At 34.2% G+C, this 71360-nt stretch overlaps 7 protein-coding genes across 11 annotated transcripts; 6 read left to right on the top strand and 1 right to left on the bottom strand.

Moving 5' to 3' along the window:
* The first annotated feature begins 322 nt into the window (after positions 1–322).
* HMG1 (hydroxy methylglutaryl CoA reductase 1) lies at positions 323–4081 on the top strand. The gene is made up of 4 exons (XM_078307438.1): positions 323–1426; positions 1810–1991; positions 2780–3126; positions 3608–4081. The coding sequence occupies exons 1-4, from the start codon at positions 525–527 to the stop codon at positions 3848–3850; spliced, it is 1674 nt and encodes a 557-aa protein (XP_078163564.1). The 5' UTR covers positions 323–524; the 3' UTR covers positions 3851–4081.
* Positions 4082–10431: 6350 nt separating this feature from the next.
* Positions 10432–14106, top strand: LOC144558624 (subtilisin-like protease). Its single transcript, XM_078307473.1, has 3 exons — positions 10432–10708; positions 12310–12384; positions 13670–14106. The coding sequence occupies exons 1-3, from the start codon at positions 10541–10543 to the stop codon at positions 13724–13726; spliced, it is 300 nt and encodes a 99-aa protein (XP_078163599.1). The 5' UTR covers positions 10432–10540; the 3' UTR covers positions 13727–14106.
* Positions 14107–23737: 9631 nt separating this feature from the next.
* On the top strand, positions 23738–24136 carry LOC144558539 (uncharacterized). Its single transcript, XM_078307381.1, has one exon. It carries the CDS (start codon positions 23738–23740, stop codon positions 24134–24136), a length of 399 nt encoding a protein of 132 aa, XP_078163507.1.
* A 1619-nt stretch (positions 24137–25755) lies between these two features.
* LOC144558821 (uncharacterized) lies at positions 25756–29483 on the bottom strand. Of its 2 annotated transcripts, none has more exons than XM_078307701.1 (5): positions 28323–29172; positions 28137–28239; positions 27278–27351; positions 26341–26985; positions 25756–26193 (listed from the first exon to the last, which is right to left on the bottom strand). In XM_078307701.1, the coding sequence occupies exons 2-5, from the start codon at positions 28237–28239 to the stop codon at positions 26029–26031; spliced, it is 987 nt and encodes a 328-aa protein (XP_078163827.1). In that variant the 5' UTR covers positions 28323–29172; the 3' UTR covers positions 25756–26028. The 2 variants fall into 2 exon arrangements, with proteins under 2 accessions (XP_078163827.1, XP_078163826.1); XM_078307700.1 differs by lacking the exon at positions 28323–29172 and adding an exon at positions 29195–29483 and having other exon boundaries at positions 25757–26193.
* Positions 29484–31269: 1786 nt separating this feature from the next.
* Positions 31270–35664, top strand: PP7 (serine/threonine phosphatase 7). 2 transcript variants are annotated; one of them, XR_013512966.1, is made up of 5 exons: positions 31270–31834; positions 32578–33072; positions 34335–34470; positions 35078–35185; positions 35273–35664. XR_013512966.1 is itself a non-coding variant. In XM_078307522.1 (5 exons), exons 1-5 carry the CDS (start codon positions 31358–31360, stop codon positions 35381–35383), a joined length of 1338 nt encoding a protein of 445 aa, XP_078163648.1. In that variant the 5' UTR covers positions 31270–31357; the 3' UTR covers positions 35384–35664. The 2 variants fall into 2 exon arrangements, 1 of the variants encoding a protein (XP_078163648.1); XM_078307522.1 differs by having other exon boundaries at positions 34324–34470.
* Positions 35665–36146: 482 nt separating this feature from the next.
* On the top strand, positions 36147–38683 carry CP12-3 (CP12 domain-containing protein 3). Of its 3 annotated transcripts, none has more exons than XM_078307621.1 (2): positions 36147–36709; positions 38511–38683. In XM_078307621.1, exon 1 carries the CDS (start codon positions 36234–36236, stop codon positions 36660–36662), a length of 429 nt encoding a protein of 142 aa, XP_078163747.1. In that variant the 5' UTR covers positions 36147–36233; the 3' UTR covers positions 36663–36709; positions 38511–38683. The 3 variants fall into 3 exon arrangements, with proteins under 3 accessions (XP_078163747.1, XP_078163745.1, XP_078163746.1); XM_078307619.1 differs by having other exon boundaries at positions 38434–38683; XM_078307620.1 differs by lacking the exon at positions 38511–38683 and adding an exon at positions 37968–38418.
* An 11509-nt stretch (positions 38684–50192) lies between these two features.
* LOC144558677 (calponin-like domain protein) lies at positions 50193–56929 on the top strand. Its single transcript, XM_078307521.1, has 8 exons — positions 50193–50524; positions 50640–53199; positions 53337–53495; positions 53614–53793; positions 54199–54393; positions 54478–54582; positions 55328–55963; positions 56254–56929. The coding sequence occupies exons 2-8, from the start codon at positions 50656–50658 to the stop codon at positions 56599–56601; spliced, it is 4167 nt and encodes a 1388-aa protein (XP_078163647.1). The 5' UTR covers positions 50193–50524; positions 50640–50655; the 3' UTR covers positions 56602–56929.
* The last annotated feature ends 14431 nt before the right edge of the window (positions 56930–71360 follow it).

The following is a 71360-nucleotide window of genomic DNA, read 5'->3' as shown; positions in this document are numbered from 1 at the left end:
GTATGCAATATCGAACTGATTCTTTCCTGAACGAACATAGCAAACCGCATCAACCTCGATCAGGTTTTTGGGCCGACCCAAATCAAAGCGGCTCATGTAGACCGTGCCTAGGCAACAAATCTCTTCCTCTATACACGGAAAGCTCCAGAGTACAGACAGGATCCGCTCAGCAGCCAACAAATCCTGTCCAGTCATGCGCAGCGCGTACACTAACGCCGACCCCGCGCCCTCGGATCGGAATCACAGATCTTGACCGTCCATCCCATCAGAGAAATATAGAGAAGACGGAACTTTAAGTCAAAAATCATTCTGAGTTCTGACAGAGTGTGCTGACCCACCAAGACGGTAACCTTACCCGGTTTCTCCTTTCAAAGAGAAGCGGGTTATAAAAGCCCTCCAATGCCTCTCCACCATTGCCAACGCGCTTCGGAGAGCAGCGAGTGTTTGCCATTGTCAGATTACTTCCCTGCTTATACTCTATTACTTCTCTATCTTTCCGCTCTCTTGCTCTAAACCCAAGCCCCATGGAGGTTCGCCGGAGACACGCTCAAACTCCGGTGAACACGGCCGGTAAGGGTAATGGAGGTGGTCTTTCCAAGGTGCAGGCATCTGATGCGCTCCCATTGCCTATTCGCCACACCAACCTCCTCTTCTCAGCTATTTTTATGGCTTCACTCGTTTATTTAATGAGACGGTGGCGAGAGAAGATCCGCTCTTCTACTCCACTCCACGTGGTAGGTCTCGCGGAGATATTCGCCATCTTCGGTCTGATCGCGTCGCTTATTTATCTCCTCAGTTTCTTTGGCATCGCGTTTGTTCAATCTGTGGTATCATCCAGCGACGAGGAAGAAGATTTCCTCTCTCATGCCAAAACCTCTGCTTGCTCTGCTCCTTCTCCCTGCACCCTTCTAGGCCCCAGTGAAGTGTCATCGGAGAAATTGCCGGAGGAGGATGAGAAGATTGTGTCCATGGTGGTGGACGGTAAAATGCCGTCTTATCTTCTTGAATCTAAATTGGGAGATTGTAGGAGAGCAGCTGGAATTAGACGGGAGGTATTGAGACAAATCACCGGTAAAAATCTGGATGGGCTGCCGCTTGATGGGTTCAACTATGATTCAATCCTAGGGCAGTGTTGCGAATTGCCAGTTGGATACGTGCAACTACCCGTTGGGATTGCCGGCCCGCTGGTGCTTGATGGGAGGCTGTATTATGTGCCAATGGCTACCACAGAAGGGTGTTTGGTTGCTAGTACCAATAGGGGTTGCAAGGCCATTGCTGAGTCTGGAGGGGCTACTAGTGTGGTTCTGAAAGATGGAATGACACGGTCACCGGCTGTCAGGTTTCCGTCTGCCAGACAGGCTGCCGAGCTCAAGGCTTTTGTGGAGGCACCTGAGAACTTTGAGACCCTGTCCATGGTTTTCAACAGGTTTGTGTTAGTCCCCTTTTTTTGTTTCAATAATTTATTCAATTTAATTTATTTACAGGTGGATTGTTTAAATAAAGATCTTGGGTTGCATGTTTTGTGTTTAATAGTTGGCATCTAGCTTTACGAATGGAATTGGTCGAGTCATTTATGGTCATGCGTTTTGTGCTGTCCACCTTTTTGTCAGCTTGAATAAGTAATTAAACAAAACAATTCACTACTTTTTTTATACCACTGGTAGTATAATACTAATGACTGAATATGCTCAAGATTTACAGTAGCTATTTTTTTTTTTTTTTTTGGAAAAAGGGCTGTGAAGTCCGTTTCATTTTACTGAAACAAAAGTCAAGATATTTACCGTAGCTATTTGAATATTTATTTTGTAGGTCAAGTCGATTTGCAAGGTTGCAACGGGTGCATTGTGCCATGGCTGGAAGGAACTTGTACATGAGATTCAGCTGCAGTACAGGGGATGCAATGGGGATGAATATGGTTTCCAAGGGAGTGCAGAATGTGCTTGATTTCCTGCAAGATGATTTCCCTGACATGGATGTCATCACCATCTCTGGTTAGTATATTAGTTTGTTGAATTTGCTTCTCTCAGTTAGTTTTCTATTATATTCCTTATAGAATCTATCTGGCTTCTATTGTGAACTGCTGAAGTAGTAAAATAAATTGTACCTATTTTTGGCTTCAGATGCATAACTCTTGGGATTGTGATATTGTATTGATTAGAATTAGACAAACTACCAACTGAATATAGAAAAATTACAAAAGAGTGCAAACTTGCTTTGGAGTGTCACCTTTTGTTTTGAATTAGCCAGCCAATAAAAATGGTGCCCAAGGGCAGCCTTTCTCTATGTGCCGTACAAGTAATACAAAAGGATATAGCAGAACATGTAATTATGGTGTACATATTTCGCATCTTTACCTGATAACCCACCCTCATGTACAGATAAATACTAAGGACTGCAATGAAATTGTTGATGTAATGGTCCAATCCAAGTCGTATGAACATAATTATTAGTTTCATGATGACATACTAATGGACTACAATGAAATTGTTGAGGTAATGGTCCAATCCAAGTTAGGTGTTATGATTCAGGGCCGTCTATTTTGCATACACATCCACAATAACCAAAAGTATTCACAACAAATTTCTTACAGAGAGCACATGTCAAATCAAATTCTACATCCATTTTGGGAAAAAAAACATTTAAATAATAAATTTGCCAAAAATGATAGAAGTAGAGATAAAATTTAACTTGGTGATGTTTCCATTAGTTGTGGACATTCTAGGACATAAAAAGAAATTCAACAATAACGAATCTAATTATTTTTTGTTCATTTAACCAGGTAATTTCTGTTCTGATAAGAAACCTGCAGCGGTGAACTGGATAGAAGGGAGAGGAAAATCAGTGGTTTGTGAGGCAGTGATTAAAGAGGAAGTGGTAAAAAGGGTACTGAAAACAAATGTACAATCACTAGTTGAGCTTAACGTAATCAAGAATCTGGCGGGATCTGCTGTGGCTGGCTCTCTTGGTGGCTTTAATGCTCATGCCAGCAATATTGTGTCTGCCATATTCATTGCCACAGGTCAGGACCCTGCTCAGAATGTGGAGAGCTCTCACTGTATAACTATGTTGGAAGCTATCAATGATGGCAGGGACCTTCATGTTTCTGTTACCATGCCTTCCATTGAGGTAAATATTCTTTAATCTTTTCATTTTTTACTGCTTGATGCTTCTCAACATTGCTATAAAGTTATTTATTTGGTTGAATCCCATGGTTCCTACAAATCTCAACTCTGTTTCTAGTTCAAAATTACTTAGAGCCTCTTAATATTTTGGTTTAGAAATTCATTAAAATTATACCTTATTTAATTACAAATGGTGCTTTGGGTATGTGACTTCAAATGCATTGTTGCCAACTCAAGGTTTGTTTTATCCCTTAGTCCAGCTGACCTACCCTCTAATTAATTCCGAGATTCTCTTTTTAATCTCCACAAATCTCCCTCCTAAACAGCTTATTCAGCAATAAAATAATTCCTCCACCTGTCACCACTCACCACCACTAACATTCCACCTTGTTCCACCATGTATTAGAATAATTTATTTGGACATATCCAGAAAATGTCATCATGCAAACATGTCCTTGATAATTCATCCCTGTATAATATTACAGGTGGGAACAGTTGGAGGTGGGACCCAGCTGGCCTCACAAGCAGCCTGCCTGAACCTACTAGGCATCAAGGGCTCCAATGTTGACACCCCTGGTGCCAATGCACGTCTCCTCGCCACTGTAGTGGCTGGTGGTGTACTTGCCGGAGAATTGTCTCTACTGTCAGCGCAGGCCGCAGGCCATCTAGTGAGGAGCCATATGAAATATAACCGCTCCTCCAAAGACATCACCAAGTCGGTAGCTTGATCAACCAAAGTTTGTCATATAAATATGTATTGGTCAATAAAGCTAGGGGTTTTTTTTTCTTTTTATTGGGGGGTAGTAACGTAATATTTGTACGTTCCTTTCTAGCCGACACTTGGCCATTCCTGTCACTTTCTTCATCCGTGCTTGCCGTGCTGACCTCCTTTGTTTTCTTCTATAATCTCTGAAATCTTGTGAAATATCCTTGACCTCGGAACTGTATTAACTAAGGGAGCTCTGTTTGTGTATTTTTGTTTTACTTCTCTTTGGTTCTATCGTTGTGTAGTGAATTAATTATTATGGAGACATTGGGATCAGGGCAAAATAGGGCCTATGTGCAATGGGAAGCGTATTCTTCAGGCTTTGGAGTTTGAAGTTTGGATTACTACCGTTTAAATTGTTTAAGAGGAAACAAAAAATGGGGCAACTCCGTGGCTAGCAGGTGATGTGATACCTCTCCATTAAAATAAAAAATTTATGCTGGCGTGTCGTCTGCACTAAGTACAATTAATTTTTACTTCAAAAATTATGTTTACCTGCTTGCTGATGTGGCATTGCTTGTGAACTGACTGAAGTCACTAAACCGTAAACGGGTTATGAAATACTCTCTTCTTCTTCTTCTTCATTTTACTTCTTGACAACCCAACCTTCTATTTTGCAAGTGTGCATTAATATATGCACGCTAAATCGACCAGATTCTGTATCTCCTCGACGCATTTGAAAGCATCTCAAATTTCGCTGTCCATTGATCTGTCGTAGTAATTAAGTGAACATATTTTTTAGCAGCAGTAGGCCGATAGGAATTAATGTTAATTTAAAGAACATGTCCCCTTCAATTATACTAAAATTTTCTAAATATGAAAACTTTCCGTGTCAAAAATTGTATCATAATCTTAATTAAAACTTCCCCGCCATCTTTGCTCTCCTATTTTATCTTGTATTTTGTAATAACTATTATATTTAAGAATAATTATTTCTGTACTCGCGCTACAGTAACTCTATTTAGAGAAATAATGTATTATGGTCCCCACTAATTATATTGTGTCCACTAATTATTATTATAAAAAGATATTATATAGTCTCAACTAATTATTATTCTAAAATCCCAGCAGCACCCTTTCAAAGCCTCGGCACTAATTTCGCGTCAACATTTCTCTAACAAAAATAGTTGACCTCGTAAAAATAAATACTTGAGTGCATAGATATAAATACTTTCAATATTTAGATATTAATATTTTCAGTGTCATATGTAAAAAGAGGAGGGATTCAATTACAACATTATGGCAGTTTAGGTCCCCACAAGCAGTTATATAAAAATTACAACACTATTTACTATATAGATATAAATACTTGTGTTCTTTGAACTATATACTTCAAGATTTGACTATTAATATTAAAAAAAAAGTTATAGATATGGAACGGTTGCGATCCCCACAAACAATTACGGCAGTTTAGGTGCGGGTACCATGCCTAAGGGCAGTTTAGTACCTGTCATACCCGTACCCGTACCCGCCCGACCATTAATACACTAGGTCCACACAACGAGGTTATGACAGTTTAGATGCGAGTACTGTAGCGCGGGTACTCATATCAGCTTCCTATATTTAATTGACAAAAAGAGGAGTAATAAATGAACGTCTCATCCGCATCCCTTGCCCCCACCTGCACTCAAAATATTTATATATTTTTCCCAAAAATATTTATACTTGACAATAAAGTGCTTATATCTGACGTTACTATAATTAAAAATTTATGATCATTCCCAAAAGAAAACTTAAGAAATATTTTATATATTCTAGTATTTTTTTTTGAAGAAAAGCCCTTAGGCATTCTATATATTCTAGTAGAACATGAGGTGCAAGGATAGTTCTTCTAACACAATGTTTGGTTGGAGAGCAGAGAAAGGAAGGGGAGGTGAATAATAGAAGGGAATAGAATGGAATAGAACGAAGATTAATGTATTTAATCTTTTCGTGTTTGGATGATTAATGAGGAAAAATAAATTAATATTTTATTTCCATCTTATTTCTTGTTTAGTTGATTAAAATTTAGAAGGTTATGAGAAATTCGGTGACTATTGTAAGATTGTGACCAAAAACTTGTATGAAAATTACATAGGTAAGATATATAATTGGACATTTGTGCTATTTTTTCTAAAAATATTTGCAACAAAATTTCTTTTCATCCGTTACACTTCAATTTGAAAGAAAAACCGATTCTATTGATTACAATTATACAAGATTAAACTTTTCACCTCTTGTACCCTTCACCTCCAACATAATTTTGTCAACAAAACATGATTCAATGAAAAATTATATTTTCTTTCCATTCCCTCCCTTCCTCTACTCTCCATCCAAACAAGGTGTAAGGAAACTTAATAACTGACGGAATAGCCACTCGAAAAAGATGAGGGATCCAATTACACCATTTTATGGTGACACATCTTAACACCATATTTTTATAAATCATTTTTGTGATTTTAAAATCCAAACAGATGATTTGAACCGTTCAACATGATCTCCATATTAAAATGTGCTTGGAGACCAAATTTTACATTTTTTTTAAATTTTTTTAGTATTTACTAAGATGTGTACTAAATTGTTATTTTTAGGCAATTTTGGACCATTGAAAAGCATAAATTTAAAAAAATTATAAATAAATAGTAATAAATTTCCAAAAAAATGTAAAATTTGGTCTCCAAGCACATTTTAATATGAACATCACATTGAACGGTTCGGATCGACTATTTGAATTTTAAAATCGCAAAAATGACTTATAAAATTATGATGTCAAGATGTGTCATTTTATAATTGAATCCTTCCTCCTCAAAAAATTAGTTATACAGAAACGCAACACCAAAGCATAACAATGATAACTATATCCATTCCATCAAAATTTTATGGTCTAGATCTTATTCGGATCGAAAATGATCACTTAAAAAAGTTAAAAAGGTCAATATTCCAACAATCTTAGTTAGCCAGTTGTCTTATTCGGATCGAAAATGATCACTTAAAAAAGTTAAAAGGTCAATATTCCAACAATCTTAGGAGCTGTTGGAATTGCAATCCTGTCAAGGGATATATAGCCGTAGCAGACGTTATGGACTCTTCCCTAGAGATTTTCAGTACAGACCTGATCCATTAATATGGATTAAAATTCGTACTGGCACGTATCTCAGAAACTACCTTCAAATCTACGACCTGAAAAATTCTCCGGACCCATATAGAAAGAGTCAGAGAGAGGAGGACATAGAAGTGGGTCAGGAGGAAGTGTGCCACCCATGACCATGTGATTAAAGCATAAAACAACCACCTACTCTGCTACTCTGCTGGTTGATTCACTCACATGGCTGGATCCAATCTGATGGACCACAACCCACAAGTTACCTACACTGGTTTGGTGCTTGCTCTCCAATTTCATTTACCATTTTACCTTTTTTTTTTTTTGTAATGTACTTCCAATTTAATTCTCTCTGTTTCTTCCCCCAACAGGACATGTGATGTGAACTCGTGTCTTTGTGTGTGTGCGCGCGCGCGCGCGTGTATATCCAGAGCTGCTGAAAGAATTAACATCCCAAAACAAAACCATCTCATAATTCCTTTAATACAACATATAACATGGACCATGGGTAGTGTTAGCTTAACAATGACCCAGTTCGACAACACACAAATCCATTTTTATATCCCTTCATCATGGCAAACCCCTCAATTACTGTAGATTTCAGATTTTAGAAGACATAATTATTAATTTGTGGATGAGGTAAATCTCTACAGTCCCCACCATCCATCTGCGGAGTAGACTTTTTATAATGTCTTAGTCACTTGGCCCAAATAAAGCGATGCTTTTGTTAGACAAACAAAGGATTTCGAAAACTCTTGGTCGTTTCAACGCCACGGTACGAGTATTAAGTGCCCCCTCACTGACCATGCAAAAATTGCCAAGTGTAACGTTGTTGGAGCATAATGTATTACCTGTAATATATAAGTAACATGCTATTTACTAGCAATCCAGTTGGCTTGCTTGGTTTATTAAATTTTTAATTGTCAAAAGCAACACATAAATAGAAAACCCAACTGCCACAATTATTTAACTATATTAAATTTATTCGGACGGAACTACATTCACCGAATGGATCAATTAACCTCATTTATTTTCAAAATCTATAAACTTAAACACAAAAGTTTGCTATATATTTTTAAATAAAATATTATTAATACTGTAAAATTGATTCTCATAATTTTTTTTAAAAATTTTATACGATTGATTATATTCAAAGAAAAAATTGACTATTGTACAGTACATATAACTTGAGAAACTTGTAGTGTTTTATATATTCTTTTTAGGGTAAGGCTGCGGTGCTATGGGTTGCATAGAGGGCTACGGTGCTACGACTCAATATTCAAGTTTTTAAAATCCTAACGGTCGATCCGAACCGTTTATCTTGTTCTCCATATTAATATGTGTTTGGAGACCAAATTTTACATTTTTTGAAAAAATTTTACTATTTTTTTTAGATAGGTAGAAAATCAAATATCTGAATGGTGCACAATTTTATAGATCAGCTGATTTTCTACCTATCTAAAAAAATAGTAAAAAATTTCCAAAAAATGTAAAATTTGGTCTCCAAACACATATTAATATGGAGAACAAGATGAATGGTTCGGATCGACCGTTAGGATTTAAAAAACTCGAATATTGAGCCGTAGCACCGTAGCCCTCTATGCAACCCATAGCACCGCAGCCTTACCCAAAAGAAGGGTAAGACTGCAGTGCTATGAGTTGCATAGAGGGCTACGGTGCTACGGCTCAATATTTGAGTTTTTAAAATTCTAATGGTCGATCCGAACCGTTCATCTTGTTCTCCATATTAATATGTGTTTGGAGACCAAATTTTACTATTTTTTTAGATATGTAGAAAATTAAATATCTGAATGGTGCAGAATTTTATAGATCAACTGACCTCTCTTCAACTTCTTAAGTTGTGACTAGTGAGTGTGACTCTGCCTCTCTCCCATCGAGAATTGTCTCAAATATCGCAACTTTTAATTTCAATTTCTAAATGTCACAACTTCTAATTTGGTTTGTTTGTGGCGGAAATCAATTTCAAAACCGCTATTGCTCTCTTCATTTCATTAAAAGAAGCCAATCCATTATCCATGAACCCTTCCTGTCGGGTGAGTTGATCTCTCTGTTAGAAAAAAAGTCTCTTTTCCAAGTCGTTTCTAGGATTTTCTCTTTTGTTACAATTCACTCAAATACATTTGATAATCTAATAGATTAGTGTCTGAAATTGTAAGAGAGTGTAAGAGTGATTGTTATTAATTTAACTATCATTTTGTATTGTAAGACTCCTTGAGATAGTGTTTTGTATCGTGCTCCCATAGTTTCCTTCTAAATGAGTTTTTACGTAAAATTTTGTTTCTTTTTTAATTATGTGTGTTTGATTGCTTGTTGTTATGGTTTTTTATTTTCTTTCAAAAAAATTCACTTAAAATCTTGTTGCTCTTGTGGTTTTTTATTTTCCCTCAAATAGAGAAATACTATTGAAACTTTTCTACTTCAAATATATAAATGTTAAAATTATTAATATTACTTTATTTTAAAATTTATGTTATTGAATTTTTTTTCTTTGTATGTGTTTGAATTTTTATAACTTGAAAGTAAGTATCACCTCTGACTTATTTGTGTTTCTCTCTTGAGTTGTAGGATATTAACTTTTATCTTTTTCATCTACATAGGTATAGTTAAGAAGAAATTAAAAATAGTTATTAAATACTAAATAAAAATTAAGTTAATTTTTTCTTTTAAATCTATACATTCGTGTAATTAATCTTTAATTATTTTTAATGGTCACATTAGCAATTATTATTAGATTAAAAATTACAAAAGGCGCCAATAGGAACAGTTAAAAATTGATTTCATTAGAATAATTTTTTCTAAATTTAAAATTATGCTACGTTTCAAGAAAGTAAAATAGAAAATACCATTTTTTTAAGAAATAAAAAAATCTATTACACATGCTCTTAATTCTTTTCTTTTTCTTTCTTCCGTTTTTCCTAACTTCCTAGCTTCACAGTTGGAGTAGAGAAATTCTTCCAATGAATATCATTTTCACCTCTTATAATCTTCACTAAAAAAATAAAATTAATATTCTTCTTTCTTTCTTATTATCGATCCTCTTCTTCATTTATCTTCTCTATCACAATTCGGAAGAACATTTTGAAAAATATAAAAATAAAATTAGAAAGATAAAAAAATACAATATGACTAAAAAATAAAAATAAAAATATTATTCGCAGTTATAAAATATAGTATCCTACGTTTTTCGCATTTCATTTTTTCATAGTTGATCCCAAAAGTTTACATGTTAGGTCGGACTTGAGAGTAGTCCGACGCCCGTCGGACCTAATTTTGGTTCGACGGATTCATTTACCGTCCGATATATTTCAAGATTCGCACGATCCGCTTTAAAATTCGTGTGTTTCTGTTTTCATTTTCGTGTCCGCAGGTTTTAAGATAAATCTTAAGACAGATCGGACGGTTTAAAAGATTCGTGCGCGCAGATGGGCATCGGACCTACTCCGTTAGGTCGCTTATGCAAAAATCCGACCGCCGATCAAAGAGCCATAAACCCGCGAAAGGGGTAAATACTAAAGACTAAAGAGCAAGGAGAGGCGATTCTCGCAGAGAGAGATGGGGAGGAGGGCATGGCAAAGCACTTTTGGGAACGTGAGATCCTTTGTGGGGAATGCCTTGGGAGGGATGCGCGGGTGGAACAACGTCGCCTCTTGGGCCGTCGCTGGTACCCTCGCCTACTTCCTATGGGTCAAGCCCGCTCAGCAGCTCCGAAAGGAAGAAGAGGTACTCTCTTTGCTCGGTCGATTCAATTATCTGAGATTGTTGATTAGACATGTCCCTTTAAATCTTTTGGACTTACATCATACTGATTATGCGTGTTTGTGCAGTCACCGCCTGACATACTAAGTAATTGTTGTTTATTGAAGAGGGAGCATACAAAGTATCATTATGTAATACATGTATCCCTTTTCTTTTGGAAGTAAATGGATAGTTCGGATACTGTTTAACTGTTTCAATTCCGTTGAAATTGAATATGGAGTCCACAAATCATGATAGCATTTTTTGCAGTGGCAGTGGGGATGTGGGGAGGGGAGCGGATTAAGGGACGACAACTAAACCCTGCCTTTGTTACTCCTTTATTAGTTCTCCATCCTCTAATCTTCTCTTACATAATTCAGTTGGGGGTCATACCATACCTGCATCAAGCGATCCCGTGTTGGATGAATTAGCAGTCCTTCGTGCCCAATTAATTCTCTTCCTCGTTTACGATCAGAGGTTCCTGAGTTGGTGTCAAGCATTTAAGCATTTCCTTTCTTGGAATGCATAAACTCAAACCTGTCTATCGTAGAAATATTGTTTTTAGATATGGTTTTTCTTGAATGCCCCACTGCCCCACCCTAAATACTCAACACCCCCTCACTTGCACCATAGATGGTTCCATTGATGAATATAGTGTAGATTCCTTAGGCATTAACTGTGATAGGATGATGTTATACCTGCTAGAAGGACTTCTTATCAAGTGTTGTCTGGACTCAGGATATGGGAGTAGGGAGTCTCTTGTTCTATAATTTTGGGAATTAGATATCAGCCATTTGGAACTTCAGGGGTTTTCATCAGCACCGAAAAAATTTCTGCCTCTCTGTTCTGATACCAAGACTATCTATACATTTGAAATAACACTTGATCACATCTGCTAGCAACTCCCAACATTTCTCATAGTAAGGCCTGAAAAGTGACATTTATGGGGATATTTGCAACTATAACTGAACCTTTTGAACATGTTTGTACATGTATATTCTGTGAGATTGTGAATCTTTGTTTCCTATGCAGGCGATTATCTATAAACCCAAATTGAACAGAAATTAAGAAAAATGGTTTAGATTTTCAGTTTCAAGTTTGTATGTAGTACTTAAAGAGATTTAAGAAAATACTGTTGCAGTTGTGTCTTCCTTGTTGAGTTGTACTTGTTTATCTTAACAGCTGGGCGCTGGCTATATCTTGTTTACTATTTCAATTTTGTGTGGGAGCAATTACATGCCTGATCATTGCAATTTTAATGTTTCTTTGTATATAAATATGAAATCTTGCTTATTACCTACTTGTTTGGAAACATTGCCCCTTTGTCTGTCCCTGCTCTTGGAACCTTGAATGAAGATAAAGTATGCAAACGTTCTTATTATTTTTTCTTTCTTTTGAAATAGTGGTACCCAGTACGACTGGTTTCATTAATTGAACCAATTTCTCTCACACCTCAATTTTATTCCTCAATTTACTGTCCCTTCTGGTTGTCATTTCTTGTTCCAGATTAAAATAACCCTGATTTTATTTTAACTATTTTTGTATTCTTTTAATTCGAGACTGATCAATTTGGTCTTGCATTGCAGGAGAGAGCAGCTTTGGCAGCAGCCTCTGACAAGTACCGCTATATTGAAAAGAGAAAGCCAATTCCTGATCCTCAGGTATTCATGTTTGTCCCTTTACCCCTTATCTCAAGGGTTTCTCAAACCTGCTGTTAATAATTCCCAACATATGTCCATTTGCGTCTTATTAAGTACTTTTTATGGGTGTTATATCTAAATAACTCCAAGTGCTAAAGCTAAGGTTATCTCAATCAAAGCGGCTAAATTGCTTAATTACGTTGGTATCAAATGGCCTAATTTAGTTCAGTTTGCACACAGGAAAAAAGTAGGCTCTTAAATTTACTGTTTAAATTATCACAGTGAAAGTATGTGCATTCTCTGTCACACAACACCAAGTTGGGTATGTTGCAATATCTCAGAAAAGGTTGAATTTTGGTTGTGGATTTGTTGTTTGCAAATAACAGTGAAGTGTTAAAAGCAAGGTAAGGTTAAGCAAAATGGCTTAATTTGTATTTTTTCAGATTAAATCTAACATAATTATTTTGACACTTATTTACTTGGAACTTAAAAAGTTAAGACCTTATATTTAATCCAAATACCTAGATTTTAAGGTTCAGTTCAGTAAACACCAAACTGGCAATCTTCATATATCTTTCTGATGGCTGTTTTCTTTCTATTATATTTTAGTAATCTTTTGATACAAGTGACAGTTGCCCCGTTTCTTTTGATTAATATGCATGCATCGGTCTTCTCCTTCCAGACACTTCTAGGGCTACCCCTTCTATAAACAAGGGTTCTGATAGCTAGTCATTTGATTTAAATGGTCTTCCTGAGCTTTCAGGACTTTGCATCAATTATTCAACAAAAAACTATCATTTTCCCTACATTATGGGAACATTAGTAATATCTGTAGGTTATCTCTAAAGAAGAAAAAAAGAATGGAACTCATAGGGTGTGTTACTATTTTTTTGTTTTTAAAAAACAGAATAGTGCTTTCTGATTTTTTTTTTCTTTCTGTTTTTGAAAATTTCATTTCTGATTCCAAAATAAAAACAGGACACCTTTTTTTTTATATCAAATGAATCAAACTGTTTTAAATACTTCAATTCAAATTGAATCCTAGTCTAATGATTTCATTTCAATTGTCTGGGGGGGTAAAATTGATAACAGTTAAAGTGACATTGCCATTATTAACATGATTTTTCTTTTCTGTGCTAACTTAATTTCCTGGTGTTTCTGTATGCAAAATATCTTGCTTGTTTGCAAATATGATACCTGTTGGTGTTATTTGCAAAGGATATCATTATTTTATATTAGACAAAAGTTATACTTGCCTTGGTAAACTTTTGAACTAATAAGTGAAATATGGTGGTAAATTTCTCAGGATACTGGGCTGATATATGGAAAGAAAAAGAAGGGTTTGGAGGATTCTAATAGCTAGTCATTGAAGAAATGTTAGAAGTAGAGAAGCAAACTGGTGCAGTGCTGAATCTATTCTTCTCCTTCAAATCAACCAAGTAAAAAGTCTCGATTGGTTAAAAGGTTGCACGATGGCTGTCAAAAAGAATCACCTGCCTCTAGCTCACAAGTGATTTTGGACATTAAGCTTTTTTTTTTTTTTTTTTTTTTTAATTTCCTTGTATCTGATATTTGAGTTGCTGGTAACTCCTGTACAGAGGTATATCAATAAGTTGAATTATTAGCAAAATTTGTTAGCCCAACCCAAACCTGATTTATGCAAAGTTCAATGGGCAAGAAGAGCCTAGTGCCATGATTATTTATATAAGATATTGGTTTGTGAATGATGCTTTTACTTTGATACCTTCGGGCTTTAGTCCATCGGGCGCTGTAAAGTGTCGAGTGTGGCTCTCTTTTTCAAAAAGAGAGAATTCGAGATGATGCAAGACTAATTAAGTCCGATCATGGGAGCATAGCAATGTATGATGTAGCGAGTCACATGACAAAATTGTTGGATAGAACCAATTTTTTTATCATATATCGGCTTAATTTTTATTTTGCACATCTGGCCGAATGCTGTAAACTTTTTTATGGTGTGGTGTCTATGCCGCGTTGAGCGTTCTCAAACCATACATATCAATCAACTTACGTAGTTACATGATCGAATATTTTTTACATGTAATGAGGTCAAGCTGATGAACAATGTCAAAATTGAAACATGACACCAAATTCTCATTTCTGTTTTGGAACAATAAAGTCATTTGAAGAAGATAGTAGAGTTGCTTGTATTACAACGAAAATAATTCGTACAGATTATGTCACTCCCCGTGCTTTATCCCAATTTGTTTTTTTTGTTTTTTTTAATCATCTTTGCAACTGAGTCAGTGAAATAGAATCTCGCCAATCTGCATTGTGTTATTCATTTGAAACATTAGATTTATATTGTGATTTTATAAATTTTACATAGTATGTCTTCTATTTTAATTTAGAGCAGATAATAGATCCAAGACTTTTAGAAATATTTTGATTCACATACATTGTTTACTACCTACTAATCGTTAAAGTTTTACAGGGAGGAGCTTCTTTTCAGGATAACCGGAACCAACAACAAAATTCACGGACGGTTTTCACACACACACACACACACAAAACCAACGTGGTTGCGTAAACCTGCAACTTTTGCTAAGTAATATTATAATATTTATTCAACTTTTACCCAAAAAAATTAACATTTACTCTTACATCGATCATAATCTAATTCAATTTGTTAAAAAAAAATGTATAGTTATTCAATTGATATTAGTGAAATTTTACTATAAAGGACACTTTAAAATCTGCATATATGTATGACCGGATGTCACTATGAGTTTCATAAGAATAAATAAGTAACTATAATATGATGATTCGGTACACGCGAGTAAATAAAATAAAATAAAACGATCAGAGCTTTAGTTGATATAAATTGTGAAGATTATATCAATGTATATTATTTATAGTATAAACACGTACAATGCATGACGTAAGGAATGTAATAGTAACAATATATACAAATTATATATATTTTTTTCAATTATATAGGAAAATGCAGGAAAAGAGCTTGTCTCCAGTACTGCAGTACATACATCGGTTCTAAGTGTTTAGTAGCAGTGGATAAAGATATTCTACTTGAACACTGAATAAAGAAAATTCATGAAAAAATACATTATTTCATATGGAGCAAAAAAAATCATACACCAAGGTGTCGGGTCCGAAAGATCAGAATGAATGAGTTACAAATAATTGAACTATTCGTTGCTCATGGCTGCTGTTTGAAAGAACAATCAGTAAAAATCAAGGTTTTAAATAGCGTTTATTGCATCATAGTGGGAAGCCTAAAAAAAATAATTATAGCGAATAGCGTCGCTATAGCGAAAACTATGCTACATAGCGTTTTCTTATTTTTATAAAAATTATATCATATATTTGTACTAAATATCAATATTATATAAGTCTCATAGAACAATAAATAATATCAAATTGATTAAAAAATTATAATATTCATATTGAACCAATACAAAGTCCAAATTGCGACTCAAAATATCCATAGTAATTCTAATATCATAAACTATCAATCTTTTTATATTCAAAATATATTCAACATCATGACATAATCTATTTTTTTCTATTTAAATTTCAAAATAATCTAGACATCATGGCATAATTAACTATCTTAATATATTCAAAATATTCAAACTACTGTATAGTAAGTATCATTTTGTTACTTCAAGAAATATCTTAATATATTCAATCTAAGCCTTTATTTAAAACTCATATAAATTGAAAAGAAAAAAAAAAGCTCATGTTGCATAGCGCCTTGTAGCTTCCTTATTTTGATTTCGTTTGATGGATCTCTCATTAAATATTTAATAGTTTAATATAAAGCTTAGTACGTCAATTGCAAAAAAAAAATTACGGTTAAAATCCAATCTGAGCCTTTATTTAAAGCTCATAGAAATTGAAAAAAAAAAACAAAAAACAGCAAATGTTGCATAGCGGGCACTATTTGCGCTACACGCTATGCACCATAGCAGATCGCTATTACCGCTATAGCGTCCGTAGCTTAAATAGCGCGTTATTATGCCATAGCTTAGCGTTTGGGGTCCAAAAACGCTATAGCGCACTATTTAGAACACTGGTAAAAACCAAGAGATTTTCTCATATATTTTTTGTGTTTGTAAAATTTTGCTAATTTATGTTCATAAATTCAAGAGATTTTGTCATATACACATAACACATAGTATGCTTATTTTCAATTGAAAGAATAGGGTTCAATTTAAAAGTTTCTCTCTCTTGTCAGATTCTCTTTTCAAACAAAAAATATACAAAAACACTACTTAATAGTTTAAATATTTTGATAAAATCTATGAACATGTTTTGTTGTAAGTTTTGATCGCAATTTCATGCTTCTAAATATATGTGAAACAATAAAAAAAAAAACACGAAGTAATTCAAGTAAATCTCGTTTTGATTAGTTGGATCGAAATAAGATATTAAACCGAATCAAAGTAATTCAAAATTCATTCAGTCGGAACTATTTGAACCATTTAATTCAAAATTTAATGATTTAGTTGAAATTCAAATAAACCGGATCAAATAAACACCCCTAGTTCTGTCTTATTAATTTCTCATGGGCTAGCTAGGCCTGTTAAGTTGAACAATCTTGAAAGCTCAACTGAAAGCCTGGGAAGAAGACCTTTATCGGCCCATAAGTTAGACCTATTGATTTCCCATAAGTTAGCTAGGCCTGTTAAGTTGAAATCTGATTATAGGCACAACATATCCCCAAGTTGGTACTACGAACAAAACCTATGTGCATCAAATTTGTTATTTTGAGGACTTCTTTGAAAATGGATTTTATTACATCACTTGGTGCAGCTAGTGGTTTGCTATACCCGAAACGGGTTAAACCCGTTTTACCCGGCCCGTACCAGTTGCCCGGGTCAAACGGGTAGACGGGTACGGGTAATATACGGGCCGGACAAGGCATTTGAAAAAAAAACCCGTTGTACCCGTACCCGTTTACCCGCCTACCCGTACCCGCCTACCCGTACCCGTCTACCCGTCTACCCGTACCCGTACCCGACCCATTACAAAATTTGAATTTCAAATATTTTTTGGCGGCCTCTTTTAAAATTCAGATCCAGTGCAATTCCTCACTGAGTGCTACAATTCTAAGGGATTGTAGGTCCCTCCAATTCCAAATCCAACATTTTATTTAAATCTGCTACAATCCTAAGTAAATCTGGGCCGTTCGTTTCTATTAAACAGAAAAAAAAAAAAAAAAAATCCGCCCGGACCGGACCCGTACCCGTCAACCCGCAACGGGTACGGGTAATAAACGGACCGGATAGAGATTTTGGGAAAATTACCCGTCTACCCGTCACGGGTTTTACCCGTACCCGGCCTACCCGTTACCCCTAACGGGTTACCCGGAACGGGTCACGGGTAACCCGTTAGCAAACCACTAGGTGCAGCCCAATATATATACATAGGGGTAATTTGGTCCGTAGGTTAAAGTCCGGTACCAATTGCTACCGAGGTGAAATTACACAAAAAAACCCCACGATTTATTAAAACCAATAGATAATTGCCATAAACCCAATAAAAATAATAAATTTATGTACGCATGTTTAAAGTTTAAACTTTAAATGCAAGCAGTGAATCTGAGCAAACCTGAGGTTTAAAAAAAAAATGAATCTGAGCAAACCTGAAACAAAAAAGATTACCGAGGCGAAGTTGTATGCTTTTGAGAAGTCATTGATTCCAAATTTCAAGAAAAGAACACAAATGCTTGAAAAATGAGATGGCCAGGACAGCTATATTGCTTTCTCTTTAATGTGATGACAAATGTACAATCTCATCTATGGCAATTAAACATGCATCTTGACAATTAATGACATTAATGTTTGTTTTACTGTCAATCATGTAGAAATAATAGAACTTACTAAAAAGATTGCAAGAATTAAAAACTATTAACACAGTTCATTTGAAACAATCAGATATAGTTCAACTGCAATTTAGCTATGTAATTACACTAAGTAATATTCTCTTTAAACATGATTAAAAGGCAAGTCATATGAGGCCATGAGGGCAAAAGAATGAATTCCTGAATTTGAAGCATTTTATCATGCACTTTCATGCCTCAGGAGCTCCAGTATAAGCATTAGCAATATCGGCATCTGCTGATGTGGAGGTTTTCTTTATAAACTCCAAGCAATCTTCAATTAATTGTTCATGGAAAGAATTTGATAGCTTGCATGACAGTATCGCTGCTCTTTTTGAAACTCGACTTGATGTCTTTGTAATTATCGTACTTCCTCTCTGGTTTTGAGCGCTTGAATTCAGCAATCTTCTCCAATGCAACTCTCTCCTTAAATGCTGTAAACACTGCTTCAGAGTTTTAAACAAACTTACATACCTTAGTTTGAACCTTGTAGCATCCCAAAAGGGGCTGTTCTCCTGCTGAAATCTCTGATGCTGGTACAATAGGCACCGGGAGCAATGCTTTCGGCAACTGCGCAGCCTCCAGGTTACCATTTTGAGGTGGGGATGAGTCTCTGTGTGTGCGCGTGTTAAAAACAACAGAAAGATTTATTGGTGCCCCTATAGAGCAAGACTTTAATTAAGGTAGTTTGAAAATGATCTCTTGCTAATTTCTTTCTATTACTTGGTCATTGATATTGGCTTGTACTGGAAATAAATGAATTGAGAATAAAATGTGGATGTGACATACTAATATGAGGACAAAATTTTCTCATTTCCTTGTTGAACAACACCAGAAGAGTTGTACAGAGGCTGTACGGACATCGTTTTAGGAAAAGTCTGCAAGCAAAGTATATAAATTGACAATCGATTAACCAGAGAATATGCAAGGAAGGTCGTTTAGACGCTTACTTCAATTATAAATGCATCCGAAATTTTTATTAATAGAAAAATAAATAAATAAATAAATATCGACAATGGAGAAGGAAATGACGTAAATTTGACATTCAGATGACATTATAAACAATCACGGCTTGCTTAGCGAAATTCAATTACTCTCTAACTAAATTGCAAAAAGAAAAAAATTTCTAGACTTCATAGTCCATTATGGCCAGAGAACATCTGGACTTCACAGTCCATCACGGCCAGAGAATATCTGGACTTCATAGTCCATCACCATCACGGTCAGAGAAAATATTATCTGGCCGTGATGGATTCTGAAGTTCAGAAAAAAAAATTCCGCAATTTAATTAGAGAGTAATTAGATTTCGCTAAGCTGGCTGTGATTGTTTATAACGTCCTCTAAACGTTATAAACTATCACGTTTTTTTTTCTAAATGTCAAATTTGCGTCATTTCCTTCTTCATTGTCGATATTTATTTATTTATTTTCCTGTTAATAAAAATTTCGGTGATCCTGCTGGCGGCAATCCTGTGCTTCAGCAAGATTTTGAAAATTTTACTATCTTTATTTTATTTTTTTAAACCGTAGGTGGACATTATTCATTATTTTAAAGGATTAATTTAGTACAATTGGCCAATTTTTCCCTAGTCTTCCAACTACTTTCTACCATGAGATTAAATAAAAATTTCGCTCACCAACTTAATGCTTTGTAAAATGATGAGAAAACAACAGCAAAATATATTTACTTGTTTATCTTATCTGTATGATATTTCATAAAGTAGGTATGAGTAAGAAGTTTCTTGTTAGTTTAATAGATAAGGGTACATGTAAGAAAAAAAATTCTTTGGCTTATTAAGTAAGAGAACAAATGAGAGCTATTCCCTACCGTTATACTATAGAATAGTGAAAAAATATAAAATTATATATGATAATATGTTATTTGTACGTATAATTATATATAATTTTTATTGAGCTTTGCAAAGTGCATATTAATCCGTACTACTATGAATCTATATCTTTGTTTTCAAAATTCAAACAGTTGATCTGATTCGTTTAATATGATCTTCATAGAAAATGTACTTGATGATCAAATTTTACATTTTTCTAGAATTTTTTATACTATTTTTAAAATAAATAGAAAATCACTTGATTTAAAATTTTTGAACCATCCAAAAATAGTGATTTTCAACCTATCTAAAAAAATAGTAAACAAATTCTAAAATTAGCAAAATCTGATCTCTAACTACATTTTCATATAAATATCATGTTGATCAGTTCAGATCGACTATTTGAACTTAAAAAATATAGATATGAATCCATAGTATGTGCCAATTCGCACTTTGCAAAGTACCATTGTCTCGCTCAGGAGCGGAGCCAGACTTTCAAAGTATGGGGGCCAAAGGTGACTGGGAGACAATTAAAAAATATTTCAAAGTATGGAAATCTATCAATCAATAAAAAAATTATATTGTGAATGGGGTCAGTTTTACCGTATCCATAACATTTTACTCTAAATTATATAGAAAATTGTATAAAAATACAAAAAAAAAATTTAAAAATTAATGGGGTCAATTGACCCTATTCCTCTCAAGTAACTCCGCCTCTGATCTCGCTCATTTCATCCATAATATTTTGTATTGGATTTCATCTATTTACAATGAATTTTGTCTTTCATTCTTTTCTAGATCTTATTCATTTTTATTGTGTTCTGGATATTATTCATTTTGAATAGTTCTAACGATAATTCACTTTGACATTACTAAGTTCGGTCTTCTAATTTTGCTAATACTTTATTATTATTATTTTGAAAAAGAAAAAAACCTAAGCCCGTTTCATTGATTGAAACTGTTAACTACATTAGAGCTAAACTACTTAACCTAACCCTTTATCCTAAACAGTTCTTGGAAATGCAATCTGAGCGCCAGTCACATCCTACTTCATTAATTTAAATATTTTTTATATATATACACTGTACCAGTAACCAGTAACCAGTACAAATTAAGGAGTAACTTGTTGAATACTTAACCTCACCTACACATTTGCCTACAACCAGGGGTGGAGGGATTAAGAGGAAATAGAGGTTAATTGACTTCTATTTTTTTTTTAAATTGCATTTAAGTATGATTTTCTATATAATTTAGAGTGAAATGGTATGATATTGTAAAATTGATTATCTTCATTCTCTATAGAAAAATTTTATACGATTGACTCTCATATATTTTTTACCTCCATAATTCGAAAATCTGACTCCGCCCCTACATACAACTGTATAAATGTACCTGAAGTTTAGTTGATAGCATATATATATTATTAAATATGGTGATATATTATCAAACAGCAGTAGTTTCAACCATGAGTTTTCAGATATGAAATACTACATTACTTATTTTCGTGATGTATCCAAATATATACTTCATCCTCATATAGTCCCACAGGCCACAGGTATTTTAGATCATTGAGTTTTCACAAATAAAACTGGAGGAATCCATGTCTATGAAATCATATCCCTACCTATCATTGGCAAAATATATTAAAATTTGACCGTGTACTAATAGTGTTAGCGGACACAAAGTGTAAATTATATATGTGTTCAAGTTAAACTTTTTTCGACAGCAATATTAGACCAAGAATCTTACAGTGCACTAATATGGGGGAGTAAAGCAATAGACATCTTTACAGATGGAGAGAAAATGATTCTTTGCAAGAAGTCACATCGTCTTCAAAAAAAAAAAAAAAAAAAAAAATCAGAAAAAGCACAAGAAATTTTGTTGTAAGCTACTAGGCTAAATTTCAAAGAAGCTGCAATTTTGTTTTCACAAAACTAATCTTACTTTCCTTCTGCACTGATTGCCATTTACTTCTACCTTATTAAATCTGCAAATATATTATAAAAAAAATCCTTCATTCCTTGAAAGTACATCTTAATTAATTGTTTTTATACATCATTATATGTATTGAGGGCATTTTGGTCTTCCACCAATTACCTGTATATTATCCATTCTTCTTTCACTCTGTTGAAGTGATTTACTGAATATATATAGAGATTAAACTTTTTCCCCTTGCGATCTTAAAAAAATTTGAGTTTGGACAGAATATTTTGACAGTTCCTTTTCCCCAAAATTTGGTTCACATTTTAGTCATTATATCTCCTTTCTATGTCCATCTTGCTTTATTCATGAACCTAAGTATATATCTGCTTCATATTTTTTTTCTTCAATTAATACAGGTATTTATTCAAGAAGGGGCTTTTCCACCTCAATGTCTCCTTCTTCAAGTATGTACCCCCGACCTGACTGGGATCCGTATCCTCCCCGGTACCTGACTCAACACAATTGAAACGGATGGCTCAGATTTATTCTCAGCCGGTCGGGATTCAGAATGACAGAGGGGGCAGGATTATTTGTGCTTTGAGATGCGTGCCAATCCATTTTTGGACCGTCCGATTCAATTCTACTCAGTCAGGTAACCTGAGGGGATACGAATTCGACCTGACCGTATACCTGCTCTCCTTTTAGCATGCATAGGACTGATAATTTTATTAGATAATGTATGCACTAATTAAGGAGCCTTTCTTCGATGTTACACAACCTTGATAAAACAAAAACAAAAAAAGGGAAGCAAAACCCTATTTGCTATTATTTATGCTTTTTTTTCTGCAAACTGGTTTCATCTTGTACCATCTGCATTTCTTTGAAACTCTGATTTCATCTTGTACTCGTATCAAATAGGTGGTGCTATTTACAAGTTCAAAATAGTAACGTCTCCATACATCTCAAGTTAAAGCAATAGAATGCAATATTAATAACAAAAAAATAAATAAATAACAGTCTACTAAGTATAACACCATCAATTATTTTATATATTGAAGATGTCGGCCATGAATCCTCTAATAAATAAAATACAGTTTATAATTAATATAAAAATATTATTGCGTAGTGAAGTTTTGAGTGTTTAAAAATAATTCTGACCCAACCACTCCAAATCTTTTCTATATATATATATATTTTAAAAGACAATAAAAGCCCATTTCATTAAGCTGAAATTTGGAGTCTTACAACCAACATAAAAACATCTAGAGTAAACAAGAAAAAAGCAAACAAGGGAGATATCACAGTCATGCAAACAACAAGCCTAATCCAACAAGATAAAGGCAGCAAAAGTAACTAATACTAGCTAAGCCACATCAGGGCTGGGATAGAACAAAACAAAGTAAAGATTGGTGTTTTTGGGTGAAGACCCTGAGCCACAAGCTGGAAAGGGGAGTACTCTCCAATCAGCCCAGTCACAATATTCTCTTCATCAGGTGCACCCACCTGCAAAGGGACTTCATCAAGATTAGAAGGCAGCTACTCATTCGCCTCCTTTTTTATTTCTTCTGATAGTTTCCCTGTTCAATATACTACCAATGAAATAATAGTTAGTATAACTTGCCTACCAGAGTGTGTAATAGAGTCATTAAAGCACAAATCATTTTGATGTCTCCAAATACACCAAATAGTAGCACTACAAATATTTTCTATATACATATATACCCCTCTCTCTCTCTCACACACACATATCCTCTCATACCATGGCGTACAATGATAGAAGGCACCAATCCTCCATCTTAGACTCCTTCACACTCTCTCCTCTCCCTTATCCTGTCATACTAATTCTAGGAATGGTACTTTTCTTCCTTGCCATCTCTTGCTTTTTTACTTTCGGAGATTTCATAGAAGCAGCCGAAGAGAAAATTAGTTTGGCTCTTCTGGCAGTGCCGTTGGTACTCATCCTGTTGATCCGATGGTTATCTTCGATTGAGAGTTTTCAGGGACTTATTGGGTTCTATTGCAACAACCGCCACCATTTGATGAACAATGATCAATTAAACGAAGGAGGCTCGTCTCCATGGGGCGTGGCGGCTTTGGTGGTTTTGATTTTGATCATGGCATTCTTCCACTCTACTTTCCGAGATATGTGGAGCCTCTGATCTCTTTTATAATTAAGATCGTATTTCTTCTCCGACTTATATGTAATATATGTTATTGTTACTTCTTTTTTTAAATGTACGTAGGCATAACTATATGTTATTGTTATATTTATTTACTCTAAATTAAGAATATGTTAGTATAGAATTGTTTTCTGTATTTTTTTTTTCTGACGCGGAACTTCTTCTGTTAATTAATTTATGTGGAATGCTTTATTTGTACATATAATTCAAATAACATAAATGAAATAGATAGGGTAGATAAAAAATAGTTTAATTAATCCGATGGAAATATGCAGGTATAAAAATTCCAATATTTTCTGAATGAACTGTGTATTTCTCTGATTATACATTAACCTTAGTTGACTGCTGCTGCGTACACATATATACTGCACTACTAAAACTTTATTCATTGCTGTAGTAATAGCGCACCACCTAATTTTATAGTACATTTATTTGGTACATCTGATATACTGTTCAAACTATCAAAATCATGATAATAGATGTATTTCTTGTTATTCAAATATGGAGTCTATCAAATTTGGCCTAATTTGCAAAGTCGTTTAGGCTTGTATCAAACAATTTAAAATACCAAATTAGTGATAGAATTATAACAACTTTGTAATGAATATTATCAATCAAATTTTAAATTAACTGGTCAAATCTTGATATATGTATTAACAATTCCTTTTGTACTGGGATATACATTTGTTTTCTATAACTTCTTTATTTCATTTTTACAGATGATGTATTCATCACAACGCAAGAAATCGCTATAAAAAATAAAAAATAAAAAAAAAGGGGGCAACACAAGTGTTGGCATGAAATTTCTACTATTTTTATTTTTATTTATTGCTTATGTAGATGAAGAAGAAGAAGAGTGGCATGCATATAAATTTCCGAACTCTGTTGTAATTTCTTAAGACGCTACTATACAAAAGCAAAAGATTGTTCATCAGCTTTAATTAGGATTTCCATCTAGTTCCTATTAAAGCGATGTTTGCAGCAAATTGGACTTGAACACCATTCTCTCTTTACACTATCGCAGGAATGGCCACACCACATGTTGCACAAAGAAGCAAGCCATCCTTTTCACACTGCAGGTGCGCCTCTGTAGGCGGATCCAAAGTAGGATAAAGATAAAAGTGAAAAGAGAGTTTGTTAAAGCATCATTGCAACAAGAAGAAAGGAACCTTCGGCATAGAAATTTCATTTCAAGTTTCCATTTCTATACAGACAGATTAGGAATTAATGCTGGCACTCAACTCAACCCTCCAAAATTGCAAAACCCATACTTAGTTTCAAAAAGAATTAAACAAGAGTGAAATCGTTCTCGGACAAGAACACTGAATACAGTAAATTAAGAAATTTACAACAGTGTTTGTTTGTGTAGCCTTAATTTCTTTTTTATTAAACAATGTTGTGAAAAATGCATTCGATTACAAGTAGCTTATTGTTAGATGCAATGTTAACCTTTTTTTAGTGGGTATATTTTTTGCTGATTAGTCTAAAAGGTGCAATAAACTGAAACGTGAAAGCAACACTTTGTTTAGACTTTAGAAAAGGACCATGGAATATATAAAACAAAATAAAGCACAAAAGAGCAGTGTTCTACTGAGGTTAAAGACCCTAAATGAATTTTTGCAAAGCGACACATAAATAGAAGCAACTAGCAATTTACCTTTAGCTACTAGCAAGGCTGTGGACACAAAAAGCATAAAAAATTACAATAGTATTCAAAGGATCCATTTTACAAATAGATTTAGTACCATTAGGAAATCACATAACAAACATATAACATTAAAAACATTCTAAGTTACTAACCAGTGCCTTCTAGCCAAAGAGATACATGGCATAGTGTCAGTGTTATCAACGGAATAATACATCATCACTAATTATTTAGGATGAGAATTTTTACTTCCAGAGGTGATTGTCATATTCTTCAATTTCGGGACCTTGAAATTTGCTGAAAATAACCTTGGAGTTTCTGCAGTTGAAGCAGAAGCACTTCCCTGTGACCTATATGAATGCTGTGACCTATTTGATAGTTGGTGCTGCCCCTGAAGAAAATAAAAATAAATAATGTATTTTATGAATCTCATATACAAAAGTTAGGATAAAAATGTTCAGCCAGTGTGAACTTCTAAATCATTAATGTCAGCATGTTTCATAAAAATCTTCCTTACTTTAAAAGAACTACCACTTACACTGACACTCTGGCTTGCTGATGGCTTGGCCCACGATACTGTTTCACGTGCTCTTTTCTTACCACTCCTTAGAATCCTACTTGTTCCACTATCCACTGGCTTACATAGTGGGGGGCCCACACGAACAGAAAACTTTGCCACATTAGCATGTAGCCCAGATATCATCTGATCCTTCTCCTTCAACATGTTCTTCAAATTCTCAACTTCCCCATTCAATCGTGAGATCATGTTATCCTTCATGGAAATAGAGGCCTGAAATTTTTTATTCAACTGAGAGATTGTGCTGTCCTTCTCAGAAATGGAGGCTGACATTTCTTCTTTCATCTTAGAGATTGTGCTATCCATTTCTTCTAGATTCTTTTTAAGCATCGTGATTGCCTCATTGGACTTATCCAGTTCACTTTTTTTTGATTTAATGCTAGCAACATACTCAGATTCCATAACTTTCAATTGATTCCAGACAAAATCTTTTTCACAAACAAGGGAATCAATTTGGCTTTGCTTTTCTGAGAGTTGGGCTTCTTTCTCTGATTTTAGAGTTTTGTACCCATGCTTCAGTTTTCTAATCTCTAATTTTAGGTCTTTGAGTTCAGTGCTGTCACATGCACCAATCGATCGTAAGGTCTCTCCATTGCTCAGTTTGCTCTGTATTTTATGTTGAACAAATAAATAATACTTAGCATAAGGGACAATGACATCTAAAGAGTATAATATCTTGAGAAAAATGGTTTAATTCATAAGTATGTACTTAATCCATACATTGTATACTTGTACCGTACAAGCACTAACTAATATTTCCTTTGGTTATTATTTACTATATTTTCCACCCACTAGTGTCTCTCAATCATATCTGGATTATGGTTCTTGTCAACTTATTTTTTCAGGTTAGTATGAATAAATTTTCCATTTAACTTAACACAAAATTCAAAGGAATTACCTTCAGATTCTTGATCTCAGCATGAAGGGCTGCTATGCAAGTATGAGCATCTTCCAAATCAGTTTCTGCCAATTCTGCACCATACAAATAAAATGTAAATACTAGCAAATCTTTATCATAACACTTGCAAAAATCTGATTCAACCCAAGGGCCACTCCCCGACACAAGTTACACTGATCTGACAAGATCCCAACCAGAACCCAATCAAACTGCATTACAAGCTGAAGGAAATGTATCAGGACTTACCACCCCGAGCTAGAACCTGATTGACACAAACCTGAGCAAGCTGAAACCCAACTGATCCACCTAACTAAACCCAAGCAGCACAACTTACAAACTGAGCCAATGCTAGAAAATTGCCTGTCTAAACCAATTTTGTAGAATATCATCCCAGAATGACCTTACTTACTGATCTAATTGACGAAACATGCACACAACCCAACCAAAACATAAAGACCTGACACAAAATGTTTGAACGTGAAGCTAGACAAACTGGAGAATGATTTAGCAAAACATGAAATGATCTCAACTAAAAAATGGACACAACCTAAATGAACCAACAAATAAACTTCATCAAAACCTGGAATTTCACCAAAGCTAATTTGACCTGATATGACAACAAGTTTCCACAACCACTGTTAGCCCAAAAAACATCATTAATTTCCAAATACGTATGCACGTAGTAAATGCTACCAACATTAGCAAGTCAAAAAGGGATATTTTCAGTATCAAACTCAATGGCCACCAGCTAAACTTCAATTTGTCATTGTAATAGATGTTAGAAGAAATTTGAGAAACTATAGCCCACTAAAAGAAAATAACCAATGAGCTAAAATCGAAAAAACAGGGTAATACATACCAGCATACTCCTTGTAAGATATAGCTTTCCTTTCTTTGGCATCTACCAAAAAATCCACCTTTGCAGCATTGTAGTTCTGCACTTTCACCTCCTGAGCTTTCATCTGTTACATCAACAAGAAAAGCAAGCATATTTAAACCAGCCCAAACCTTAAATATGACCTGATTTTTTTGTCAATGACCCAACTTGAATTTAGATATATAATTGAAAGTAAGGTACACCATAATCCAAATCTAATCTCCCCTAAAACTTTGAAGTGTTCGAACCCTGAAAAGCATTCATGAATTGATGACAACCCACAATAGACCAGATAACCCAAACAATTGTGCATCAAATGACCAAAATTTCAATGAGCCAAGTCAGCCAACCCAAGCGGCTTGAGATCCAATCTCAATCCCAGAATGTGTGTATTTGATTAAATGAAATCAACCTGCCCATTTGCCAAAAACCACTAAACCAGTAGTTTTGATTCTGTCTACATTTTCCCTTTTTCAAGGTATAAATATAAATTAGAGAGTTCATAAAAGTTATTTAAGAAGCAATATTGTATATACCATTGCACAGTACCATTCCTACAATATTAAAAAGGTGATCTACTTTAAGATACCTAATGCCAAGGGTAATATCACAAGTCCTAAACTATTAATTTTAACAAGTATGATTCCTTTAAAAGGTTTAAGGAAGAAATTTCGTAAAATACAAGGATAAGTGAATGCAGATGAATGAACTATTAATCAGAATTGGGAGGGAACAAAACTTTCAAATTTATAATCACAAGATTCTTCAAAATACTGAAATTTTTACTCACTGCTGAGGATAATGAGGATTATTAAATTGGCAAAGGCTAAGTTCCAAAAAATCTACCAAGACAATAGTCCCTTTATCAATCTAAAGGTAGGGTTTTGAGGATGTTTTTCTCAATGCAATAATTCCTCCAAGGTAACACTTGAACCTACAATAACATGCAATAAGTAAACCGACAACCTACCTCTAGATTTCAAAATTTCAACTTATTTTAACAAATTAGAAAAACAAAATCAAAAGGAAAGAAAACCAACTTGCTCAATACGCGACTCAAGCAAACTGACATGACGGGTCCACTGCTCGTTTTGGAGCTCAATTGACTGAAGGAGGTGTTCTCGATCAGCGAGTAAACCCTCATTCGTTGAATGCTCGGATCGGAGCGCCAGTCGGAGTAGATGCAACGCCTTCAACAACTGTTTCCTATCAGATGGCTCAGGAGAAAGGATCAGCTGCCTCTCTTCGTCGGCCATTTCGCGAGCGCTCGGGAGTGGAGGGAGAAGAGAGATCGTATTTCACCGGTGCAGAGAATTTGAATTTGGGATAGTGAAGAGGAATAAAAGCTTCTGAACTAAGAATTTGAATTTGGGATAGTCGATTTTATCGGAGAACTCTCGGTGCACAGAAGGAAGCTAAAATTGTCTCTTTGACGGTGGGCCACGCTGACCGTGGTTAATTTTTATGGGGTCGGTGTTTCTTCTCTCGGTTGGTACGGAAGCAAATCATTTTGTCCATTGATTTTCAATGGAGATCTGGAGTTTTATGGGTGAGGAGCGGTCCGGACGGAGAATGCATATCCTCTGCATTAACTCAAAAAGGAATTTTTTGAGTTAATGAATCTCAACTGTCTTATTTTAAACGAATTCAATCCAGTCTCTACTTATGATATAGGAGGGTCTTTAATATTAGTGCGGATTTAGTCTGCACGAATATTAAAGTAAATCGGATGGTTAATATTCATTAATTCAAAAGATTCCCTTCTGAGTTAATGCAAAGGATACGAATTCTCGGGCGGAGGGGCCAAAACGGGCAGGCAGATCAAAACGGATTCGAACTGGGAACAGCGATTCTGTTGGGTCAGGCTGGAATTTCTGTTTAAGCCATTGAGACGTTGGTCGTATTGATCAAGTCAATTTTAGTTCTTTGTCTGGGGCTGTTCGGCAACATATGGTGGATTAAATAATAATCCGCGCTAAAGAGGGGTTGTTCGGTAAGTTAAAGGAAGGGGCAAAGGATTAAGATAGCTAAAGGAAGCTAAAGGAAGGGGGGAGGTGCCTTAAGGAAGGGGCAGGGGATTAAGATCCGAGCAAAAGGAGGTTATCTTAATCCGAGCTAAGGAACCGGTGTTCGGCAAGATTAAGCGGCTAAGGAAGCTAAAGGAGACTCCTTTAACCTTAAGGAGGCTTAAGGAAACCCTTGCTGAATGGCACCAATAACAATTGTCGAGGTAGATGGGTACTATCGACAACTTATAAAATTTCGGTCGAGTTCGCATAGTAGAACTAAGGTGTTTTTAAGTTAATCAAGAAAGTGTTTTTTAATTCAACTCTAAAATTTATTAGATTGATTTTAAATGATGAATATAAATAGTTAAGACTCTTCTATCTTATTAGTAATACGTTTATATATGAAAATTTTAAATTTTAAGATTAATTTTGTATAGAGTTAAATGGTCGAAAAAATTTCAAAAAATAAATACAAATAAAATTAATTTATAAATCTTCTAATATTGACCGCTTGACTTTATACAAAATTAATTCGAAAGTTTAAAATTTTGCATATTAGTATATCTAAATTATATGATACTTTATCTATTTTGTTTGATATTTCTTCTAATATATTCAAATTATAAGTTGCTTCTTTTATTTTTAAAAATTAATAAAAAAATTATATTCAAATGTTGTCATGAGTTGTATTAATTTAATAGATGCAACTTGAAGTTGCGTCTACCAATATTTTGACGCTAGTTCAAGTTGCATCCGCATTTTTAGGGAACGCAACTTCAAATTGCATCCGTGATAACTATAGAATTTCACATAATTTATGATTTTTTTTGTTTATCATTTTATTTCAAATGACATATTTAAAAATTTCAGTTTTTATTCTCCCAGGTACCAGACAGACAAATTACCAACGGACGGTGCAGATTAATCTCAGTCAGATCAAACTCAAACCGGTACCTATGAAAACAATAGAGATAGGTTTTGAGATTCGTGCCAGGTTAACAGAACCGTCCGTTGGTAATTTGTCTCAGTCAGGTACCTGGTGGGTTCTGAATTCAAGCAGATCTGTGTATAAGGCTATAAGCTGCCCCTTGCCTTTGAGACTCGACTCCCGATTCCTCCTCCCCTCAGTCTCCCCTGAAAAGTCCGAAATTCGAAACCCAAAACCCAAACCCACCACGCCGCTCCCTCCCTTCCATGTCCGAACCCACCATCCCCACAGACGGCGACAACCCCCAACCCTCTTCTAGCACCGCAGAAGATTCCACCACCGTAACAGACCAGTCAACAACCCCTCTCTCATGGCCGGACGGCGATCTGTCGCGCGACTGGATCCGCAATTTCACCTCCGTTCTTTCCTGGTCCTCTCGCCATGTCCCCCCTTCACAGCTCCTCTCTGTTATGACTCCTGTTTTTCTCCAGCGCCTTATTCTCACTGCTTCCAATATACTTCACAAAGAACCCAACTGCGTGCGTGTCGACCCGACAAAAGCTGATGGGGAAGGTGCTAGTGTCGTAGTGGTGGGAGATGTGCATGGGCAGCTGCATGATGTGATCTTTCTCTTGGAGGATGCTGGTTTTCCTGGCGAAGATCGCTTCTTTGTTTTTAACGGGGATTATGTTGATAGAGGGGCTTGGGGGCTTGAAACTTTTGTTTTGCTTCTGGCATGGAAGGTTTGATCATTTTCAATTTTGTTTCGTTTCAGTTGCTGTAAGTTTGTTGCATAGGAGGAATCTAAAATTGGATACTATCTGATCAGTTCCAAGATTTTGTCCATCTTAAGTTCTGATCAACTCTCCAGACATGAGCTGCAAAAGGAAGTAGAAATCAAATTGGATCGTAGTTGTTTAAAAATTTGTTTTCTTTTTGTATTTTGGTTGCGAAATGTCAGAACATGGGCTTATATTCCTTGCTTGAAATGGCTGTTTGTATTCATAATTGTCGTCACTGCCAACGCCAACCATAAAGGCTAAATTTAAGAGAAACCAAACTAGCTAATTCAGTTTGTTTATTAAATTGTGATACTAGGTTCTTAGAAAACTTGGTTTTAATGATAAATTATATGCATGTTAGTAATGTAATAAACAGAAAATGGAAAAGAAGAAAAAATCAATCCAATGACCAACATGATGTCTTTGCTTAACTTTAAATTCAGCTGCTGGACTGTTATATTGTATCTGAAATGAAGTTAGAATAGGTCTAGACATATCTTTACTTTTAGAAAAGGGTGACAATACAATTTCATGAGTTGCTTGCGTATCATATACTCCATCTTTGGGCACCAAAGGTGCTATCTTTTCTGATGTTAGATTACTAGACTAGTAGACTCTTATCTGTAATCTGAAACCAAATGAGATTACTTTTGCATATCCAATTTAGTTTCTTAATATTTTGCATTTTTACCTTCAATTTCCAGATATTTTTGCCTCATCGTGTGTTCCTTCTGCGTGGCAACCATGAATCCAAGTATTGCACCTCTTATTATGGATTTGAGCAAGAGGTTATGGCTAAGTACGGTGACCAAGGTCAGATGGTTTACCGCAAGTGCTTACGATGCTTCGAGGGACTTCCTCTCGCCTCTATAATAGCAGGTCGTGTATACACTGCACATGGGGGGCTCTTTCGGGGTGTCGTAACTGCTCCACATAAGAAACATAAGGGCAAGAAGAAGAAAAGTAAGATTGTCGGGAACACGAGTGATGCTATGAAGCTGGGTTCATTGGATGAGCTGGAGAGAGCAAGACGTACAGTGCTTGATCCGCCATGGCAGGGCACAAACTTGATTCCTGGTGATGTTCTCTGGTCAGATCCGTCAAATAAACCAGGTTTGTCACCCAATAAGGACAGAGGGATTGGCTTGTTGTGGGGCCCAGACATGACTGAGGAGTTTCTGTACAAGTACCAGATAAAGGTTTGTCATTAATTTTAATGCTTTATTTTTTTGCAAGGTTTTTGGACTTGGTGAGAATAGCATTTGTAGTAGTTTCTTAATAATTTGAGTTACATAAGTGGGAGAAATTTCATGTCTAGCCCAATAAGAGATGATATATCATGCATCCTGGGAGAAACATGATATATCAAATGTCCCCATATATTATGGCATGCACTCGTACTCACCCACCTTTTCTAGAGCATCCAAGTAGCCCCCATTTCTTTCTCATGTTGGCAGAAATAAGCAGTGAGGAAGGAGGGGTAGTCTGGGTAACTTCTAAAAGTAAAAGAAGGAAATGCACAGAGGCTAGATTTTATGTTGTAAAGGGTGTAATGTGATATATCCTATGTTCTGTTGAGGTATGCCTAAGATATCTCATGTAGCTTTTTGGTACATATCTTTGGTATTTTGTAGGGTCATATGAAATAGCCTCTTGTGCCTATTGAATACTTGCAATACTAGATATATAGTAACAACATTTGTACTTATTTTTCTTTATGTAGAACTTTGCTAGCTCTTGCCTTTTTTACCTTTATGTTTATAGTTTGCATGTTCTAGCAGCTAACCGTTAGTGATAACGTGCATCCCAGTCACTGACTAGGGTGTTCATTGGTTCGGTTCCGTTGAAACCGAACCGAACTAGGCAAACCGAAGTTATAATTCGGTTTTAAAAATAGAACCGAATTAGCATTGCAACCGAACCGAACCGAACCAAACCAAAGTTTTATTTCGGTTTGTTCGGTTCAAACCGAAATATATTAATTTGTTTATTTAAAACAATTGATTTATAATAAACCGAAGTATATTAAGAAATAAACCGGGGTATTAAGAAATAAATTAAGATATTAAGAAATAAACCGAAGTATTTAAAGCAATTGATTAAGAAATAAAACGGAGTATTAAGAAATAAACCGAGGCGGTCCGGATCAAATTCATAATATATAAAAGTTCGGTTGGTTCGGTTATTTCGGTTTTGAAATTTTCCAAACCTAACCGAACCGAAGTTATAATTCGGTTTTAAAAAGAAAACCGAACCGTTTGATCCGAACTAATTTGGTTCGGTTCAAAACCGAATAAACCGGACCCAATGAACACCCCTAACAGTCAGTATATCTTCTTGCATCATGACACTATTTCTTGATAGTATGACTTTTAACTTCCTGATTCATATGTACAGAGAATGCAAATATTCTGAGGTGTTGTTTGTTTGTTTTCTGTGTTAAACGGTAGTTGATTATCAGGTCCCATGAAGGCCCTGATGCGAGGGATAAGAGGAGTGAGCTAGGAGGAATGGAGAAAGGGTACACTATTGACCATGTGGTTACATCAGGACAACTCATCACTATTTTCAGCGCTCCTGATTACCCTCAATTTCAGGTCCCCACGGCACCTCATTTTTTGTTTTTTTTTTTTTTTTTTTTTTTTTACTTTTTGTACTTTTTGGAACCAAAATCTTGTTGTCATAAGTATTTACAATACATTTTTTTTTATTTTGATGATTTCTGCTGAATTTTTATCTATCTTAGAAGATCCATTGTCCATGATCACTTTGATATTAGAACGGTGTTGCCTATGGAACTCGAAATTTTGTGCTTTGTTTAATACAAATAATCAGGAAATTGTTCCTGCATGCTATCAACTTGGTCAGAAGCACAATTTTAATCAGCACATACATGCTATATACTAGTAAAATAAAAGATGGGGTAATTGGTTGATGTTAACTCACAGTTCTTCCAGTAATTTTATATTTTGATGGAGCTAGTATTGTTTTTTGCTCAGCGTGAGTCAGTTTTTGTCAAACTAGCTGAGGTATATACATATTCCATACTTGGAAGTTTTGCACTATGCATCAGCTTCTGAGAGAGTGGCATTTGTGTGATGTATAAAATTGGCAGCAACTTCTGTTAAACACAATGAGCAAGTTATTTTGACAGCCTGAAAAAAGCAGCTCTTTTGAAAACTAAAATACTTGGTCAAAATGCAGGCAACAGAGCAAAGATACAATAATCAAGGTGCATATATTGTGCTAAATCCACCGGATTATTCAACTCCTGTATTTCGCAGTTTTGAAGCAGTAAGGCCTCGGCCTAAGGTACATCACTTTTTTTATATAAATCAATCTGGCCTCTCTTTTGCTTGTTTTACTTTTTTCTGTAGGAGTAACTATGGTCAAATACAGGTAAATGCGTACTATGACTTTGAAGAAGTAATAGACTCAGATGAAGAGCTGGATTTGAAATCCATGGATAATGGTTCATTTCATCAGGCAAATTCATCCATGTCAGATTAATATTTGTACTTTATTGTTTTTTGCTTGTTGTAATCTATGTTGTATTTTGGGTACATAATTATCATTTTTTGTGCCCTCTGTTCCTGTCTTAAAAATTAGTGGAGACTGTTTATTTTTTTTTTTAGATTGACTTAATTTTGTGTCTTTGTAAGGTTAATTTTTTCTTAATTGGGGTGTGTGTGTGTTAGTGTGTGTTGTAATACTGGGTAATTGATTGATTTTTGGTCAGTTACTGTATTTATTGTTTTTACTGGTATAAATTTTAGATTTTGTTTGGTCAATTGCTACGTGGCATCCTTTCTTCGAGCTCCGCCCGAGCTCCATCAGGTTCGACATTTTCAAAACTGGATTAGGATTGTTTGTCCCAATTTCTTACTCCGTGCTGCTATCAACATGAAAAATTGGAAAATGATTGACGAAAAGTTCGATAATTTAATTAAAAACCAGCATGGAGAACAATAAAAAAGAAAGTAAAGATGCCAAATGAAATTCTGAGAATATGAATGCAAATCCGCTAAGAAGATCCATCAATTTCTGTGCTACACGGTACAGCGCAGCAGGCGATCTGAAATTCTGAATGCAGATTTCTGATTTCCCCGTTTCACACCAAGGAGCCGTAACGAACCTCTTTTCTGTTCCGTCCTTCATTTGGGCTGAACGGTACTTCCGTCAATTTCCGTCTATCAGATTGAAAGTCTGGAACTCTTCCAAACGCAATACCAAATTTCAACAGAAAGCCATCGCTACCAGACAAAAGAAGAGCCCATGACAAATAAAGTAAAAACTATAAAGATGCAGAATTTGAGTTGATCGCCGCCCATTTGAGTTCGATCCAAAAACACAAGCAACAATGGCCTCCTCCATCTCAATTTCTTCCAACTATCCATGTTTCAGCTCCCGATCCGGTCTCTTAACTACACTGAAACCAAAGCTCATCGCTCGCAGCTCGATCACACTCCGTGACCCGCGTAGACCCGCTCTCTTAGCTCAGGTCTCGGCGGCTGGAGGGAAGAAGAGATACATGGGGACAGTGAAGAGGGAAGTAGCGCTGTCCGAGATGATAGAGAAGAAGGTGGCGGAGGCAATAGAGGCGTGTGAGGGAGACGAGGGCCAGAAGGAGTCAGAGGGGTGCAGAGTGGCCTGGGACGAGGTGGAGGAAGTCAGCCAGGCCAAGGCTGATTTGCGCCGTCGCATGACTGACAGAGGCGGCGCCGATCCTCTCGAGTCATTCTGCCAGGGCAATCCTGACTCTGATGAATGCCTTGTTTATGATGATTGATCGGCAGGTGGCATGCAGCAGATGGTTCACTTGTGATTTCTAATAAGGTAGGTACTGATGAATTGATGACTGGGTGTTAATTTGCAATATTAAATTGGGATTACTGAGTACCTACTGCTACATGTTGACCACTCTATTTAATCGGGGAAAACAACAACTAGGGAAAACAACAAGGTTATAGTTGGTACAGAGTTTGTAGATGATACTGTTGTACCACTGCTGGTAGATGGTTGCCACTGTTTCTTTCTTGCCTGGTCTATGTGCATCCCAATATAGTGTTTAATGTATATTCATTAAATTTGAAAGCGGTGTATCCTTGCAGGACACTCTATGGTGCAAACTTATTCTTGGCCTAGTCCCGATCTGAATCAACTCATGACCAGACAGTCCAGACTCAAACCCAAACTGACCTGAATTTTAAATCCAAAACAAACTATCATAATAAGAGTACTTGATATTTACCAAAATAAAAGGGGAAAAAAGAGGAAAAAACCTCAGCTTGCTATACAAAATGATTTTTGTGAGATATGTGATACCCAGAATAATCCATGAGGCAAATAGCTCGAGACCAGAACATTATTTTAATATAAGACCTGAATCTAATCCAACACCTAAGTCAATATCGCTTGACCGCAAAAGTGGCCAATCAAAATAACCGTAGACCCTGAAACAGCCAAACTAGAAAAAGACCCAACCTAAATGATTTGAGGCACAGATTGAGCTGATTATAAAATGACCGGATGTTAACTCCAGACCTGAATTAATCTGATTCTAACATTACTAAAATCCTATGCCACATCTGCCATCTTTAATTAGTGAGCTATTTTTACAAATTCAATTTCGAAAAACTGAGAGTTGAATTAATATTTAATACAATCAATGAAAATATTGAGCTTTTATTTACATATATCTTGAATCCTGCTTAGGCATTTCATGACCAATTTTTGGCCCAAAATAAAATGATTTTAATCTACGCAATAGACAAATTGTTGACCAAATTAATATTCTCATCAGGTGTCCCTTTTGTTTTAGATGGAATCATGTGTTCCATCTGAGGTATGAGAAGAAAGCATATAATTTGCGCCCATGTTGAAATGCTGATAGTTGTGTGTGGCAAACCAGAGTATTTGCATGTTTAAGGCTTTCTGTTTATTATACTATGCAGCATCAAGCATGCAAGGCCTCGTGATAGCACCATTTGGTCCTTGTAATGTAGCTAATTCATTTATCACTATTGTCATCTACTCATCTTGCTGTTACAAGTTTCCTTTATCAAGTCATTATTCTTTCTTTTTTTATTGCCAGACCTTTGTATAATCAAATGAAGATGACACAGGTTGCATGAGGAACAATTTGTAATTTATCATGAACCAAGAGATGACACAATTTGCATGGGGAAGCCATTTGAACCAATAGATGGCACATGTCTATGGCAAATTATAACAGTTGAACTATATTTCGAAAAAATTAGCATGTCAACCATGACATATCACACTTTGAGAGCGTTTTGAAACGTTCCAAGCATTATTTAACCACCATACCAAAACAATGTTCTGCTACATCGCTATTACCTAATAATTATCTTGGGACGTTCCGAAGGGAATGAGATTAAGTTCTAAATATTATAGTCATATATGATTAATGAGTCAGCCTAGCAAGAAGTTGTCTATGTATTATCTGATTATCAATTCGTTTTTCTTGTACAATGGTTTGATTAGTCGTTAATGATTCTCTAATATTTTGTAAATTTTGCCATCCTAATTTATTACAGGATCTATAGAGTCATAAAAGAGAAGGAAATATCAAATTCACGAGAGTATGATACATGTTTTGTATAATGTTTTACAGCCAAACTCCAGAAAAAGAAAAGAAAAGAAGAGAAATTAGAAAGAACATATTTCTTTTTCAATGTGGCAAGCAACCATATTCCGATGTTAGTGATGTACTTAGTAATAAGCTAAACATTTTGATACTTGTAAATTGTATAAGTTAATTTGGAATGACTATTTTTTTTTTTTTTATTATTTTTTTTTTGCTTCTGTTACGAAACATCTCATATTATTGCACTAGGAAATTTGAGTTTTTAAACTTAAAAGCACTTTGAACTTTGGAGTGAGATTTGACCAAGTGGGAGTAATACTAACTCAAGATGAATCAGTCTCAAATTTAACAGGGATCTAATGTCTGATGTCTCTTTGCCTTTGAATTTATTTTGTTAATAGGATCTAGTTCCTCCATCGAAATCATAATTCATTACTCATTAAATAAAACACCAACCTATCTCAAGCTAAAATAAGACTAAATATAGATTATATAATAACGCATGCAAACGGCCGTACTCGGTTGGTTCTACTATAGACATTGCACGATCACTCTATACTCTATAGTTAAAGAAGCCTTTATAATGCCAAAGCAGAAACGGTACTGTTATTTTGCAACAAAAAAGAAAAGAAAAGAAACGGTACTGTTAGTAAATATGAGCTTGATATAATTAATGTTGGTTATGTTTGGTGCTATGGAGCGTGCAATTATGGTCCATTATAAGATGGCGATGGTTTGGAAGCACTGTGGGACTTTTGTTGACTTTTGAGTGCCCATTAACCGAGATATGATCAGAACAGGTCTCCGAATCTGCTGAAATCCGAGGTTAGTACTGTTCATCATGAAATCCCTGCAATCTGAATCCAGTCGTCGAACTGTTTCGAGATACGTGCAAGGAAAAATTAGCTGTTTCTAGATGCGTTCTCAAAAAAATTCGATAGCTGGATTTTGGATTGCAGGAGTTTCAGAGTGAATCAGAATTTCAGCTGATTTATTTCCATACAGCGTGCAGGGAAAATGGCATTTTCTGTGGGACGTAGAAGCATGATCAATAGAGCAAGCCACCTTCGAATTGGGACAAATGAGACAGCACCGCTTTGAAGCTCTCCTTTTCTATGTTTGGATGTATAGCGAGAATAGCTTTGTTCCAATTCATTCAAATATACTCAATTGCTACTCAGAACAGTGAGAATAGTGTTTTTCTTGCTATTCCTACAAAAAGTCGGAATAACAATTAGTGCTCTCTCAAATGTTCAATCCCTCCATCGCTATTCTAAATGTTCAATCCAAACAACATTTTTGCTATTCCGAATAGCACCACATCAACACTATTTTCACACTTTTTCAAAAATTACTATTATCAAATAGTAGCTATTCTAGCTCAAGCGGTGCAAATTAATGTTGTTTATAATTTGTGAAGACGCACTATAAATGGGAATTAAGTTACAACTATCCATGTACTTCATTAAAGTTTTTTCCAAGGAAATTATATTAATAATTGAACTACTGATTGTTTTACTGCTGCTATATCCCCCTATATTAACGAACCAAGATAATTAATTGCCACTAATTACCAATCTCGTGTTTTTAGTGATGAATTAAGTCGTGAAGCATTGGAAACGAAAATACAAATGTAATATTTATAAGAGGGATCCACTTACACCCTTTTTCGGTGACACCGGATTACACCTTACATTTTTAAAATCTAAACAGTCGATTCAAACTGTTCAACATGATGAATATATTAAAATGTGCTTGCATATTAAATTTTACATTTTTTTTTGAATTTTTTTACTATTTATTAAGATGGATACAAAAATTCAATGTTCTGAAAACAACGATTTTGTAAAATACTTAATAAATAGTAAAAAATTCAAAAAAAAAATGTAAAATTTGATGCAAGCACATTTTAATATATCCATCATGTTAAACAGTTTGAATCGACTGTTTGAACTTTGAAAACTTTAAAAATGTAGAGTGTAATTTGGTGTCATCAAAAAAGGATGTAAGTGGATCCCGATGAGAAATCCACTTACGCCCTTTTTTGATAATACTGAATTACACTCTATATTTTTAAAATTGACCGGAGCGGAGCCAAATGACACAAAGAGGGTTAACTACAAAATTTTATTGAAGATATACATGTCCACAAAATTTTACCTCTCTTAAAATAATTTTGATATTCTGAAATTTGTACATTGGAAATTAGAAACAGAGCGTTGTTTTTTTTATCTAGTATTGAATTAATTAATTAATTTCAATCTGATTAGCTTAATCAATTCAAATCCAATTTGTTTTTTTCTTGAAGTCCCTCACAAAATTCTGAGATACATCCATTTCCGATAGAACGGAGGAGGATCCGTGGAATAGAATGACCAAAGGTCAACAAAGGGGAGCGGTGGTGTGGTTTCTCATTTTAAGATCCATGTTATCTGTTGTGCCTTGCGTCTGCTTTCATTTCATTTATTAGAAGGAAACATGCTAACATAACAAGATGTCATGTCACCTTCTTATCTCTTCACAAGAAGTAAAATTACTTCTTTGCTTATTCCGTTATTAACATTAATTTCACAATTGTGCTATTTCATAGCTCTTGTTTTCAGGGAAAAAAGAGAGGATCAAATGATATGGTGAGCCGTGAGCTAATAAATTAATATGAACAATTACAAAGTTCAAGTTTGCTTCTTATGTATTGTCACGTGTAATTGTCTGTACCAAAACCGTAGCATGATTTTCAGCACTAGCGTCCAGATCTCACCAAAAGAAATAGTATAAGAAGAAAAGGACAGGGAATACTGGTAAAATTATTATTTTTTATATGTAATAGCATATCTTGTATTGATTATTGAGTGCGCCTTATTTCATTCTCATGTGTAACTAAAAATAAAATCATGTGAGTAGGGGTGTTAATGGTACCTTTTTAGCCGTTTATCTGACTCATATCGTATTCAATAAGACGGTTATGGTAAGATTTATTTTCATTAACTTATTGAGTACAAGTATGGATAAGAATTTTTTTTTTGTTAATCAAATGGATAAGAATATGGGTAATGACTATTTTGTACATGTTATTCTATAAGATAATTATAAAATCTAAATAGATATTCAATTCAATTTCCAACCCACCTAAATATATATTCGTGTTTTTAAATTTTCTTCATTTATAGAAAACAGTTTAGTTGGAATTGATTGCACTTTTTTTTATTAGAAATGCAATTACATATATGTGAAATGAATGAATTTTTTATGTTTAATTTGTAAAATATAATAAAACTAATTATTATATTAGTATTATCCGTTATTCATCCGCTACTGTTTTGTTACCCGATAATATTAACGGGCAAGGGTAAGATAGAGTAAAGTCAATTTTTAATGGATACGGGTAGAGAATGGATAAAGTCAATTTTAATGAGTATGGGTGTGAAAATATCTCCATCCAATCCGTACCGTACCCATTGACACCCCTACATGTGAGCTTCCTGATTCACCTCACTGGTAAAGCGTTAAACACACTGTTAACATAAATCATTGATCCTCTGCAATGAAGATATTTTTTTTGTATGTTTAGACTGAAAATAGTAAAAGATGGGCAGAACTTATGGGGACCGGTTTCCCCTGCCAAATGCAACACTACCATTTTTTGTTTGTTATCAATTCTGGTATCACCTCCTGACCCCTTCTTATTTCTGCTAAAATTACTAAAATGGTATAAAGATCAAACAACTAAAAACAGATTGTTGCCTCTTGGTCCACTAATTTGCTAAAATAAATAGGATAATTAAAAAAAAAAAAATAGAAAAGTAAAACAAAATGATGGAAAAAGGGAGCAAGAGAGTTACCCGCTGATTGCGCCAGGCAGCATGTACCGGGCTTCTAGTGAAAGCAAAGTGATATACCTAAGGCGGAATTGAAAGTAACCCACCGTATTCTTTAATTTGTTACCAAGTTAGATTTTATGTGGCTGATTACGACAAATTCGTGTTGCGGATCATTTGCAGGTATCAATATGACAATAACAAATATATAAAAGAGTAGGGTTAAAATGCATTATCGGTTATGTGCTCTAATCATATTTCACATCTTTATTTTTATTTTCAAAATTTGAATGGCCGATATGAACAACTCAATAAGAACTTCGTATTAAAATGTGCTAAAGATCAAATTTTGAATTTTTTTAATTTCTTTTTACTTTCTTTTTAGATAAGTACAAAATAATTGTTTTAAGAAGATTATGGACAATTCAAAATAATAATTTTGTATCTATCTAAAAAATACTAAAATATTTCCTAAAAATATAAAATTTGGTATCCAAGTACATTTTAATACGAATATCATATTGAACGGTTCGGATAGACTATTCATATTTCAAAAACAGAGAAAAAAATGTGAAGCATAATTAGAGCACTTAACTCTACTCTATTAACAATTTGTAAAATTAGAATAGAGGATCGGTAGAACCCGCATTTGAGAATTCACATCCGCTGAAATTCCAAACAGAATTCAGGAACCTTGCAATCCCCTTCTCTGCCTATCTCCCTCCTCTCTCTTCTTTCTCTTTGATGAAAGAGAAAGAAGAGAGAGGAGGGAGATAGGGGCAGGTCCCTGAAATTCCGAATTTCAGCAGATTCGGATGCAAAATTTGAACACCGCTATAATGTGGTTGGAACTAATTTTAGCTTAATTTGGGATGTTTTGTGAATGAATTGTCTTGTTGAGAATAGGGGGATAGGCATAAGCAGTATGCTTCTTGTCTGATATATGATTTGACATCCAACCAAAAAGGGGATACTTTAAAAGAGAATATCTTTTTTTAGTCCATGTTAGTTTATTTGATTACATTAGTAGTCAAATACATACATAAAGTTGAAAATTGATTCCATGTTACGCTAGTTTAAAGTTCAATGTGCATGGATTAATGGATATATTGATATATTTTTTATCATTGTTTTCGTTAACGTCTCACTATAGTTTTTTCGATAGTTAATCACTAAATTATATATAGTTATAAATTTAGAAAATTATCATTTCTACTCTTTGACAGTATTTTATGTAGTTAATTGATAAATTTTGCAGTACAAATTTTTTACTCTAATGTAAGTTGTCGTGTACCATAATTTTTTGTTTTTGTTTTTTTGATTGAAAGCCCGTAAGCGATATTTCTATTAATCAGGACAAACTAATTATATAGTTTTGAACCAATACATGTAACATTTACCAGTACATAAAATATTACAATTGAACCCCTTTACAAAAATAGACAAGAAAAAACAGAAAATAAAAGCAGAATCCGGAGTTTCTGCGCTCAGATCGATAGGTATATATTGAGCCTGCAGAATTTATGTGCTCGTACTCAGATTGGTAGATTGTGTACCATTTTTTTTTGAAAGAAGTGGCTTAGCCACCGATTTTCATATAACAGAAAATCATACAATATCCAAATAGTACCAATCAGACGAGATCGGTACATCAACAAAATGAAACAACACACAGTAACCTACTACAACTTGGCAAAACCAAAACAAGTAAACAAGGTAACAAGCTATAACAACACCACAAAAACCATAGACATGCCAATAGACAAAAGGGACCCTGTACGCCTATTAATTGGCAGAGGATATGGAGGAGCTTGAGTCAGACACATCATCCATCAAAGTTATCCCTAGACCATGCATATGGGTTGAATCCTGTATAGCCTCCATGGAAACCATAGTGGAACCTATCAGGTCCTTCAAATCAGAAGGTAAAATTAGATTAAGTTGAGATGTAAGATTAGATTTTTGATTCGTAGCCCAAAATTTAGCTAGAGCCATAATCGTGGCTCCTAAAATCTGTACAGTGTATACGCGACCTGCATTAAATAAAATCCTGTTCCTGTCCAACCATATGTTCCATAAAACAGCCCCCCGGATTATCTCAACAAGATTAGCATCTTTGAGAGGGATGCAATAATCCAACTCCCATAAATCAACAACAGAATTACATACAAAAACAAACCTATTAAACGTAGCAATCCATGCCCAAATAGATCTAGCAAAATGACAATTGACAAATAAATGATCAACCGACTCCATCTCGGAACAATATACACATTGTAAATTTCCAGACCACCCTCTCCTATTAAGGTTATCTCTTGTTAAAACCCTATTTTGCTTAACCAACCATAAAAAAAAAATTAATTTTGAGGGGGATGGTAGCAGCCCATATACTCTTAAATTCAATATTAGGAACCCCGCCATATTCGAGCCAACTATAAAATGAATGAACTGAGAAATTACCATGCGGAGTCCATCTCCACAATATCTGATCTGGTACGGTAGTCAAACTAAAACTCGAAAATTAGTTAACAATAGAGCACCATTCTATAAGATAGACCCTTTACATTCCATTATATCTGCGGCACATATCTCTTGGGTCTCGGCTATGAACCACCAACTGCCATTCAAAATACTAAAGTTGTTTTTGAGTTTCACTTCAGAAAGAAAGTTATTTGTTAAAACAATCAATATATCATTTTCATAAAAGTATTGCATTTATCAAATATTAGACACGATCTATACTTCACAATGAGAAATAAGTTTCAATTTTTTTTTACCTTTGCCACATCTTCAACACCCTAGCTAATACATCTGACTCTATTCTCTCTTTTTATTTATTATATATTTATAATTAAAGAGCTCATATTTTCTCATTGTTTTTATCCTCATTGAACAGATAACATATGTTTGTATTTTTTGTAAGAATTGTCATGCAATTAATCGTGTTGTTTTTATTTTATTTTATGGGTTTTAGAAATATAACAGATTAATATTCATTTACGTTAAAAGTTACTTGACCCTAAGATTTTTTTTATAGATATTTTTATTATAAAAGTTCAATTTTATCTTATGATAGATTATTATTTTCAGATCGAAGACCGAGGGGCAATCCTAATAAATATATATTCAATTATATATAAACAGTACAATTAAAACTAATAAACATGATAAATCTTGCTACAATTTTCACATAGAGAGAAACAATATAGTTTTATTATTTTAAGAGCTTTTTGACATCTTAGATATATCGAATACTGCTCCTTTAATGAGAAAACAAGACTAGAAATTAAATACAATAGTTTTAAATCAAGATAATTAAAAAAAAAAAAAATCAAACGGAGGGTGACAATTGTATATACAATTATGGATTTTTAACATATTTTTATATCCATCAGCATTACGTTGCAATGACACCAAAAAGATATTAAAACACTTTGAGTTATCATCCACTGAACTGGTATTATGATATTTTCTTGAAAGCCAATAAGCCATGCTAGGCAAGCTATTTTAGCAAGCCATTATGGGTTATTTTCAAATGATATCGAAGTCACAAGTTTGTAGTAGTGGCGATGGGGGCTTGATATGAAAGTACCCCATTCCACCTAACTGCTTCTAGAAGCTAGGATTATAAATTGATTAATTTCTGTGGATAATATTCAACAGTCAGAAACAAAAAAGGAACTAGGTCTAGGTGGTGGGCGTTTGCCGACCCTGGGAATATTTCTTTTTAAATTTTTGTTTTAGATCTTCTCATGCGGATTATATGTTTCACTCCTATAGCGGAATAAATAAAATTAAATATCACTTCAATGCGTCAAATGGCCTAAAAGGAATTTCTTATTTGTCAATCAAATTATTATGTGATACCTGGACGGAAACAATCATAAATTAATATCCAATTGCGTAGGTGGCTCAACAAGAAGTACGTATTTGTTAATGTGCATGAAAATTTAACAAAATTAACCCCATAAGTTTCTTCGATCATATAATCGATCATGTTGAACTAATAGGCAATATAAAAATTATCAAAATATATATAGTGTTCGCTCGCTGTAGAGTTTTTTTAAGTTATAGGAAACAGTCTTTGAATGTGTCAAAAAATTCTAGAAATCTACATTTTCGTGCAGACCTGGTATTAATATCATCATGATCGAAGACTAAACTAGAAAAAAATAATATGAGCAAATAATATATCATGAAGAACTACTAGACTATTAAACTGATGAAAGATAATTTTGTGTTTAAATAAGAAATGCTACATGTATCTTTAGCGGAGATCATTTTCTTTATTACCATAATAACCCAGTAACAGACTTATTCCCAAGTCCTAACGAGAAAGAATTTGAATCCATGTATTTGCAATTACGAGATATGGTGGGCGGGTGCGCACTTGTTTTGCAGATAAAAACAGAGACAGTCATAAGCCATGTACCAAACTTGACCTTGCTACATTAATTCTAAGCCATGTACCAAACTTGACCTGTTACAATGTTTTACCAAACCGGTAAAATTTCAGACCAGATGAGATCATGAGAATGAACCGACCAATGAGTCAGTGGACTAAAGTGCCTTCCCTAGCTACATGCACCTCCCTCAACAAAGGAGCTCCTATGGCTGCCTTATATTTCTGATCTTAAACATTTTTTTAATAGTATGCATTATTAAGATATTACTAATGTGCATTTAAAATTTATATATATATATATATATATAGAGAGAGAGAGAGAGAGAGAGATAGGCTAATGTGTTTTCGGTAGCATATGGGCCGAAATACACACGGTCTAAATTTGAAATTTCAAAATTCAAAAAGTCGATCTGAACCGTTCATCTTGTTCTCCATATTAATATGTGCTTGGATACCAAATTTTACATTTTTCTGAATTTTTTTACTATTTATTAAGCCACTTTGAAAATCGCTAATCCAACGGTTTTACTGTTTTGTTAAGCCACCGTTGGATCAGCAATTTTCAAAGTGGCTTAATAAATAGTAAAAAAATTCATAAAAATTTTAAATTTGGTCTCCAAGCACATATTAATATGGAGAACAAGATGAACGGTTCAGATCGACTTTTTGAATTTTGAAATTTCAAATTTGGACCGTGTGTATTTCGACTCATATGCTACCGAAAGCACATTAGCCTATCTCTCTCTCTCTATATATGTGTGTGTATTTATTTAATGAGATTATTCAAATGTTTTATTTTTTGTTCCTACATTATATCTTCATTTCTAAAACTAAAATAACCTAAAATTTAAAATGTATATGTCAAAACAAAACAATTAAATGTGATATATATTATTTTCTCTATTTATATGTAATTGATTATGACATTCTGATCTTGTTTTAACTAGTGTTGAGAGCTTGCAAAAATATACCGGTATGGATAAAGTATGGACATTGATTTTCAACTTATTGATTCATAAAATCAAAACAGATAAATGATAATCTTTGTGTGCATGTAGAAAAAATAATATAAATTGCATACATAACGTTTTTATTTTGACATATAAATTTTAGAATTTTTATCATTAGATAATTAAAAAATAAAAGGATGATCGACACACAAAAAATGAAGGTATTTGAACTCTCTTAATATTTGAAAATATTATCTAAATTATATATTATAAATTATAAGTGTGTTCTTTAATTTTTTTTTTTAACAACACGTGTCCAGTTGGACCGATTTAAAAATCGTTTAGTCTTTATTTAAACAATTTAAAATTATTACAGACATTGTAGTTTTAGGACATATGATTAATCAAAAATTTTAAATTTGACTCCATCGGATACATATCAAATTTAAATAATTGCCAACACACCAACTATTTTACTTTTTAAATTATAATAATATTTAAGATTTATATCAAATGAATTTACTGTAAAAAATTTAATATATTCTAATGTTGCCCCTATATATTAGTCTGAATTGGATGAATATTTTACTTGATAAATAGTTTGAGTGCTTCAAGAAACAGCTGCCAAGATCGATTCAACACACTAGTCGGTGTTGATGAGAAAACCGCCACATTTAGTATATTACGTTTGGATGACACATGAATAGCTACTATTTTTGGTAAGCTATTTTCAACACAGTGTGTTTGAATGAAAAAAAAAACGTTATTCTCAACAAAGGAATAACTCGGGTTAGCTGCTATTTCGCTATTCCTATGAAATGTTGGGTTAGCAGCTATTCCGAACCCAGAAATAACTGTTATTCCGAGCTATTCCTTGATTCATCCAAATGCACCCTAAAAGAATATACTATATTTTGGGGGTCAAAATCAATTTATCATAAAGTGTTGTTATATATTTTTTTTAGTTCTCTCTAAATTTAGAAAATGTTTTAAAATTTTTAAAATTTATGAATACTTAGACTTAATATTTTTTTGGAAGTGTAATTTATATTTATTACAAATGTAATTTGTTTCTTATTGAATGTCTACATAATTTTATTTTGTTTACAAAAAACCTCTTGTCTGATTAAACAAAGTAAAAAAATAGGTTGGTGCATATTTTATTTTCGTGATGGCTAAAACCATTAAAGCTAATTATATTTTCAAAAAATAAATAACATATTTTGAAGTTATAAATATGTTTACAAATTTATATATGAACAATAAATTGTCCGTAAAAATCTGATTAAAAATCCGATTAATCAGCCGTATTATTTTTATATTAAAATATATCACTTGAGATGGTTCTATCCGTCCATTTCACGTTGGATTTTACAACAATAGTACTTAATGATAGGCATGGCACAATACAAACTAGAATTAATCGGGAGATTAAACTAAAAGGAAAAGAAAATAGAAATAAAATTTTGGAGAAATTTGTGAACGACTAGTACCTAATTTTCTCAGTAAATTAGTCAAGATTTAGTTTTTTTTTTTTCCTGACTGTCACAATCAGAGATGAAATCTGTTTCCTCAGACTTTGAGTTTGACACTGACTCATAGTTAATTTCCCCAGTAAATCAGTCAAGATTTAGTATTTTTTTCGACTCATAGTTTTATTTTTCCAGTAAATCATTAAAGATTTAGTATTTATTTTTCGATACTAAATATTTAGTGGATTTTTTTTTTCTGACACCCAAAAGTCAAAGATATAGTGATTTATCAACCAACAGTTAAAGCGGAGCAGTAATTTGAAAGAAGCCATCGAGCCACTTCCAAACAAGTTACCCAGCCCTGGTACAATGGGTGAAGTATGAGTACTCCTACTAACGTAGACTTATAGACGGTAAGATTTATGCCCTCTCGTTGGACCCCTCCATCTGTCAGGATCGAACTGCAGCAGCAAGCTGGAGGAAGAGATGTCGGTTAGCGGATCCACCGCCAGTTCTCACTGCTGCGGCCCCACTTTAAGACTTCCACAAATATCGCCTAAAATTGAAAACAAATTATGTGAACAGAATCCTCTCCATTTAATTAAGACTGTACTCTCCGGTGCCGTTTTACCCTTTTCCAGATGGTTACCACGTCATTCTTGCGTGAACGAATTCTGCTCTAACAGAGTAACAGGCTTTTTGTTTTTTGTCCGGACTTGACGCAATCTGTTGAACTAATTATCTCCAGTAAATGAAACTGGAGACGAGTTGTCTGACGTCCCACTCCCCGCGTATATTTTTGTCCTTTTTATCATCCACATCGTAAATTCTTTGCAGATGTTCTGTGGATCTTAATGTGTATTATTTCACTGTACAGTGGGGCTGTTAGTTCTTGGCTTTATTGCTGTTTGCTGCATCAGATTTGCCCGGGATACACTCACCAAACTACGTACAGGAATAGCCACACTTACTATTTTTAGCGCATCTCATCTTTTTCTGTGAAGAAAAAAAAAAGATTTAGTAGTGCGACGTAACAATAACAAAATACACAAGTAAAAAACCGAAAAAGGCAAGCAGGAAAATAAAAATGAAACGGGAATAAATAGGGACGCTATTATTTTAGCAGTCTGTTTGTTCTGCGGGAAATAAAAGAATTTTCAGATCGCATCGCTCCTTCATTCTTGATTTAAAACCCCTCTGCACTCCCAAATCTCTCCTCTCCTCCTCTCCTCCTCTCCTCCATCCTTCTATAGCTCTCTCTCACACACACTGGAGCGAAGAAGCCTTGGATCAAAGCAACAGTGACTGAGAGAAGGTACAGATCGTCGGAGGTGGCCATCTTCTGGAAGATCCGAATCAGAATCTGCGATCCTTTGCTGGGGTTCGTCGTGATTTATAGGTACTTATTGATTCACAGGGCGGAATGCTACTTTTGTCGATCTATTTCCTTGTTTCCTCTTTAATTTTCTGTTTCTTAAATCTTTTCGATTTACACGATGTTTCTGTTGGTATAGCTACGCCGGTTGAGCAATGGCGATGGATTCAACCGAATGCAACGGATCAGCAGAAGCTCCGAGGGTGGAATTGGAGGGAAAAGCACGCGTGGAGTTCGGATCCGAGAAGGATCTGGCGAAATCCGACGGCATTGCTTCCAACGAACGGGAGGTGAACGATCAAGATGAGATCGGGGGCCCTTTCGTCATCATTAACGGTGATTCAGACAATCCCTCGGAGAAAAATCTTGAATTGGACGAAAAGGCGGATCCTGAAACCATCGGTGAAGATAAGGTTTCTCCTATTCCTTTGGTGTATGATGGTAATGAAATTGAAGGAAAAGAAGTGGAAGGGGAGGTTCAATTGGGGAGTGGGTCTGATCCTGCACAAGAAGGGCCTTCTTTGGAGAACTCGTTAACTGTTGCTTCTGAATTGGGAGGGGAACCAGAGGTAAACAGTACGGAGGGCACTGAAAATGGAGAATTAAGTGAGATTGGAGAAAACAACTTGAAACTCAGGGGTGGTGCTGAGAAGAAAGAGTTGAGTGAAGAAACAGTGTTTGAAGAGATTAGTCAAGATAAGGGAAAGGACCAGGAACTGGGTGGCACTGGTGAGAATAATTATTCAAGTGCAGAAGCAGTGGCTGAAAAAAATAGCCATGAAAAGGGACAAGAATTTGGATCGAGTCTGACGGGTGAACTGGACAGCAAGAAAGATGCTAATTTGGTGATGCATCAGTCAGAAATCATTAATGGAGAGGATGATGGATCTGAACTGGTTTGTGAATCAGGTGAAAAAGAAGAACAAGAGCATCCTGCATCTGGTTCAATTGAGGGTAATGGCGAAGAAAACGGGAGGATGTATGAGTCGGAAACCATTGTTGAAGAACCAGACCAACATGGAGAGTTAAATATCTCAACTGCTGAAGAACAAGTACCTCAGGAGGTTGAACAGGAAGCAACCATTGTACCTTCAGTGCAGATCATGTATGAAGAATCTGGCACAATATCAGATTCTCTGGATGACCAAAAGGAGGCGGAAATGCCAGTGTCAGTGTTGGAGGATCCTACATTGAATTTGGCAGTAGAAGTAGAGCCTGAGCAAAAGCATGAGAGACAACAGGAGGTGCCCATTCCTTCCCAGAAGGAGGAGGAAATGCCAGTGTCAGTGTTGGAGGATCCTACATTGAATTTGGCAGTAGAAGAAGAGTCTGAGCAAAAGCATGAGAGACAACAGGAGGTGTCCGTTCCTTCTCAAGAGGAGGAGATCCCCGAAGAATCACAAGGTGCGTCTGATTCTTTGCAAGGCAGTAAGGAGTTGGAGATGCCAGAGACCGATTCAAAGGAGTTTCCCTTGTTGGATTTAGCTGTTGGAGTTGAATCCGAACTTCAGCACGAGGTGCAGCAGGTGGGATCTAATCCTTCTCAAGTAAATGAACAGAATGAAGTGTCTGCAGAGGTATCTGATTCTATGCAAAGCAATAAGGGGTCAGATACACCCGGTACAGAGTTAATCAATCAGTCTCCATTGGATTCAGCTGTCAAAGTTGAGTCTGAACAGAAGCTTGAGAAACAACAGGAGGCATCCATTATTTCTCAAGAAGAGGAGGTGCATGAAGAAACCAAAGTTCCAGTCCCTTCTGATGGCAAAAATGAGTTCGTGGAAGCACCTGAAACTGATTTAAAGGAGATGCCTTTGTCAGATTTTGAGAGCGAATCGAAAGTGGTGCATGGAACTGTTGCTGAAACCAAAATTGAAGATCAGCACACGGTAACCACATTTTGTAGTGGTAAAGAAAATGGTGAATCGGAAATATCTCTGCCTCCTATCTTGTTTGAGAAGGAGAATCGTGCTCTCTGCTTTACTTCTCCAGACCAGGAGAAGATTGCAGAATCAGAAACAAAGCAGGAATGCAACCTGCTAGAAGCAAATGGTGAGTCCGAGACAGCCGTCTTTGATACTCTACCTGACAAGAAGGCGTCATCAGAATCAACCAAGGAAGTTGAAAAAATGCAGAATTCTGGAGCTGATGCTGCCTGGGATGCCCGAGCAGTTTCTGCATCTCATGAGTTTGAGATTGGCTCCAGGTCAGTTGAGGAATATGAATTAGTTGAGTCCTCTAGTGAGGTTTTAGCTGATTCAGAAAACAAAAGCACGAGTGTAGGAGAAGAGAGTGACAGATCTGCTACCGAATTTGAAGATAGTCAATCAAAAGCTGAAGCAGAAACAGTTTCCGTGTCCTCCAATGATGCTTCTACCAGGGAAATTGGACTAGAGGACTCTGTCCAGATTGGTAAGTTCAAAATCAGCATAGGAGAAAACGGGCCTGCCATCCTGCAACAGGAGTCGGAAGAAAGTTCTGAGACAATTCAGACTCCAATGCCAGAGGATCCTGAAACTTCCACTTCCAATGGAGAGAAGCCTGAAGTGCAGCCATTAAAAAGACAAGCAATATATATTATCAAGGTGCCTAGATATTCAGATGAGAAGCAATGGGAGAAGATACAGGAGGCCCAAGCACGGTTGGATGAGATGACCCGTACTAGGGATGCTATCCGGGACATAATGCAAAAGAGAAGAGTAATGACCGCTAGCCCTTCTCATTGCATATCTTCTTTAATTTTTTTTTTTCCTTTTTCACTTGTGTATATTTATTGTATTGTTATATTTGCTACTTGTTTAAAAGCCATATGTGTGAAATTTTTTATATTGTGCAGAAAACTTGTTCTGATTGTTGGGATGAAGTGGTGAAGGCGAAAGAAGAGGAGAGAGCAGCACGGGCTGTGTTCAATGCCAAGAGACATGAGATAAGCACTGTGCAGTTAGTGATTAACAAGCTAAACAAGGCAAACTCTATTGATGATATGGATGATTTGGTAAGACAAATCCATACTTATGCATCAATGAAATGCCTAAAAGGACCTCCTAGCAACTTGTGAAATAATAAATGTTCTCTGTTCTTAATGTTCGTGAAATTATTGTTCGACTTTGTAGATAGAGATGAAGGAGAAGAGTCTACAGCATGAGACCATGACATTGAAACAAGAGAAGATGCTCATGCAAGAGATCAAAGAACTTAAAACTCAAAGGAAGAAGCTAATAGACAATATGGGTTCAGCTGCTGAAATCGATGAGGCGTTTGACCAAAAAGATAGTGTCTTTGATAAACTGAAGGTATTTGATTATTTCTTTCTTCATTCTTCAGTTTCTAGTACATCCTTCACCGTGAACTTTTGTGATGATACTGGCAACTAGAGTGCTGTACCATAGTATCTTTCAATTGTTATATATATTTTGTATTAGTTATGTTGCGTGTTGGTGGAGGGATGGTGTTGGGTTATACTAGCTGATTCCATGATTTTACTTCACCAGCTAATTATGACCATGCAGCCTCAATTGCATTTTACCGTTGTATAAATAGAAAATCATCTGTTTTAGCAATATTTTTATTATACAATGGTGTATGTCTGTTTGTTCTTTATCCTAATTCCCATCTGGATTTCGCACCTGTACCTAGAATAGGTACTTCTAGGTTTTGAAAAGTTATTGCTATTAAATGTGCATATTGTTGTGCCACAGACACTGAAGACTGAATTGGAAGTTCTAGGGAAAACTCTGACAAAGACTGAAGCCAAAACAAGAGCAGCCCAGCAGGCCTATGACGAGATAGATCTTTCATTTTGCACCTTGCAAGATGAATATAAATCTGCTGATGAGGTCCGTCAGAAGGGTTACTTGTACTGGCGTGACTTGAAGAGTGAATTGGCTGGGAAGGTGAATGCTGAACCTATGTTTGGTAGTTATTTTTCATTTTGTTTAATTGGAGAAGTTTTTTGAGGGTATGGTTTTCCAATGCAGAACAAGCAATTTTTCAACTATAGAGATGATCAAAAAAGGGCAGCCAGCTTCATGAGTCAGAACCCTCCTGACAAAGAGGGGGTCCGGTCATTCTGCAGTAGACAGGTACTTGTGTGATATCTGCATTTTTTTTTTTTATTTATAAGCAGTTTACCTGTTTAGTATTGTTTTTGTTTTTATAGAGAACTTTCAGTTATTGATCTCTCAACTTCCACAAAAGATCCAAATTGGCCCCTGGATTATTAAAAACAATCAAAGTAGCATTTGTGTGGATGTCCAGCTGCTACACTAACAACATCTGATATTCCAGCCCTTTGAAGAAGTAACAAATTCTATGTTCGCATCCTTGATCTGTTTTAAACCTCTGTTTTTGGCTTAATGAAAGCATAGTCAGTCATGCCATGAGTACGCATCTACATGAGAAACCAATCAGTTCATGTCAGAAAAAGTAACAGTGTTAGTCCAGCAACTTAAACTAGGAATAACTGGCTTTTCTTTTGAAGGTTTACTAACCTAGTGCAAATGAAAATTCAGGAACCAATTTTGTAATTGTTTGAAAAGGTTTGGGAATACTTGAACTTTTCTTTATTACTGAAATTTTCACCATTGAAATTTTATTCAACATGGATCCTGTTGCATGGCTTTTATTCAGTTTGCTGCCTCTTAACTTTTATCATACCTTAATTAGATCGCTTGTATCAGTACCATCTGATATGAAGGGGTCTGAAACAAGAAAAAGGGAAAAATATATATTCCATATGACAAGCCAGGAACTTGACTTTATATAGTCTTTCAGCACCTTATGGCAGTCATTTTGTTTATGAAATCTCGTTATTGTTTCTTAACTTAGGTGGAAAAGATGATGGATCTGTGGAATAGTGATGCTGAGTTTAGGAAACAATACGTAAATTCCAACAAACTCAACACTCTTAGGAGACTAAGAACACTAGATGGCAGATCACTCGGTCCAGACGAAGCACCACCTGTCATACCGATCTCCTCTACTTATAGAAGGACAAGCACTCCATTGATCCCAGCTACAAATGAAATAAGACTGGCGAAGTCAACCCGGGTCTCTTCATCTACTTCCATACAGAGTGACGAGTTTCCTGAACTGCCGAATGGCAAACAAAAAGCTTCACATAGTAACAGTAGAAATAATAAGGGTGTCTCATCTAAAGAAAAAGTAATGGATCGACCGGTGGTGGTTACGGACAATGTGATAGCAACAGTAGAGAGTGCTCAAATTGAGAAGAAACGGGAAGAAGATGAAATGGAGAGGAGGAAGAGAGAGGAGGAGGACAGGGCAAGGAGAGAAGAGGATATAAAGAGAAAAGCGAAGGCTGAAGCAGAGGAGAAAGAGAGGCTCCGAGAGGAACAGAAGGCCAAGGCAAAAGAAGCTGAGGAGAGAAAGAAGCGCAAAGCGGAGAAGGCACAGGAGCGAGCTGAGTTTAAGGCCCGCAAGGAAGCTGAAATACGTGATAAGGTCTGACACTCATTTTCTTGTTTTTCTTGTCCCTGAACTGTTTCATGTCTTGTCGCTATTTCCATGTTTGTTGCTATGTCTTCTTTTGCATTTATATTCTTGTTAAAAAAGGTGTAAACCCACCATTTATTTATTATGTCGCAATAATTACTTGCGGTACCAGGGTATCCTTTTAGCATATATTAACTCATCCGGGCTATATTTGCAAAATTGGACTTTCTTATAATGCAATAACTAGGTATCTTTAAGAGACTTCTCCACGAAAGAATTTTAATTGTGAAAAAATACAGAAGAGAGCAAAGAAGGACAAAAGAAAGGTGGCTGGGGGCGAATCAGACAATGGTGACACAATAACTACTCTTTCTGCTGAGGGCAGCACACCATCTGAGATTGCTGAGATGAAGGATGTGCCTCCTGCTGCACCAACAGCAGCCACAAGGCGTGCCACAAGGCCCCAAGCCACCTTGAAGCAGCTAAAGAGGGTTGAACCTGTTCCTGTTGCTCTCCGCAACCGGGGCCGTAGAAAGATGCGGTCTTGGATAATCGGGATTGTGACAGCTATTGCTGCCTTGCTCACTGTTTTCTTTATTGGTAACTATGTCAACTTCTCTGATATCAGCAGTTTGGTCTGGCTGTAGAGTCATACATAACCTTCTTGATTAAACAAGTGAACCTGAGTAATAGTAGTGATAATGATTATAGCAATATATATTTATATATAGCGATGCGAACTTTCTGGAACTTTAGAGGTTGAGTGTTATTATGGATAGAAAAATGCAAAGTATCATTCTTTGATGTTATTCTTTTTTCCTATTTGTCTCTCTTTTTCCTCTTTTGTTTGGCTATTTGGATTGTTGTGTCTTGCTAGATTTTATTGTTGAAGTGTATTTGAAGAGGAATGATATCTTATTTATGTACTGGTAAACATGATAGTAACAATAAGATGGCCCCTTTTGTTTGTTCAAAGTGTCCTTGGGTTGGTGTCGGGTTTTAGACATCGGCTCCTGGGTTGGTGGTTCTTTCAGGTTGCACCACATTTCTTTGCTTGTGTAGTATATACAAGTAAAACCTAACCCATTCCAAGGAAAGAATTCCTTCTCTCTCTTACTATAGTTGGTTAAAGAAAAGGTAATAATTTCCACAATTATGGCTTGGACTCCAACTTCCATTTAGATATTGCATTTTGCTTGGCACTCTTTTCCTAAGAAATTTGCCAAACAATTTTCCTTTCGAATTAATTTTTATGGATAATGGTCCACTGTTTATTTATTTTGGATATTTGCTTAGAACATGGCTCTTCTAGCGTAAACCTAATTGTTTTTTTAGTTTTGTCAAACTTTTTTGGTTGGGCACCGACCTTCGCTCCCTCTTGAAAGTATCTTCTACTTGACATAAATTGACAATATCATTATCAAAGTATCTGTTCTCTAGGATATGGATAACTTCTTTCTAAAAGCCTAAAAGGGAACTCTTAAAAGGAAATTGACAATGTGTACACCTATAAGTTTAGAATTATTAAAGGTAAGTTGACAATTTTTCAAGTCAATCCACCTGTAATCCATCTAACCCATCTATTTTTTGTACATGCGGATTTTGCGGCTTATACAGATTTAACGGGTTATAATCTTGATAGAACACTCTAAAATATACTCTCTTTTGTCCCTCAAGAAGAGCCACAGCTTCAGTTTGAAAAGCGCAGCAAGCTATCATGTGTGCAGAGTAGTACGCCAATAGAGGCTGATTGGAGGGCGTATAAGGAGTGCTATGAGAGTTGGAAGTTGATCAAGCAAAACTCTTCTCTGAAGTGTTCTCATATTCTAAGAAGCCAAAATGACGTGGCTGATTGCTTAGCAAAGAAGGGAAGGGAGCATGGGTGGAAATATATGGGATACACATTCCCTATGTTCTGATCAACAAGGACTGGTTCAATGATAGAACTGGAGCTAGAGAATGCAGTTTTATAACTCATGGTTTTGGTGTTTCTTTTGTTTAGGAAGCATTAAGCCTGATATTATGTAATGCATGTGGTTTTTTGTACTTGCCTACGGGCTTTAAATCAAAAAAAAAAAAAATATATATATATATATATATATATATATACTCTCTTTTTTTGTTTAGTTTTATATAAAAATATTATAAGAAAGTGCTAAAAGCAAAATAAAAGATAATTAAGTATTAATGATAAAATATGGATGAAGACTTGGGTTAGTGAGAATAGTGAGCTAACCCAAATTTGAGATAGTAAGCTAATTCAACTTTTAGTTGAGTTAGTAGAATAGCATGCTAACTCACAAAAGACAAATAAAGAATAGTCTCTTTTTGCTAATCCAAATACGTCCAAACGTAAAATAATAGTTCAGAATAGTAGCTAATCCGGGTTAGCACTATTCTTTGCCTCATCCAAACGCACCCAATATATAATACAAACTATAAAACATTTTGACTTTTCTTGACTAACATAGAAAAAATAAGGTTAAAAGTATCAGGAGCAATCAACACAATATTTTACCATTGATAATCGCGTTATACAAGTAATTCTTTACATTTTATCCACAATATTTTACCATTGATAATCGCGTTATACAAGTAATTCTTTACATTTTATCGATTAATTGAAAGTATTAGATATTTAAGAAACTGCATGGTTTAATGTTGATACAGACGGGTTGGGTTAGAACTGAATTTTGTAAAACTAACCAAATGAACAGATTACTTCAAATTCAAATCCGTTTTCAACCCGATCACATCACTACTCGGTAAAAACGGGTTGAGTTGGATGAGTATGACGGTTTTTCTGAAAAATATTAAGAATCGAACTCTTAATTTTATATATCGAGGAGAGCTCAAATGCCTCTTGTCTTTTATATCTCATTGTATTTCATATGTTTTTTTTTTTTTTTTTCATAGTTTAAATAGTCGATTCAAACTGATCAACATAATTCTCCATATTAAAATGTGTTTGAAGACTATATTTTTTACTATACTTTTGAATATGTACAAAATTATTGTTTTGTACGGCCTTAATTAAAGAGACGCTTGAAGATGGACACAAAGGTTTCTCATTTCAAGACGGAGCGTGTTTGATGGGCATCGGACTAGGGGTGCAAACGGGTTGGATATTATCCGACCGTATCCGAAAATTTAATACGGATATCCGATATCCGTACGGATACGGATATGGTTTTGAATTTTAACTATCCGTATCCGAATAGTAGACATATATTATAAAAAACGGAATCCGTGTCCATATCTGATTAATATCCGATCCGTATCCGTATCCGTATCCGAAAAATAAAAACAGATACGGACTACTATCCAATCCGTATCCGATCCGTTTGCACCCCTACAAATCGGTCTCACATCCGTTCGAAACTATCCATTTGCTTTATAATTTGTGTGCTTGGTCCATACAAATATAAAGCGACGCACATAAATATTGAATGTCGCACACAAATAGATTGAAACGGACAGTTTCGAGCAATCATGAGACCGATTTAAATTTAAATCTGATGCTCATCCAACATGCCACGCTTCCTTCTCATGCGGTGGGCTTTTGCCCGGACTGGGCTATTGAAGTCCGTTCTTTCTCTGGCCTTCGGATTTCTACTTTCTAGTCATTCTTGACACGCATGTGAGATGTGACATGTTCTCACAGTTCAGCTCTTATGCACCAAAAATAATGATCAATCTTATCCCCTCCGTTTCGATGTAGCTGTTCTCGTCTCCCGACTAAATTTTCCTCTTTATTTCGGAAACAATATATATGTGGCTTTTATGTTATTTATCCTTTTAAATGAAATTCTGCAGATAATTTTTTTTTCCTGTTAATATATACACAACTATAGATAATTAGCCTGATATAAATTATTTGCTTGATCTAATAAGCAATGGTCTTTGTTGCCATCTGTTATTTTTTAAAATAGATTAAAAGTCAGCTGTTGTAAAAGAAATCTTCTTAATACTATTCTTAACTTTTTAAACTTGTTTGGTAGAAGATATAGATAGGAAGGTAAATTATTAACTTAATAAAGATTATTTAATTAGAAATGATTGACGATGAATGATATTTTATAATAAAAGATGCAAAAGCATGAAATAAAATATCTTCCACCAATGTAGAATATATATAAGTCAACATCTTCACTTTATTTCGCTTTTTTTTTGTCGGTATGTAATTTTTCTTTTTTCAAACTCTTCTTCCGATTTATTCAGAAAGAAAATTTAGGTCTCAAACACCCTCATGGTCTCAAACACCCTCATACTACAGTTTTCATTGTTGGGCAACAAAAAAGAATTGTCCCTTCCTAAGATATTACATTTGTGTATAAATTTAAAATTCAAATTTATTAATCGTACATAGTATCATTTAAAAACATAATAATCCATATTTTGTACTAGAAGGGTTATAATATAAGATTAAATCCAAATAAAAGTTGATATTCGCACTCCATTTTGCAACCATAATTTACAATATTGTACATCATTTGTTCAAAATTGTACCCAATATTTCACATCACATGCTTACTAGTTAGAATAATTAGTACTATTAGGTCCAATATTTTATACTAAGTAAAATTATTATATTTTGTTAAAAAGTTTGTATGGACAAATAAGTTGAGAAAAAGATCAAGTTTCTTTTTCCTTATGAAAAGTTAGAGTGATGCACAAAGAAAGAGAAAAAGAGACAGCAAGAGAGTACTCAACAACCACTGTAAGAATTTCCAAAAAAAAAAAAAGTGAGCGAGAGTATTTAACACAATTAAGACACTTCTTTTATGGATTATTCTGAATGAAAATAAAAAAGAGAGAAAGCACGCTAAGCGCCTCCTATAAATTATTTTTTTATTTTAACTTTCAAATATGAAATTTTTACAAAAAAAAATATTATTAGATTTCCTTATAAAAATTACATAATAGTTACTTATCCACTACCTCTAATTTCAATTTTATAGTTCCGTTCTGATATCATTAGCAGAAATTTGTTTAGAAACCATAAATAAAAAAATAATTTATCAAACCAACTTGATTACTTTAGTTTTTACAAAAACCATAAAACCGAGATGACATTTCGATCCGAAGTATTTTTTTTCGGGACTGAGGTGTCATTTCAATCCGGGCCATTTTCACAAATTAAAAAAAAATGATGTAATTGTTGGATAAAACTTGTGAAAACACATCGGACTGAAATGACATCTCGGTCTCGAATAAAAAAAATACCTTGAACCGAAATGGCATCTCGATTTTTATAATTTTTGTTAAAACCAAAACAATCAAGTTGATTTTGTAAAATCTTTTTTGTTATTATTTATAGATTTTTTTTTTTTAAAAAAACATTAAAACTAAGCTAGTACTTCCACGAGCTTTAGCCACCTACGCTTCCCACTTTCTTTCCCTACCAACGTAATTTTATGAACATGGCTTGTTATCAAGTACCAACAATACACATGTCAGAATTCAAGCCAAATTTCAATAATTTGCGTTTAGTTTGTCGTGTCCTATGCTAAGTCACCGGCTAATTTTGCGCTAATATAAATTCAAGCACGTAATCGTACTATTTAGTAATTTCTATTTGCTATCGCGATAAAAAAAAATAAATAAATAAAAAATCACGGCCATTACATCTAAAACAAATGAGGAGGGATCCAATTGCACCCTTTTTTGGTGACACCGAATTACACTTTCAATTTTCAAATTTTTTAAATTTCAAATAATCAATCCAAACCGTTCAACATAATGGATACGTTAAAATGTGCTTACCGATCAAATTTTACATTTTTTGGAATTTTTTTACTATTTATTAAGTATTTAATAAAATTGCTTTATTCAGACCGTTGAATTTTTGTACCCATCTTAATAAATAGTAAAAAAAATATAAAAAACATAAAATTTGATCTGCAAGCACATTTTAACATATCCATCAAGTTGAACGGTTTGGATCGACTGCTTGAACTTTGTAAACATAGGGTGTAATTCAGTATCACCAAAAAAAATATAATTGGATCCCTTCTCAAAACAAATATATACGCCATTTTTTTAATATCCTTAAAAAAAGCCCTCCGATTTGATTTTTTTTTTAAATGCCTCGGCCGCTGGGCTTACGGGCGGCCCAAAAACCAAGCGGACCCCCCCCCCTCGGGCGGTCCGCTTTTTTTTTTTGTAGAGATCCTAGTATTTGATTTAAATAATTTTGTGAAGAAAAAGTTTTATTGTTTAGAGTGTATGCCAAAAAATAAGACATTTGATATATTTATGAAGTGATGTCGTAACTCTTTAAAACTTTGATTTTTTTTTGTCAGCTAGATATCACAAGTCTAAATGTAACAGTAATTAAGGACTTGACATTTATTCAAAAATTTCCAAGATCTGACAACTTGTTGATCTTCTTCTCTTTATTTATGGTACTAAAACAGTAGTTTAGAGCTACTAAAATATGTTCAAATCTCAAATTAGATCTCTGTCCATGTGCAAAGCACCCTAGACTGACCTCTGGTATGGTACCAAGTCCAAACTCCGCAGCCAAGCACTAGGCAAAGGCCACTGGTATAGTGCAATGCATTAAAAACATCAAATTTGACCTCTGCTAGTAAATTAGAAAGTTTAGATTAATACAGGAACTAAACTATAAAAGTGATTATACCAGCATGTACAGCATTCAAAAATACACAAAATTGACCCAAATTTCAATTTATTTGGATTTTTCTACAGTTAGTTATGAATTTTCAAAGTTTAGTTTTCGAAAAAACTTTAAACAGCCATAACTTTGGCTACGAGAGTCGGATTCGCGCGTATCAGCACTTTTCAGAAAGGGGAGGACGAGACAGATCCAATTTTTCTGGGTGATACATCAGGAATCGTTCTATCGGAAGCATCAGAATTTCAAAAAAATGTCGTTTAGTGCCTCAAAAATGCAGTTTAAGTTTCGTTCAACGACAGGCATTAAAAAATAGCGATTTTCAAACCATCTTAATAAATAGTAAAAAAAAATCAAAAAAATGTAAAATTTAGTCTTCAAGCACATTTTAATATAGATTAAACATCTAACGGTTTGGATCGGCTATTTGGACTTCTAAACTAGAGATATGAGCGCGAATTAAAACGCCCCGTTTAATTCACGAAGTAGCGTAGCCTTACTCTACATGTATATATATGTATATTATATATATAATATATAATATATGTATATTATATATATAATATATAATATATGTATATTATATATATAATATATACATATATTATAAAAAAATGAGTTTATAAAAAAAAATTGTATATATGTGTATATGTGTATATGTTTATATGTGTATATGTATGTATGTATGTGTATATGTGTATATGTATGTATATGTGTATATGTGTATATGTATATATGTGTATATGTGTATATGTGTATATGTATATATGTGTTATATTTAATCCAACCGACAAAATAAAATCAAAGTTCACTAACTAGCAAAAAAAAATCAAAGTTTTAAAGAGTTACGACATCACTTCATAAATATATCAAATGTCTTATTTTTTGACATACACTCTAAACAGTAAAACATTTTCTTCACAAAATTATTTAAATCAAATACTAGGATCTCTAAAAAAATAAAAATAAAAAGCGGACCGCCCGTGGGGGGGCGGTCTGCTAGAGGAGTGACCCACCCCCTACAGGGGCGGTTCGCTTGGTTTTTGGGCCGCCCATAAGCCCAGCAGTCGGGACATTTAAAAAAAAAAACAAATTGGAGTGCATTTTTAAAATTTTCTTTTTTTTTTAAGGGTATTAAAAAAATGGCCGAAATATATAGTACATCATGCTCATACATAAATAAATAAAGTCAAAATTGAATCTGTATTCATCAAAAATTCACTATTTAAATTTTTCTCCATCCAAACTCAAAATTTAAATATTTTATCAATTACGATTTCCTGATGCTGACTTCTATATTTAATAAACATGAAATTCTAAATTTAACCTCAAAATCCATATTGACCAAGTTTGAAAGTAGGAATATTAAACTCCTAACTCTATCCAACTTTTTTTGACACAAAATGACACAAATAATAATTAAGCCCCTAGCTCTATCCAACTCTTTTTGACACAAAATGACAAATAAATTTATTATTCTTTCAAAAAAAATAAAAAAAGACAAATAAATTTATTGTAACTAAAATTGTCGTTGAATTGAGCCAACTTGCAAACAATGGTTCTTGATTTTTTTTTTCTGTTGTGTTAATAACTTTTTTAGAGGTTTCATTTGAACTTTTCTATTAATAAAAATAGTGGACATTAATTTCTCTTCCTAAATTCTTTAATCTCGATTAAAAATTTAACTAACGAAATCATGTTTTCCATCTCTTTATCTACATACATGTCACATGTGTCTCATTCTTAGTAGCAGCAGAGCGAGACTTTCCAATTATGAAGATTAAACGTGAATAGAGATCAAGCATATAAAAATTTTATGCTGCAAGTGAGAATCAATTTAACAGTTCCATAGCATTTTTTACTAAAATATATACAAATTTATCAATATATATAAAAAAATTTAAACATAAATAAGAGCCAATTAACCACCATTTATTTTGAGTGCCTCTGTCTGGTCCTTAGACCCTGCGTTTGGCTTCACATAGAAGAAGAGCACTAGCTTGGCTGTGTGCTTAATGACACAATCTCCCCCCTGTACCTAAAAAAAAAAATAGATGTAGGAAACAAAATTGAAGGTACAAAATGATAGTTAATTAGTTGGTTGCTGTAAATTCATAAATCATAATATTTCATATGAAGAACAGTAGGCAGTAGGGCGATTAATTGATACAGACGTAACTAATATTATTAGATAGATTGAGCTGGTACGGAGAAATTTTTTTTTTTAAATCATAAATAAAAAATAATATTTTACAAAAACTTTAAGAATCGAAATGTTATTTCGGTCCGAATTTTATTTTTGGGGGAACCAAAATGTCATTTCGGTCCGGAGTGTTTTCACAAGTTTTACCATTATTTCTTTATTGAAATCTATGAAAATGGTCTGGACTGTCATTTCGATAAAAAAAAAATTATTATCAAAATCACATTTCGGTTCTTATGGTTTTTGTGAAAATCAAATCAATCAAGATGGTTTGATAAAATATTATTTTTTATTTATGATTTTTTTTTTTAAAACTATGGTACGGATCAACTTTTTTAGCATAGCATTAGGGTCTAGACACTAATAGGCTATGTTTGGATGTACTGAGAATAACGAGAATAGCGAGAATAACGATGTTCCGATCCATTCAAACATACTCAATTGCTATTCGGAACAGCGAAAATAGTGTTGTTCTGCTATTCCTATAAAAAGTCATAATAGCAATTGGCGCTCTCCCAAATGTTCAATTCCTCCATCGCTATTCTAAATGTTCAATTCAAACAATATTTTTGTTATTCCGAATAGCACCACATCAACACTATTATCGCACTCTTTCAAAAATCACTATTTTCATCTACTATAGTACTATTCTCAAATAGTAACTATTATAGAGTGGATCCAAACATACCGTACAGTGGATAGCAACTAGCAAGAATGTGACTAACAAAACTTTAATGCCCTTGAATCAGCTTCGGTTTTCAACACATGCAATCATTTAGTTCTCTTGATTTTAAGGACCTTTACTTAAAAGAGAGAGACACATGGAGCAATATAATTAGAGAAGTGGAGCAATATAATTAGAGAAGGGGAGATATTGAGACAATTTTTTATGAGAGGGATAAAATGGACTTTCTTTTGTGTTTCTAACGTGTAGTCTTCTCTTATATTTTTTATTTTTAAAGTTTAAATAGTCGATTCAAATCTTTGAACGTGTTCTTCGTATTAAAATGTGCTTGGATACCAAATTTTACATTTTTTGATAATTTTTTAATATTTTTTCAGAATTTTTTATTAAACTAAATAATAAAAAAAAATCAACAAAGTGATGATTTTCAAAAATTCTGAAAAATAGTAAAAAAATTCCAAAAAATGTAAAATTTGATCTCTAAGCACATTTTAATATGAAGAACACATTGGAAATTTCGAATCGACTATTTGAACTTTAAAAATGAAGATATGAGGGGAGGGTGTATTTTAACCCTCCTCATTTCTTATTTATAGGAAATATTATCAAATAATAAAGGGAAATTTGATTTTTAGATACATAGAAGGATCGATCAATTCTTTTTTAATTCTTTTTACCGATCCAAAGTGTTACTTTATTCAATTGTTTTGGATTTTTTAGCAACTTTTTCCGACTTCATTTTTTTATAGAATGGAGGTCACAGAGAATCCAAAGCAACTAAAATAAAACTTTTTGGATTAGTGAAACTTTGAAATGTACTCTTTCTCTTTTTCTCAATTATTTTATAATATTTTATATAAATAAAAAAAATCAGATATGGAGCAGTCAGAGTACATCAAGTCGGTAGAGAAGGGGATTGGTTCATGAATCTGTATCCACCTTAGAGTACAGTTAAGAAATTCAAATTAATTTTTAACTATAGCAAGAATCTCAAAATATACTCACTATATCTACAATGGACACTAAATTTCTTTTGATCAGACTAGAATTCCTAATTTTGCCCTCAAATCCTTCGTTTATGACGCACAGAGAGTTAGAAGGGTTTTTTTTTCTGTTACTTTTTATTGAATATTGACAAATTGACAGTTAATTGTTAGTGTTACTTTACAAGAAATGCATTTGTAAATATTCAAATTTAAATTTTGAATGGAAAATAATATTCCAACAATAAAACGTTGATAATATACATTCAATTTGGTAAATGAAATTGGGGGCTAATGGAATCTAAAAAAAAGATAATGACTAAAAGTAATTAGGGGCGAAATTGAATTCAAGTCCTTTTTTTTTTGAAACCTTGACAGTGGTTGCCAAGTATAAAATTCAAGACTTTTACTATATAATTTGGAGGGAATCATATACAAATCTGATCAACCTGTTGGTTTGACCCAGAAAAAATCTTGGATCCAAATTTCATTTGGTAGGAGAGGGATTGAATTTTGAGTAACCATACAATACAAATACAGTTATGGATTAAAAATACTATTCTTGTGACTCTTTAGGCAATTTCTTTTTCTTTTCTTGTTAGTTGGTAACTAGATATTGGTTATAACTTTTTTATTTAGTAAAAGTTTATTTGTGCCATCCATTTTTAAACACTACGAGAAATTTTTTATTCGATTTTTGAACATACAACTTTATATGCGAAAAACATTATCTTATTCGCTAAAAAGATTATTACTAGAAATTGGGTATCTTGTCTTTTAATTATTTTTAATAATAAATTTTGAGAACCGCCGATAAGTCTCTGTTGTTATCTTCTTTGTATTTTCAAGTATGGTTTACAAAACCAAACGAAATAATTAATAATTGGGCTTCATATCCAAATTTCTTTTATGAGCATCCACTGCTGAAGTGCTGAGAAACATGAACCGATAGTTTTGAAAAGGAAAAGGTAACCTCTCCCGTCATTTTCTAAACAAGTACCCCTTTACTTTAATTTTTCAAATTAAAGAATTCAACCAATGAAAAGCAGCCCGTTCTTTTTCTAAAATTTTAACGATGCTCCCTTTTTCGATACTTAATTAGCCGCCATTTTTATTAATACCCTAAAAAAAAGATTTTTTTTTAAAACTGCTCCTGCATTCTTTTCTTTTTTATAATCTACCCAGACCGCCAGGCCCACAGGCGGTCGGGACAGTTTAAAAAAAAACATAATGCAGGGGCAATTTTAAAAAAAATCTTTTTTTAGGGTATTAATAAAAATGGCCGCAACATTTATCAATGTTAATCGAGCTTTTATATTAAGAAAAACTATTATTATATTGTACCTTGCCACATCAAATCGAGTTTATATCTGATCATCCGGGCGGATGCAAGAAATTTATCAAGGTATGGCAAAAATTATCGAATCGGGTTTACAAAACTAATCAGGTTTAAACCTAATAGATAATCGGATTCTTTTTAATTTGTTGGGTTGGGCTATACTTTAATTTGTTGGGCTCTCTAGAATATATTGAATTGTTGAGTTATCTATTTAATTTATTGAATTATCTAAAATATATTGGCTTGTTGGACTCACATCGCAAGTCTAGGATAGGACAGTATAACGAGTTTGGCTAATATAACATCAGTGTCATTTTAGCATATATAACACCGACTCTAAAACCTATCAAATCGACTTTGAACGACTAATCCACACCGTTCAAACTGATTTACATTATGAGTGATGCGTTTACATACAATATTTTTTATATTTTCGAGTTATTTTAGTATCAAATCAAGCGGTAAAAATATTGAAAAATGAATGTATTGAAATTAACTTAAAAACTCACACATTTGACCACTTGACTTAATACTAAATAAATTCGAAAAGTTATAAATTTTGCATGTAAATGCATAACTAATGAAGTAGATCGGTTTGAACGGTTTGGATTCACCATGTGAAGTCAATTTGATAGGTTTTAGAGTTGGTGTTATATAGATTGAAATGACATTGATGTTATACTTGCCAAACTCCAGTATAACTTTTTATGATAGAGCAGATGTCCAAAATCTAATTCGTGTAAATTAATTCTGAATTTTTAGAATAAGGCAGCTGTCCTAATTAACCTATGTAAGCTGCATCCATCCCTGATCATTCTATTTTGCAGCTTCAAATATCAAATGAATTGTATTTTTGTAAGTCCGGCAAAAAAAATGTTACACAATAGGTGCTTATTTTTGCCATATAAATTGCTCATTAGTGATGGATATTTGAAATAAAAAGGAGTATATAAAATGCTTCAATACAAGAATTATGTATGTTTGAAATTTTCAAATTCTTTAATGGGAAAAACTTCAAAATTACATACTGCCCCTTCTAAATTCTTAATATCATACTTATCCGTCTAAATTTTAACAACTCATAAACTCACATAATTTATTTATTTTTATTAAAATTCATTTTCATTTATAAGTATCAACTAAACAGTCAAAACTCATTTTAATTTTTACATCAACAAGTCAGACTACTCTCCGTCTCTCTCCTGAATGCGTATCCTCTTCATTAATTCAAAAGTGAATCTTTTGAGTTAAATGAATCTCAACCGTCTGATTTTAAACGGAGCTAATCTGATTTCTGTCTAGAATATAAAGGTCCTTTAATATTAGTACGGATCTAATCTATGCGAATTTTAAAACAGATCGGATGGTCAAGATTAATTAACTCAAAAAGATTATCTTTTGAGTTAATGCAGAGGATACGAATTCCTCCCTCCCTCCCTTTCCGAAGACTACAGTTGGATTGTAAAAATAAATAAATAGCGTACAGTAATTAACAATTAATCTAATAATATCCTTAGATTGTGAGAGAATCGACCTTCTGTCTGCTGTCTAGCTAGCCTAGTCGTCGTGCCAACCCCACCATAACCTTATGAAACACGTGTAGTTTTCTACGGCTTGTGTAAATTTCTACCTTTTACAATTGATGTTGCCATAAAATCACGAAGCATGTGGTCCAATCAAAATTCGGACGCATGGATCAGGTAAGAAATTCTAACATCTAAAATTCAACGTGCAATCTAGAGTCCAAAGTCTATTATCATAAAAAAAAAAAAAAAAAATTAGTTATTTGTCACTCTAAAATCTTCAAATTTGAAAAATGTTATCCCGAAATTTGAAATTATTATAATGTCATTTTAAACTTCATTAATTTTAAATTTTGTTACTCCAAATAATTAATGACTAATATACCCTCCATTCTTCTCTTGCATCCTCTTCTTCTTTATATTCTCCTTTCATAGCCATGGCCATGTCAAAAATGGGGAAAAGAAGCTCTCAAATTATAAAGTCAAAAATTTAATTATCTGCATTGGATGGAGATTATAATTTATGTAAGTACAATTTCAGAAGTATTACTATTGCTATCTATATACCACTAATTGATTAGGTCCTCTCTTAGAAAATTAATTCACTGAGGGTTAACTTGGCATGGTATGGCATAAATAGTTATGATTTAGCCAGAAGTTGAATAAATAAGTAAAGAGAGAAGATCAAATAGTCCAGGTTGGAGAATATCGGTATTGGATGACAGACTATTGAAATCTGGTTTATGAAGGGTGAAACATTGAGTCACTCATAGAAAAGAATGTACAATCATCAATTGCTTGTTTGTCAGTCTATTATACTAAATATCCCATGATTTTTCGTGACACCAGCAGGCTCCTTATGAAGAAATTTTAATTGCTTCTTCTTTCATTCTAATTCTAGGTTGACACTTTTATGTACAGCAACAGACCTAATGCTCTGGAGTTGAATTTTTGGAAGAAACAAATGACGGTAGAATGTGTTAAACATCACCTAACAACTACCACATTTTATTTGGATGACTATCTATCGGAGGATTGTTTATTTCAAAAATTATTCTTTTCCTTGAAGTTGTAATTTGCATATAATTAATTTTCGGCTTTATAATTTGAGAGCTTCTTTTTTCCATTTTCGACATGGTCATGGTCATAGAAGGAGAATATAAAGATGTAGAAGAGGCAGGAGAAGAAGGGAGGGTATTTTAGTCATTAATTATTTGGAGTGGCAAAATTAAAAATTAATGAAGTTTAGAGTGGCATTATTACAATTTCAAATTTTGGAATGACATTTTTCAAATTTGAAGGTTTTGGAGTGGCAAATAACCAATTTTCCCTAAAAAAAAAAATATCTGGGTCAACTGGGAGTTGAGATTCGGTGAAGTAACTCAATTTTTGGGTTTTGGATCCAGATCATCCGATTCTAATCCGTGATAATCCATCCGAAGTGGAGTGCACACATCTCAAGTAACAAATCTGATCCCAAAGTGATCTCATGCGACGGATTCAAATCAAACGGTCTTAATCCAAAACCCAAAAATTGAGTTACTTTAGGGGATCCGGACCCGTCAACTGGGGCCTCCGAAAGAGGAAGGCCACTGAACTAGATATGGTTTGCAGTTATTTAAATTGAGTTTATGCAAAATATTTTTTTTTATAAATCATAATCAGAAAAAAGATTTTTATGAAACCAATATAATTATTTATTTATTTTTTACAAAACCATAAGAAACGAAATGTCACTTCGGTCTCATTTTTTGGACCGAAATGACATTTCAGTCCCAGCCGTTTTCACAGATTTCGAGAGAAAAATACATTGAAAAATTGTAAAAACACCTGGAACCGAATTGCCATTTTGGTAAAAAAAAAAAAAAAACGTAATCACGTTGGTTACATAAAAAAAAATTCTAAGCAAAATAAATCTAAATCGTTGTACCCGTTATGAATATTAAAGAGGCTTTGTGTATTTAAGATTTGTATCGGATTGGTATGGATTTTGATTGGAGGGTCAAGATTTCAAACTCAAGATTTGAAGTAAT

The sequence above is a fragment of the Carex rostrata genome, chromosome 8, assembly GCF_964058835.1.
Source record: "Carex rostrata chromosome 8, lpCarRost1.2, whole genome shotgun sequence".
In the NCBI taxonomy this organism is placed as follows: domain Eukaryota; kingdom Viridiplantae; phylum Streptophyta; class Magnoliopsida; order Poales; family Cyperaceae; genus Carex; species Carex rostrata.
The sequence above is the reverse complement of the archived record's forward strand: the minus strand, read 5'-3'. Positions and strand labels throughout refer to the sequence as shown.

Excerpts from the sequence above, each read along its gene's own strand:
- LOC144558624 (XM_078307473.1), top strand. The coding sequence starts at position 10,541 with ATGGGGAGGAGGGCATGGCAAAGCACTTTTGGGAACGTGAGATCCTTT. Across the intron at positions 10,709-12,309 it reads AGCTCCGAAAGGAAGAAGAG|GAGAGAGCAGCTTTGGCAGC; the intron begins GTACTCTCTTTG and ends CTTGCATTGCAG. Across the intron at positions 12,385-13,669 it reads AGCCAATTCCTGATCCTCAG|GATACTGGGCTGATATATGG; the intron begins GTATTCATGTTT and ends TAAATTTCTCAG.
- LOC144558677 (XM_078307521.1), top strand. The coding sequence starts at position 50,656 with ATGGCGATGGATTCAACCGAATGCAACGGATCAGCAGAAGCTCCGAGG. Across the intron at positions 53,496-53,613 it reads TTGATGATATGGATGATTTG|ATAGAGATGAAGGAGAAGAG; the intron begins GTAAGACAAATC and ends TCGACTTTGTAG. Across the intron at positions 54,394-54,477 it reads AGAGTGAATTGGCTGGGAAG|AACAAGCAATTTTTCAACTA; the intron begins GTGAATGCTGAA and ends TTTCCAATGCAG.
- PP7 (XM_078307522.1), top strand. The coding sequence starts at position 31,358 with ATGTCCGAACCCACCATCCCCACAGACGGCGACAACCCCCAACCCTCT. Across the intron at positions 33,073-34,323 it reads TGTACAAGTACCAGATAAAG|TTGATTATCAGGTCCCATGA; the intron begins GTTTGTCATTAA and ends GTTAAACGGTAG. Across the intron at positions 34,471-35,077 it reads CTGATTACCCTCAATTTCAG|GCAACAGAGCAAAGATACAA; the intron begins GTCCCCACGGCA and ends GTCAAAATGCAG.
- CP12-3 (XM_078307621.1), top strand. The coding sequence starts at position 36,234 with ATGGCCTCCTCCATCTCAATTTCTTCCAACTATCCATGTTTCAGCTCC.
- LOC144558539 (XM_078307381.1), top strand. The coding sequence starts at position 23,738 with ATGGCGTACAATGATAGAAGGCACCAATCCTCCATCTTAGACTCCTTC.
- LOC144558821 (XM_078307700.1), bottom strand. The coding sequence starts at position 29,410 with ATGGCCGACGAAGAGAGGCAGCTGATCCTTTCTCCTGAGCCATCTGAT. Across the intron at positions 28,240-29,194 it reads TTGAGTCGCGTATTGAGCAA|ATGAAAGCTCAGGAGGTGAA; the intron begins GTTGGTTTTCTT and ends TTGATGTAACAG. Across the intron at positions 27,352-28,136 it reads ATCTTACAAGGAGTATGCTG|AATTGGCAGAAACTGATTTG; the intron begins GTATGTATTACC and ends TGTATGGTGCAG.
- HMG1 (XM_078307438.1), top strand. The coding sequence starts at position 525 with ATGGAGGTTCGCCGGAGACACGCTCAAACTCCGGTGAACACGGCCGGT. Across the intron at positions 1,427-1,809 it reads CTGTCCATGGTTTTCAACAG|GTCAAGTCGATTTGCAAGGT; the intron begins GTTTGTGTTAGT and ends TTTATTTTGTAG. Across the intron at positions 1,992-2,779 it reads GGATGTCATCACCATCTCTG|GTAATTTCTGTTCTGATAAG; the intron begins GTTAGTATATTA and ends TCATTTAACCAG.